The sequence below is a fragment of the Microcaecilia unicolor genome, chromosome 2 (assembly GCF_901765095.1).
Source record: "Microcaecilia unicolor chromosome 2, aMicUni1.1, whole genome shotgun sequence".
NCBI lineage: Eukaryota > Metazoa > Chordata > Amphibia > Gymnophiona > Siphonopidae > Microcaecilia > Microcaecilia unicolor.
In genome coordinates this window covers 2,848,490-2,920,578 of record NC_044032.1, presented here as the reverse complement: position 1 = coordinate 2,920,578, position 72,089 = coordinate 2,848,490, and the positions used below count along the sequence as shown (strand labels likewise).

At 45.2% G+C, this 72,089-nt stretch overlaps 1 protein-coding gene across 1 annotated transcript; it reads left to right on the top strand.

Annotated features, from left to right (window-relative positions):
- The first annotated feature begins 16,694 nt into the window (after nucleotides 1-16,694).
- On the top strand, nucleotides 16,695-45,532 carry LOC115461791 (CMRF35-like molecule 6). Its single transcript, XM_030191833.1, has 5 exons — nucleotides 16,695-16,847; nucleotides 26,364-26,696; nucleotides 30,298-30,415; nucleotides 40,173-40,282; nucleotides 45,255-45,532. Exons 1-5 carry the CDS (start codon nucleotides 16,793-16,795, stop codon nucleotides 45,263-45,265), a joined length of 627 nt encoding a protein of 208 aa, XP_030047693.1. The 5' UTR covers nucleotides 16,695-16,792; the 3' UTR covers nucleotides 45,266-45,532.
- The last annotated feature ends 26,557 nt before the right edge of the window (nucleotides 45,533-72,089 follow it).

The following is a 72,089-nucleotide window of genomic DNA, read 5'->3' as shown; positions in this document are numbered from 1 at the left end:
TCAATTTGCATACAATGGAAGCGGTACATGCAAATCAATCTCGTGTATTCATTGTGGAAATCATAAAAATCCAACGGAATTGTGGTCCTTGAGGACTGTGGCTGCCCACCCCTGAGAGAGATCATATGTCTTCTTTAGACCTTCTCAACTATTTTTGCAGAACAGAGAAGGGACTTCACTGTACCTGGATTGTGTTTCTGTGTTTTCTTCCCTTCAGAACGTTATAAGAGGCATTTTAAAATTTGTTATGTCAATGAAGGTTCTTTTCTGAACTTTCTGTTTTTGCTTTAATTACATCCACCTTTTCCATTAGAGTGGACTATGTACTGGGCTGAAAAGAGGTATTTTTTGTTTATTTATTTTTTTACTTTTTACTTTTTGTTTATTTATTTATTTACTTTTTATTTTTTGTTTATTTTTTCACTTTTTACTTTTTGTTTATTTATTTATTTATTTACTTTTTGTTTTTTGTTTATTTCTTTTTTTACTTTTATGTTTTCTGTAATTACTTCTGAACTTACAAGTCCAATTCACTGTGTGTGTTTCCAGTATTATATTTGAAATATTCTAATTAAAAAAAAAATCTGAAATAAGTAATTTTCACTCAAGTTGTGTCATTTGTTCCTGGAGAATGTAGTTCAGACCAGTAGGATGGCTGGGTTTCAAAATGATTTGGAGAAATTGCTGAAGGATGGGCCCATTAGCATTATTTGACAGGTAAACATGGGAAATGCAACGTCTTACTAGAAGGAGACGGGCTTGCAAAACAGGGAATGGATATTCCCAGTAGGATCTGTAGGGTATTTCTTCCAAGTAACCCATACTGGCAACTATCAGACACAATACTGGCACCAATGGATAATTGATCCAACTAAACAGAGACTCTTTTTTTGTTCTTATGTACCACATCCATGTAACATAGGGGCACTTTTACTAAGCTGCGAAGGCGCTTACACATGCCCAATGCATGCCAGTTCGATGTTACCGCCCAGCTACTGCGTGGCCCGTGTGGTAATTAAATTTTTTATGCATGTCTGCTACGCCGCTGGAAAATAATTTTTATTTTCTGGCGTGCAGCAAAAATTGGGCAGTAACTCTGACTTGACGCGCGTAGGCGATTACTGCATGGTTAACAAGAGAGACCTTACCGCTAAGTCAATGGCTGGCAGTAAGGTCTCAGACCCAAAATGTAGCAACGGCCTCGCGAGACTTCCACGGAAGTCTTGCGAGGCCGCTGCTGGAAGTCTCGGCGGCCATTTTAAAAAAGCAGAGAGGAGAGGATCAGCATGCGTGCAGAAAAGAGTAGGGATCTTTCCTGCTCCAAAGAAGCCACTAGACCGCCAGTGTGCCTTGAACTATATGCCAGGAGGGCACCCAGGGTCAGAGGGGAGGTGGATAGATGGATGGAGTCGGGAATCGAGATAATAAAAAGGGTGAGTCTCAGTTTCCCCTTCTTTGCACCACTGTCATCGCCATACACTCAAAACAAAGCGAGCAGACCTATGAGTTGCCGCATCCACATTGTCGTTCTTTATTGTTGGTGGCATTTTTATTTAATCTCACTTACATTTTCAAACATTCCAGCTTGTGCAGCATACAGATGTATGCAGAGGAAGTATAATGATGGATTAACTCTTCATAGGTAGAGTAGTCATTTCTTATAAATCATAATCAGTGTGTCATTTGGAGGGGCTGGTTATAGGGACACCCTGTATTCATGAAGAGATTATTTTCTCCTTTTAAAGGGCCACTAAAACAGACATCATGTTACGAGAATCAGGTGCTCAATATTCAGAGTTTCTATTTATTTATTTATGACATTTCTATCAGACATTAAACATGCATTAGGTTGAAACCTGGGAGCATTTAAAATCTTTCTTTTTTTTTTCCGTGCCTACATCAAAAGAAAAAGATGTTATGCGGGAACTTGCTCCTTTTTGTTTCGTGAATTGCGGTGGTATATTATAAAAATAAACTTGCCTTTTTTATTACTATTTTTTCACAGAAAGGTATTGAATAATTAGGGAAGGGCTTCCTTTAGGCAGAAGTTTTGTCCAGCATCAGTCTAAATGTGCCAACATTGTCCAGTTCAGCACACTATTAGCAGCCAAGTTCATAGAAAGTTAATTATGTTCAGCGGAAAATAAATCTGTTGGCTCAGGCTGCTTGCTATGTGAATATTCAATCACTGTTTCAGTATTGCTACCAAGTATTAGGTATTAAGGGTATTTGTTTTAATTCATTTATCCAGTCCTTTGATCTAAGGACGCCGAGAAGAGGCAGTTAGTGCGGATGAAGCGGAGAAGCTTTGGATGTAGTTTGCTGTGGTAGTGTTTAGCCCTTGAAACAGCCCGATAGTGGCGAAACAGGGTTCTCCTGTTGGGCATTGCGAGTACCGTATGCTGTGGAAGACAGAAACAGCTTTCTCCTGTTGGGCATTGCGAGTACCATATGCTGTGGAAGACAGAAATAGGGTTCTCCTGTTGGGCATTACGAGTACCGTATGCTGTGGAAGACAGAAACAGGGTTCTCCTGTTGGGCATTGCGAGTACCGTATGCTGTGGAAGACAGAAACAGGGTTCTCCTGTTGGGCATTGCGAGTACCGTATGCTGTGGAAGACAGTGTGGACCAGTGGCATCATGATTATCCAAGCTAAGTAACATTTAGTTCACCAGATGTATGGCGTTTATATAAGCCTCTACCATATAGTATTGTGGAAGGTGTATGTGCATGGTTTGCATGAATGAGAAGAGTGGAGTTTTTTTTTTGTGAAGACTAGTGATTGAAGAAGAGGAGTACTCTAAATCCACACTTCATGAATACTAGTGACTGTACACCTCCAATACTGGGTTATAATAAGTAGAATTTTGCTGTAAGAAAGTTGATTGTATCCTACTATTCCTCTACATTTATCAGTGTGATTTCAGTTACCCCAATATTGTCTGAATAAATGTTACATCAGGGAGCACTCGGGAGGTAAAATTCCTAGAAGTAATAAATGACTGTTTCTTGGAGCAACTGATCCAGGAACCCTGAAGAGGGGGGAGCGATTTTAGATCTAGTCCTTAGTGGAATGCAGGGCATTGTACGAGAGGTTACAGTGTTGGGTCCACTGAGAAACAAATTTGAGCTGATATCTGGAGTGAAGTCACAAAGGAAATCTACTATAGCAGCATTTAATTTTCGAAAGGGCGACTTACAATAAAATGAGGGAAATGGTTAAAAAGAAGCTTAAAGGATCGGCCACAAAGGTTAGGACTGTAAATCAGGCATGGACATTGTTTAAAAATACCATCTTGGAAGCCCAGACCAGATGTATTCCATGTATTACAAAGGTGGAAAGAAGAGCAAACGACAGCCAACATGGTTAAAAGGTGAAGAGAAGGAGGCTATTCGAGTCAAAAGAACTTTCTTTAAAGAATGGAAAAAGGATCCAAATGAAGAAAATAAGAAGCAACATAAACACTGGCAAGCATTGATATAGAAGGCTACAAGAGAATATGAAGAAAAACTTGCCACAGAGGCAAAAACTCATAGTAACAACTTTTTCAGGTACATCAGAAGCAGGAAGCCTGTGGGGGAATCCATGGGACCTTTAGATTATGAAGGAGCAAAAGGGGCACTCAGGAAGGACAAGGCCATAGCAGAGAGACTGAATGAATTCTTTGCTTTGGTCTTTATGGTTTTCAAGGGTGACGATGCGGAGGAAATGAAAAATAATCTTGGTGAACCTGCAAGGTGTACTGAGCCAAAATGATAAGTTACAGAGTGGTAAATCACCTGGGCAGGATGGTATATACCCTAGGGTACTGAAAGAACTCAAACATGAAATTACTGATCTGCTGTTGGTGAACTGTAAGCTGTCGTTAAAATCATCCATACTACCTGAAGATTGGAGGGTGGCCAATGTAATGGCGATTTTTAAAAAGGGTTCCAGGGGTGCTTGGGAAATCACAGACCGGTAAGCTTGACTTACAGTGGGGGAAATAAGTATTTGATCCCTTGCTGATTTTGTAAGTTTGCCCACTGACAAAGACATGAGCAGCCCATAATTGAAGGGTAGGTTATTGGTAACAGTGAGAGATAGCACATCACAAATTAAATCCGGAAAATCACATTGTGGAAAGTATATGAATTTATTTGCATTCTGCAGAGGGAAATAAGTATTTAATCCCTCTGGCAAACAAGACCTAATACTTGGTGGCAAAACCCTTGTTGGCAAGCACAGCGGTCAGACGTCTTCTGTAGTTGATGATGAGGTTTGCACACATGTCAGGAGGAATTTTGGTCCACTCCTCTTTGCAGATCATCTCTAAATCATTAAGAGTTCTGGGCTGTCGCTTGGCAACTCGCAGCTTCAGCTCCCTCCATAAGTTTTCAATGGGATTAAGGTCTGGTGACTGGCTAGGCCACTCCATGACCCTAATGTGCTTCTTCCTGAGCCACTCCTTTGTTGCCTTGGCTGTATGTTTTGGGTCATTGTCGTGCTGGAAGACCCAGCCATGACCCATTTTTAAGGCCCTGGCGGAGGGAAGGAGGTTGTCACTCAGAATTGTACGGTACATGGCCCCATCCATTCTCCCATTGATGCGGTGAAGTAGTCCTGTGCCCTTAGCAGAGAAACACCCCCAAAACATAACATTTCCACCTCCATGCTTGACAGTGGGGACGGTGTTCTTTGGGTCATAGGCAGCATTTCTCTTCCTCCAAACACGGCAAGTTGAGTTCATGCCAAAGAGCTCAATTTTTGTCTCATCTGACCACAGCACCTTCTCCCAATCACTCTCGGCATCATCCAGGTGTTCACTGGCAAACTTCAGACGGGCCGTCACATGTGCCTTCCAGAGCAGGGGGACCTTGCGGGCACTGCAGGATTGCAATCCGTTATGTCGTAATGTGTTACCAATGGTTTTCGTGGTGACAGTGGTCCCAGCTGCCTTGAGATCATTGACAAGTTCCCCCCTTGTAGTTGTAGGCTGATTTCTAACCTTCCTCATGATCAAGGATACCCCACGAGGTGAGATTTTGCGTGGAGCCCCAGATCTTTGTCGATTGACAGTCATTTTGTACTTCTTCCATTTTCTTACTATGGCACCAACAGTTGTCTCCTTCTCGCCCAGCGTCTTACTGATGGTTTTGTAGCCCATTCCAGCCTTGTGCAGGTGTATGATCTTGTCCCTGACATCCTTAGACAGCTCCTTGCTCTTGGCCATTTTGTAGAGGTTAGAGTCTGACTGATTCACTGAGTCTGTGGACAGGTGTCTTTCATACAGGTGACCATTGCCGACAGCTGTCTGTCATGCAGGTAACGAGTTGATTTGGAGCATCTACCTGGTCTGTAGGGGCCAGATCTCTTACTGGTTGGTGGGGGATCAAATACTTATTTCCCTCTGCAGAATGCAAATAAATTCATATACTTTCCACAATGTGATTTTCCGGATTTAATTTGTGATGTGCTATCTCTCACTGTTACCAATAACCTACCCTTCAATTATGGGCTGCTCATGTCTTTGTCAGTGGGCAAACTTACAAAATCAGCAAGGGATCAAATACTTATTTCCCCCACTGTAAGTGCCAGGCAAAATAGTGAAAACTATTATAAAGACTAAAATTATGAAAGACTTAGACAAACATAGTTTAATGGGACAGAGACAGTATGGGTTCAGCCAAGGGAAGTCTTACTAATTTGCTTCATTTTTTTTGAAGGATTTTCAGAAAGCTTTTGATAAAGTTTCTCATGAGGGACTCCTGAGAGAATGAAAAAGTGATGGAATAGGAGGCAATGTCCTTCTATGGATTAGGAACTGGTTATTGGACGGAAGACAGAGGGTAGGGTTAAAAGGCCATTTCTCAATGGAGAAGGGTGAATAGAGAATTGCCACAGGAATCTGTACTGGGACTGGTGCTATTTAGCACATTTATAAATGATCTGGAAATCAGAACAAAAAATGAGGTGATTAAATTTGCAGATAACACAAAACTAAACATGCAGACTGTGAAAAATTGCAGGAAGACCTTAGGACATTGGAAGACTGTTCATCTAAATGGCAGATGAAATTCAATGTAGACAAATGCAAAGTTCAACACATTGGGAAGAATCATAGTTACCTGATGCTAGGGTCCACCTTGGGAGACAGCACCCAAGAAAAAGATCTATGTGTCATTGTAGACAATACGCTGAAATCTTCTGCCCAGTGTGCGGTGGCAGCAAAAAAGCAAACAGGATGCTAGGAATTATTTATTTTTATTTATTTGTTACATTTGTATCCCACATTTCCCCACCTATTTGCAGGCTCAATGTGGCTTACATAGTGCAGTAGAGGCGAACACCAATACCGGTATGAACAAATACAAAGTGAGGTTTATGGCAGAGTAATGATCAAATGTGATAGGCACATTGGGGGTTGTAAGGAAGAAGGGTTAGGTTATGTCCAGTATGAACTTTTATCTTGTTGTGTTGCGGGGTTAAGGCATTTAGGTTGGATCGTTAGGGTATGCCTTTTCGAATAGGTTAGTCTTTAGGAGTTTCTGGAAGTTTAGGTGGTCGTATGTTGTTTTCACGGTGATTGGTAGTGCGTTCCATAGTTGCGTGCTTATATAAGAGAAGCTGGATGCATAGGTTGATTTGTATGTGAGTCCTTTGCAGCTTGGGTGGTGGAGATTTAGGTATGTTTGCGTTGATCTTGTTGTGTTTCTGTTTGGCAGGTCTATGAGGTCTGCCATGTATCCCGGGGCATTGCCGTAGATGATTTTATGAACCAGGGTGCAGATTTGAACGCGATACATTCTTTGATTGGGAGCCAGTGTAGTTTTTCTCATAGAGGTTTGGCGCTTTCGAATCTTGTTTTTCTGACTATAAGCCTGGCTGCTGTGTTTTGAGCAGTTTGGAGTTTCTTTTTGATTTGTTCTTTACATCCCCCATATATTCCATTACAGTAGTCTAGATGGCTTAGTACCATGGATTGTACCAAGTTGCAAAATATTTCCCTCGGGAAAAAAGGTTTCACTCGTTTGAGCTTCCACATTTAATGAAACATTTTCTTTGTTGTAGCTTTCACTTGGCTCTCTAGTGTGAGATTTTGGTTGATTGTAACTCTGAGAATTTTCAGGTTGTCTGAGATAGGGAGGGTGTAATCTGGGGTAGTTATGTTGGTGGGTTTGGTTGTGTTATATTGGGATGAGAGGATAAGACAGTGTGTTTTTTCTGTGTTAAGTTTTAGTTGAAATGCATTCGCTCATGAGTTCATGATGTTTAAGCTGAGTTTGATTTCTTTGGTGATTTCTGTTAGATCATTTTTGTAAGGGATGTACAATGTGACGTCATCAGCGTATATGAAAGCGTTAAGGCCTTGATTGTTTAGAGACTTGGCTAATGGGATCATCATTAGGTTGAAGAGGAGCGGTGAGAGTGGCGATCCTTGAGGTACACCACAGTCTGTAGGAAGACTGGGCTGGGGTTCACCACCCAAGAAAAACATCTAGGTGTCACCATGTACAATACGCTGAAATCTTCTGCTCAGTATGCAGCAATGGCTAGGAATTATTAGGAATGGAAGAGAACCTAAGACAAAGAATGTTAAAATGCCACTGTATCGCTTTATGGCGCGTCCTCACCTTGAGTATTGTGCGCAATTCTGGTTTCTGTATTTCAAAAAAGGTATTGCAGAATTAGAAAAGGTTCACAGAAGGGCAACCAAAATGATAAAAGGGGATGGAACATCTCTCATATGAGGAAAGGCTAAAGAGGTTAGCATTTCACCCAGTATGGCTGCTCTTATGTTCTTATGTAGGTTAGGGCTCTTTAGCTTGGTGGCTCAGGAGGATATGATAGAGGTCTACAAAATCCTGAAAGGGGTAGAACAGGTAAAGTACAAAAATTAGGGGACACTCAATGAAGTTACATGATACATTGCTGAGATTCTCCCTGACTGCAACGCCAAAGGTCATGAGATGAACATTTATCAGAATTAGTTCACTGTAGGAATGAGGAAAGCAAAATATGAGCAGAGATCATCTGAAATAACTGACATCAGAGATCCTTCCTTCTGTCTCCACTGTCCTGTTCGTTCAGGTTCTTGCCAGATGCTTGTGACTTGGGTTGGCCACTGCTGGAAACAGGATGCTGATCTGAGACCACCCATTCTTTTTACAAATATAACCAAATACCTTCCAAATGGATCAATTTCAATTTGAAGACAAGTGAGCTAGAACGTATGGGGAACAATTTCAAATTGTTCACATTTTGGCAAGAGTCTGAATTCTATCAGCTTGATAGTGGTTCTGCCTTGAGGCTCACTGATGGTACAAGTCACTTATGGACATTTGTAGTTTTTTCTGTGATTTCTTACATAGCATACATAGTAGATGACGGCAGAAAAAGACCTGCATGGTCCATCCAGTCTGCCCATGACAAACTCATATGCGTATACCTTACCTTGAATTTGTACCTGTCCTTTTCAGGGCACAGACCATATAAGTCTGCCCAGCAGTATTTCCCGCCTCCCAACCACCAGTCCCGCCTCCCCTCACCGGCTCTGTTACAGACCGTATAAGTCTGCCCTCCCCTATCCTCGCCTCCCTTCTTGTGTCATTGAATATAACACATGGATTTATTGATGATCATAGTTTTCCTATTTGGAAACACCTCTGCTCAATGCAACTAAATGTTTTTTGCAGATAGATGATCAACACTGGTAAATTGATATTTTACTGTCAATGGCATAAAAAATTGTGCTTTTGTATTCAGTATCCTGATGATGTGGCAGAAAGTATGTGCAAAACGTCTGCAGATGTGAGAAGAAGATGAACAGAAAGAAGTAGTACATGTGCCTTATGAAGTTCTTCAGTTAACGTCTATATCTCCAGGCAGGAGCTTAGACTACTGCAATCTGCTTCTTGCTGGCCTCCCACTTAGTCACCTCTCCCCTCTCCAGTCGGTTCAAAACTCTGCTGCACGTCTCGTCTTCCGCCAGGGTCGCTTTACTCATACTACCCCTCTCCTCAAGTCGCTTCACTGGCTCCCTATCCGTTTTCGCATCCTGTTCAAACTTCTTCTACTAACCTATAAATGTACTCACTCTGCTGCTCCCCAGTATCTCTCCACACTCATCCTTCCCTACACCCCTTCCCGTGCACTCCGCTCCATGGATAAATCCTTCTTATCTGTTCCCTTCTCCACTACTGCCAACTCCAGACTTTGCGCCTTCTGTCTCGCTGCACCCTAAGCCTGGAATAAACTTCCTGAGCACCTACGTCTTACCCCATCCTTGGCCACCTTTAAATCTAGACTGAAAGCCCACCTCTTTAACATTGCTTTTGACTCGTAACCACTTGTAACCACTCGCCTCCACCTACCCTCCTCTCTTCCTTCCCGTTCACATTAATTGATTTGATTTGCTTACTTTATTTTTTTGTCTATTAGATTGTAAGCTCTTTGAGCAGGGACTGTCTTTCTTCTATGTTTGTGCAGCGCTGCGTACGCCTTGTAGCGCTATAGAAATGCTAAATAGTAGTAGTAGTAGTCTCTTGTAACCAGAGCTAATATTGTGATGTCATAATGCCTCAGGCCACCAATAAGAGCCAACCTCATCAGTGATGTCACAATGGCTTGATTGTCCTATACTTGGCTCACTTTTATTACATACAGTGGGGGAAATAAGTATTTGATCCCTTGCTGATTTTGTAAGTTTGCCCACTGACAAAGACATGAGCAGCCCATAATTGAAGGGTAGGTTATTGGTAACAGTGAGAGATAGCACATCACAAATTAAATCCGGAAAATCACATTGTGGAAAGTATATGAATTTATTTGCATTCTGCAGAGGGAAATAAGTATTTGATCCCTCTGGCAAACAAGACCTAATACTTGGTGGCAAAACCCTTGTTGGCAAGCACAGCGGTCAGACGTCTTCTGTAGTTGATGATGAGGTTTGCACACATGTCAGGAGGAATTTTGGTCCACTCCTCTTTGCAGATCATCTCTAAATCATTAAGAGTTCTGGGCTGTCGCTTGGCAACTCGCAGCTTCAGCTCCCTCCATAAGTTTTCAATGGGATTAAGGTCTGGTGACTGGCTAGGCCACTCCATGACCCTAATGTGCTTCTTCCTGAGCCACTCCTTTGTTGCCTTAGCTGTATGTTTTGGGTCATTGTCGTGCTGGAAGACCCAACCACGACCCATTTTTAAGGCCCTGGCGGAGGGAAGGAGGTTGTCACTCAGAATTGTACGGTACATGGCCCCATCCATTCTCCCATTGATGCGGTGAAGTAGTCCTGTGCCCTTAGCAGAGAAACACCCCCAAAACATAACATTTCCACCTCCATGCTTGACAGTGGGGACGGTGTTCTTTGGGTCATAGGCAGCATTTCTCTTCCTCCAAACACGGCGAGTTGAGTTCATGCCAAAGAGCTCAATTTTTGTCTCATCTGACCACAGCACCTTCTCCCAATCACTCTCGGCATCATCCAGGTGTTCACTGGCAAACTTCAGACGGGCCGTCACATGTGCCTTCCGGAGCAGGGGGACCTTGCGGGCACTGCAGGATTGCAATCCGTTATGTCGTAATGTGTTACCAATGGTTTTCGTGGTGACAGTGGTCCCAGCTGCCTTGAGATCATTGACAAGTTCCCCCCTTGTAGTTGTAGGCTGATTTCTAACCTTCCACATGATCAAGGATACCCCACGAGGTGAGATTTTGCGTGGAGCCCCAGATCTTTGTCGATTGACAGTCATTTTGTACTTCTTCCATTTTCTTACTATGGCACCAACAGTTGTCTTCTTCTCGCCCAGCGTCTTACTGATGGTTTTGTAGCCCATTCCAGCCTTGTGCAGGTGTATGATCTTGTCCCTGACATCCTTAGACAGCTCCTTGCTCTTGGCCATTTTGTAGAGGTTAGAGTCTGACTGATTCACTGAGTCTGTGGACAGGTGTCTTTCATATAGGTGACCATTGCCGACAGCTGTCTGTCATGCAGGTAACGAGTTGATTTGGAGCATCTACCTGGTCTGTAGGGGCCAGATCTCTTACTGGTTGGTGGGGGATCAAATACTTATTTCCCTCTGCAGAATGCAAATAAATTCATATACTTTCCACAATGTGATTTTCCGGATTTAATTTGTAATGTGCTATCTCTCACTGTTACCAATAACCTACCCTTCAATTATGGGCTGCTCATGTCTTTGTCAGTGGGCACACTTACAAAATCAGCAAGGGATCAAATACTTATTTCCCCCACTGTAGCTCTTTGAGCAGGGACTGTCTTTCTTCTATGTTTGTGCAGCGCTGCATACGCCTTGTAGATCTATAGAAATGCTAAATAGTATTAGTAGTAGTAGTAGTAGTAGTAGACTGGAAGAGGATCTGTTGAGGTTCCACTGAAGTCTTAAATCTGCCTCTTTATCAGTTCTTGGCAACAAAACAGAAGAACACAAGTCCTCACAATCTCAAAAGCACACAAAACACAGTGAAGGTTACTTGAAGCAATAAAAAGACCATTGGCTCACCTATGCATTGAGACTCTGGAGCTCTGCTTGACTCTCGGGTCCTGTGGTTGCAATGGGGAGAACTTCTGAAAATGCTGCCCTGGAGGTTCTGGATTTGAGCTTTCTACCTAAGAGGCTAAATTTGGCTTCTAGAACCTCAGTCCCACATTTTCCTATGTCATTGGTACCCATATATACCAAGACCGCAAGCTTCTCCCCATACTATCTAAAATCTTATCTATAACAGTCTGTGCATTTCCCTGTTCTTCTTCCTCTCAGCACAGTTCAAACCTAAAGCAAATACAGCCCTGACTTTCAGAGCTTGGGCATGTGGACTGAGCAACTGGGCCTCACCTCCTTCCAGGGCCACAGGTCTTCCTCAGCTTCTTGGTCCAGCATCCTGTTTGGGGTCCTCCATGGGTTAGGAAACACGCTTTCTCCTGCTGGCTACCAGCACCCACATCTCCTTAGTTCAGCCATTACTTTAGGGTGCTCTTTGCCCTGGGTTGGGTAGCCTGTTCACTCCTGCTGGCCACTTGCTGTGAGGTAGCTCCTCTCCCTGGGCTGGGGTTCTCCTCCCTCTGCCACTTTAGCTCCCTCCTTTCTACTCAGGAGTTCTCAAACCGCTCCCTATGGGGCTGTTCCTTCCCTTGACTGGTATCCAGGAGTGTAGGGAGACTAGAAGCTTCTCTAGGTGGCTTCCCTGTTTCCTAGGGAACACTAAAACTCCTGTCAATCCTTGGGATTCCAGGTTTTCTTTCCTTCTCGAGCTCTAAATCCATCCTAAGGATCTTTTATACAACCAAGTGGGAGAGGTGGAATGGAATGCCTTATGACTGTTCCTCTCTGCACCACAATATGTAAGAAATTTATTGTGTGAGAATTAGTCCGCATATTTTGTGTTCAACAAACATTTTTTCACATACACACACCTCCTGATTGTATTCAAGTGGGAAATATTTATTTATTTATGTCCTCCGTGGTGTCCCGTCATCTGCGCTCCTGTCTCTGAACTGCCCCAATTTGTCTGCCCCTATCGGTCTGACTGTTCACATGTCCTTTAGATTGTAAGCTCTTTGAGCAGGGATTGTCCTTCTATGTTAAATTGTACAGCGCTGCGTAACCCTAGTAGCGCTTTAGAAATGTTAAGTAGTAGTAGTAACTCCATCCCTCCCCGTTGTCGGTACAGGTGTCCTTGGCACATGCAGCAATTCATTCTCGTTGCTTGCGCCGGCCCTGCAGGCTTCCATCTGCTGCGTTCCATCAGACAGGAAACAGGCAATGATGTCAGTGAGGGCGGGACATGGCAGATGGAAGCCTGTGAGGCCAGTGCAAGCAGTGAGAATGAATTGCTGCAGGTTCTGAGGACACCTGTACTGACATCGGGGAGGGATGGAGTTCAGAGACAGGAGCGTAGATGCCGAGATACCGCAGAGGAGAGGGAGAAGATGTGGGGTAGGTGAAACCCCCCCCTCCCCTCGTGTTCTTAAAAAATATCTCTGGGAAGATGTTTGTGGTGTGGTGGTGGTGGGGGAGGGGGCACATGCGCATGGAAGGGGATCATCCAATTTACCTCTGGGCCCATCCAAATACCGACTCTGGCTACACCTCTGATTCTTGTGGCTTACAATTTGGTGAGATTACAATAGTGTTTTACAGTTAGGACAGGGAGAGGACATCACAAGCTTATGTAGTTATTTGTGGAATTTTTTGAAGAGGTGGGTTTTCAGTTCTTTTCTGAACTGATGCTAGGTAGTGATGTTTCTTGTGGATTTTGGTATTGAGTTTCACCATTTGGATCCCAGGTAGCTGAATCTTGCTGTTCAGATGGTCTTGTAGGTTATATTTCTGCAGTGGGGTAGATGAAGAAGTAAGTAACCTCATATAAGGATGCCGGCAAAAATACAGGTATTTAAGAGACCCTAGGAAAGAGAGGTAATGTCATACACTACTACTACTACTACTACTTAACATTTCTAGAGCGCTACTAGGGTTACGCAGCGCTGTACAATTTAACAAAGAGAGACAGTCCCTGCTCAAAGAGCTTACAATCTAATAGACATCTTGAATGTAATGAATTTGTGATTCAGGGAGAAACCTGGAATAAAGTGGAGCTCTTCTCTCCTGTTCTTGCCACTTGGATGATTTCTTTGCAAGACCTGCTGTAACCACGGAAGGCAGCAGACCAAACCAATCTTCCTGGCTTCCATGGTGGCCCTGGCACATGAGATGGCAGAGCTCTTATTAATAGCAAGAAGACACCTCCAGAAGTGAGCTGTAATTTCTAGTGGTCACTGTACAGTCACCTCACACTGGCACTTCAGAACAAGAGCTTACAATCCAGTGGCGTAGCTACGTGGGGCCTGAGGGGGCCCGGGCCCCCGCAGATTCACCCCTGGCCCCCTGCCGACGACCCCCCTCCCGCCACCAACCCTCCCCCACCATCGCCACCAGCCCCGCTACCGCATGATTTACCTTGATTGCTGGCGGGGATGCCCAAACCCCGCCAGCCAAGAGTGTTCTTCAGCGCTGGAGTTAGTAAACTCCGGCGCCTTCATTCAAGAAAGTTCGTCTGAAGGATCAGCTGGTTTTGACGCCTTACGTCCTGCACCGTGCATGTAGCCCCATGCAGGACGTAAATGCGTCAAAACCAGCTGATCCTTCAGACGAACTTCCTTGAATGAAGGCGCCGGAGTTTACTAACTCCAGCGCTGAAGAACACTCTTGGCTGGCGGGGTTTGGGCAGCCCCGCCAGCAAACAAGGTACTTCATGGGGCGGGCGGCGACGGCGGCCGAGGGTTGGTAGCGGGAGGGGGGGGGGGGTTTAAGAGTGTCGGCGCGATCGAGCGGGGGAAGGGGGGTTGCCGGAGGGGGGAGGCGGCTTAACAGTGCCCCCCCATCTCGGGCTCTGGCCCCCCCTCCTGGCAAGGTCTGGCTACGCCCCTGTTAAATAGACAAGTGAACGGTCGGTCCGATAGGGGCAGTCAAATTGGGGCAGTCTGGATTCACTGAACGGTAAAGGTTAGGTGCCGAACGCAGCGTTGAAGAGGTGGGCTTTAAGCAAAGACTTGAAGATGGGCAGGGAGGGGGCTTGGCGTAAGGGCTCAGGAAGGTTGTTCCAAGCATAGGGTGAGGAGAGGCAGAATGAGCGGAGCCTGGAGTTGGCGGTGGTGGAGAAGGGTACTGAGAGGAGGGATTTGTCCTGGGAGCGGAGGTTACGGGCGGGAACGTAAGGGGAAATGAGGGTAGAGAGGTAATGAGGGGCAGCAGACTGAGTGCATTTGTAGGTAATCACCTTACTTTTATCACCTTACTTATCACTCCTATCTCCAGATAATTTATGAGTATGTTAAAGAGCACAGTATCAATACAGACCCTTGGGGCACTCCACTAAGTTTCTAAGTTTATTTATTTATTTTTCCAAGTATATTTAATATTTGCTGCCCCGCCCTTTGGAAGTTGTCAGAATGGTTTACAATCTAATGAAAGAAAGAAAAGAAAAAAAGGAAAAAGAAGAATAAAAATATAGAGAAGAGACATAACACAGTAAGGGTAGAACTACAATTGTGATAGTAAAGGGGGGTGGGATAAAACAGGTTTGCTCTGCAACAAGCAAGCTAGCTCTGTCCCATCACTCAAAAGTAAAACAAATAGAAAAGTCTTAAATTCAGTTTTGAAATTCGATAGGGTAGATTGAAGCCTCAAGGAATGAGGGAGAACATTCCAAAGAGAGGCTCCTTGTACTGAAACGATGGACTATCTAATGTGTTCATGGACTAGTATACGATAACTGGGAATGACAACTGGTTCTGTTGAGCAGATCTTAATATCCTATTTGGACAGTATGGAATAAGGAGCCGAGAAAGATATAGTGGTTCATTGACTCTTTCCTTGTGGGTAACAGTCCATTTAGTTTACTCTCTGTTTCTTGTCTTTTAGCCAGATTGTAGACCACAGAAGTGCATTGCCTCCTATTCCATGCAGGGCCCAAGGGTATCTGGCATCCTAGGTGAAACTTCAGCTGTGCACCCTCCTCCCCTGGGGCAGATCAAGGCCCTGCCCTCCTGTAGTCCACCATTTCCCGATCGGTTCCCTAATACCCCAGAGTCCAGCATCCCACTTCCCCTCCCTATCCTCCTCCACAAGGTGACCAGCATGCTCTTCAGGTTGCCATTATCACCTATTCCTTTCCACAGGTGGCTAACATCCTCCCTAGGTGGGCATCATCCCCCTTCTCCTTACCCTACCCCTCAGGTGACCAAAATCTCTCTTCCCCCTACTCTTTCCTCCAGATGGCCAGCATCCCATTTCCCCTCCATACCCTTCAGGTAGCCATCATCCTCCCTCCCCCTGTCTATCTCCCCCCCTCCACCCGGGTGGCCAATACTCCCTTTCCGCTCCTATCTTCTCATTCTGCATCTCCTCCCCCTTCCCTACAACCACATCCCATGTCCAGCATCTTCCTCCTCTTCCCTACCCCACTGCTGCCCTACCTTTTCCCAGACCAGGATGGAAGATGAAAGCAGACTCAGCACCAGTGTGGGTCAATTAAACACAGACCCACTCAAACCGCTGCTGGGTCCTGCTGATCTCCCACTTGACACAGTTAATGTTGGAGGATAAGGAAGAACATGGCAGTGTTTGAGCATAGGCCTGTGTTTAAAGTCTATTTCAACTTGCGTAGGGTTACCATATGGCTCCAGAAAAAGGAGGACGGATTGAGCCAGCCGGGTTTTACTTCCATTGCTTTCAATGGAAGTAATTGCTTTCAATGGAAGTAATTGCCCATTGCTTTCAATGGAAAGCAATGGAAGTAAAACCCGGCTGGCTCAATCCGTCCTCCTTTTTCTGGAGCCATATGGTAACCCTAAACTTGCGCTCGTGTCCAGAAGGTAGGGCAGCAGCGGCAGTGGGAGGGACAGGGAAGGGGGGGGGGGGGGTAGATGGTGAACATAGGAAGGGGAGGAGAGATGGATGCCTAGTCTGCCTAGTGACAGGGCTAGCTCCGATCCCATGGCTCTTTAATCTCCTAAAGAGACTGTCATGAGAGACTTTGCTTACTATCAGAAAATAATTCAAAACACTTCCCCATTTTGTGGTAAGAGAAAACAAGGCTTGTGTGAGGAAATGAGTCATTACAGATCTGGTCACTCTAAAATAACACGGACTTGATTACAGAATACAAAGCTTTCTGAGGAGGATTCACAAGCAAGTCACCCACCCGAGACTCTGCAGAGCACAGAACTTTCTGGGGAAGATTATCCAGCAGAAAACAGTTAAAGGATGTTCTAAAGAAAAGGGATTTAAACCATGAAGATTTTAATGAGGACTTTCCCTGTCTGGAGTCTGATGATTCTTTGTCCAGGTTAGATTTAATGTTCGTTTTTTATGGATTAAAGGCAGGTGAGGCGCCAATTCCACCCTTTCATGGACAGATTTTATGGAACTGAATTCTAAACTTTCCAAGTATGATAAAATGCATTTGGCACTTAGAAACCCAGGGGAGCAGTGAATGATTAGGGATAGGAATGTAAGATGTACCATGCATGGTCGAACCCAAGACCCACCAAGCTCACATCCTGTCTGTAACAGCAGCAAATGTAAGTCATTAGGGAGCACCCAGCAAATCTCCAAGAGCATATCCATTTCCTGTGGTTCGACTATAGGGTTAATCAGTGAATTTCACAAGTCTGCATGTATAATACCGTGTTTCCCCGAAAATAAGACAGTGTCTTATATTAATTTTTGCTCCCAAAGATGCGCTAGGTCTTATTTTCAGGGGATGTCTTCTTCGGGAGTAGTAGGGGGACTGTGGCGGTCGGGAACAGTATTGGTGGGGGGGTGGTATCCTGCAGGAGTAGGCCGTGGCTCGCCTATCTGCCCACAGTGACCACAGGACTCGAGCGGAGCAGAGCTGCCCTGGCCGGCCTGGGAATGGAGAAGGGGTATGAACTAGGGAAGGTAATGGAATGTGGGGCCGGGCTGCTCTGGCTGGGGGTCTCGGGAGGTTGTGAGAGGGCTTAGGGCGCAGGATCATCCCTACCGTATTACAAACGTTAAAAAAATTCTACGGTAGCTCCGTTCCCTGTTGGTGGCGCTTTATGCGCTCCTCCTGTACATTCGCAACACTTTCCATCCTTCTAGTCTGACTTAGTCCTTGGGCGATGGAGCAGCGCCGAAAGGGCTCGGTTACTCATTTTCTTTTCTTTCATTATTTCTGCAAGGGGGATGTTTCTTTTCTTTCCGGGCTCACTTACCGGTAGTTGATCTTCACAAAAGCGTGAAGGAGGATGGTAGGAGTCCGCTGGACGATAGATTTTCCACCTCAGTCTTGTTTCTTGCATTTCTTTTATGTTATTTCGTCTTTGGGTTGCAGCGAAACAATTTAAGGTTTCTGTGTCCATGTCCCATCGGGGCCAAACAAAAACTTTGCTAGGTCTTACTTTCGGGGGAGGCCTTATATTTAGCAATTCAGCAAAACCTCTACTAGGTCTTATTTTCAGGGGAAACAGGGTACTGGTTTTATGTACTTGTTGTCCAGGATCTTTTAAAAACCCTGCTATGTTAGATGCTGTGTCGACATCCTCAGGCAAAAATGTTTCTCCAGTTGTTGTAAACGTGCTACCTTTTAGTTTCATGAGCATCCCCTTTGTCTCAGAATTATTTGAAAGGGTAAATAACTGTTCCCCATTTACCTATTCCACCATACTCATGATTTTGTAAACGCCTTTCGTATCCCCTCTGTCATCTTTTTCCCCAAACTAAAGAGCCCTAATCTAACATAATAATAACATAGTAAATGTCGGCAGAGAAAGACCTGCACAGTCCATCCAGCTGTCCAACAAAGTAGCCAGAATTGTATCTGACACTTCTTGCCTGCTTCCTCATGATCAAACCCTGGCATACTTCATTTCCATCTCTCCCTGGCAATTTCAGGGCACAGACTGTAGAAGTCACCTCGGCACAGGTCTTACTTCCCAACCTCTGCTTATTCCTTCCTTTGAGGGGAACCGTTCTATCCCCCTGGTACAAATAAGTACCTGAATATACTATGTAAACTGCTTTGAATGTAGTTGTCAAAACCACAGAAAGGCAGTATATCAAGTCCCATTTCCCTTTCCCCATTATGATTTCGGTTACCTTTCTCTGTGCCTTTTTTTCAGTTCCTTCATATCATTGTAGGATCAGGTGATCAGAACTGCACGCAATACCCAAAGTATAGTAACCCCATGAAGCGATACAAAGACATTATGATATTCCGTTTTATTCTGAGTTTCTTTCTGAATAATTCCTAACATCGTATTTATCTTTTTCCACCATCACTGCACACTGAATCGACAATTTGAATGTATTGTCCACAATGACACCACGATCCTTTGTCTGAGTGGTGATTCCTAATATGGAACCAAGGGTGATAGAGGGGCAATGTACGGTGGAGGTGGGGAGGGCGGGGTAGGGGGGTGGAAAGAGAGAGGGAAGTGATGCTCGACGGAAAGGAAAGAAATGGGAGATTTAGGGGGTCCTTTTTTTTTTTTTTGCATTTGTATCCCACATTTTCCCTCCTCTTTGCAGGCTCAATCTGGCTTACAATACATCATGAATAGTGGAAACATATAAGAAAATATACATTTAACATTACAGAAGGAACATGGGTTATAATGGTAAAACATATTAGTAGTTTGACAAGCAAATATTATAAGGCATTTCTGGATATTTGTATAGGAGTTCACATTTGTTGATCTTTGAGGTACGGCCTGTCAAAGAGATGGGTCTTCAGTAGTTTGCGGAAATTGGTTAGTTCATAGAGCGTTTTTAAATTGCGCGGCAGCACGTTCCAGAATTGTGTGCTCAGGTAGGAAAAGGTTGACGCATGCGTTAGTTTGTATTTTAGACCTTTACAGTTGGGGAAGTGAAGATTGAGGAATGTGCGGGATGATCTTTTAGCATTCCTGGGTGGTAGGTCTATCAGGTCTGACATGTAGGCTGGGGCGTCTCCATGAATGATTTTGTGAACTAGGGTGCATATTTTGAACGTGATGCGTTCTTTGAGTGGGAGCCAGTGTAACTTTTCTTGTAGGGGTTTAGCACTTTCATATTTTGATTTGCCGAATATGAGTCTAGCTGCAGTATTCTGAGCTGTCTGAAGTTTCTTGATTATTTGCTCTTTGCAGCCAGCGTAAAGTGCGTTGCAGTAATCTAGATGGCTGAGTACCATTGATTGTACCAGGTTGCGGAAGACTGTCCTTGGGAAGAAAGGTCTTACTCTTTTTAATTTCCACATTAAGTGGAACATCTTCTTGGTAGTGTTTTTCGCGTGACTCTCAAGTGTTAGGTGTCGATCAATGGTAACTCCAAGAATTCCTTTACTAAGGAGTTAACGTTTTTAGCACATGTTAATGATTAGATATTGCCAAACGCTAGAGACGGCCAGTAAAAGACCCCCTTAGTGAAATACTGGGGAGTAAGAAGAAGAGGAATGGGATGTCCAGGATGAGGGAAAGAGACGGAAAGCTGTAGGTAGATGTAGTGACAAGACAAAGATTGAAGACCGGATAATAAGAAGGAACGAAACCTGAGAAACGGGAGAAAGATAATATAAGCTTGTTTTGTCAACCACAGTAAAATTCAGGCCCTGTTTACTAAGCCGCGCTAGCGTTTTTAGTCTGCGCTAAACAGCACGCACTAACCGTGTAGGCACCCATAATATTCCCTCGGTTTTGCGTATTTCTAAAAGCTCTAAATATTTTCTGTCCATGTTAAATTGCTGTAACATTTTTATCTTGCTTTCTTTTATGTTGTTCTTCCAGTGTCTGAATTACCTTAGTCAGCTGTCTTTCTCCCTTTCCGTTTCTTTTTTTAACATCCACTGCCTTTTCAATCAAAATCAACATTCCTACATCCCCCTCACGTACTCTTTCCAGCCTCCCACAAAGTAGCAAGGTGAATTCTCCATTATTATTCTGTATCTCATGTTCCCTCCATGCGTCATGCTTGGGACTATGCCAGCTGCACCTGCTTTCTGAAAAGTAAATTCACGTTTCTCATCCCTACCAGTGCTGGCGCAGTCTCCAGAATTACACACAATATTCTAAACAGGACCTCGCCAGAGACTTATACAAGAGCACTATCACCTCTTTTTTTCCTGTTGGTTATCCCTCTCCTCATTTATTTATTTATTTATTAGGATTTATTTACCGCCTTTTTGAAAGACTTCACTCAAGGCAATGTACAGTAAGAGTAAATCCAGTGCTTTTTTTGTGCCGGTATGCAATAGTACGGTGTACCGGCACCTTTTTTTTGCCCCCCCCCCCCCCCCGGCGGCCCCCGGTGAGTCCTGCACTTCCTCTCAGTCCCCTACTTACTTTTTTTTTTTTAAAGACTCAGCAGCGCAAATGGTGCAGGCAACGATTGAAAGAGGCTGTCACTGTCGGAGCTTCCCTTTGCGAGTCCCGCCTATGTTGTTTCAACTTCCGGTTTCCACATAGGCTGGACTCTTAGAGGGAAGCTCCGACGCTGACAGCCTCTTTCAATCGCTGCCTGCACCGTTCGTGCTACTGAGTCTGACGCTGGCAGGCAGTGGAGAAGGAGGACGGGCTGGGAGGAGGATGGGCTGGAAGAAGAATCGCTGGACATGGGAGAGGGGAGGGCAGGGGAGAGAGGAGAATCGCTGGGCATGGATGGGAGGGGATGGCAGGGGAGAGAGGAGAATCGCTGGACATGGAAAAGAGGAGAATTGCTGGACATGGATGGGAGGGGAGGGCAGGGGAGAGAGGAGAATCACTGGACATGGAAAAGAGGAGAATTGCTGGACATGGAGGGGGAGGGCAGGGAAGAGAGAATTGCTGGACATGGATGGGAGGGGATGGCAGGGGAGAGAGGAGAATCGCTGGACATGGATGGGAGGGGATGGCAGGGAAGAGAGAATTGCTGGACATGGATGGAAGGTGAGGGCAGGGGAGAGAGGAGAATCGCTGGACATGGATGGGAGGAGAGGGCAGGGAAGAGAGAATTGCTGGACATGGATGGGAGGGGATGGCAGGGGAGAGAGGAGAATTGCTGGACATGGATGGCAGGGGAGAGAGGAGAATCGCTGGACATGGATGGGAGGGGATGGCAGGGAAGAGAGAATTGCTGGACATGGATGGAAGGGGAGGGCAGGGGAGAGAGGAGAATCGCTGGACATGGATGGGAGAGGAGGGCAGGGGAGAGAGGAGAATGTGGTGACCCCGCCCATAATGAGTACCGGCACCTTTTTTTCTACAAAAAAAGCACTGAGTAAATCAAATATAAGCAATAGACAATTACAGCAGTAAAAATGTTCAAATAACAATACAAAGTATGGCATAGTATACTACTTACAATGCCAACACAATAAGTAATAGAATATTTTAATTGACAGCATAGGGCAAAAGCAAAGATGGAAAATATAGATAGGTAAGAGAGTAAGAGGAGTTAGAAAGTAAGGTGACTAATTTAAAGAAAGTTGCACATGAAGTCAGAGAGATGATTAAATGTTATCTCAGCTAGGGAAGGAGTGGATAAACATGTCCTGCTGCAGTACGCGCAGAAAAGATGTTAGTTACTTCTTCCATTAAAGGCTTGGTTGAAGAGCCAAGCTTTCACCTGCTTCCTGAAGTAGAGATAGTCTTGTGTTAAGCGGAGCCTTTCAGGCAGTGCATTCAAATGTGTGGGGGCTACTCCGGAGAAGGCTCGCTCGCGGGTATCACATTTGTGTAATGTCTTTTGGAGAGGGTGTAGTTAGGGATACTCCTTGGGAAGACCTTAGTGTCCTTGGAGGTGTGTAGAGGGTCATCTTGTTCTTCAAGTACTCAGGGCCATTTCCTTTAAAGTCCTTGAAGATCAGACATGGAGTTTTAAATTTAGACCTGTATTGTTCTCGTAGCCAATGAAGTTTTTGCAAAAATGGTGTGATGTGGTCACGTCACTTGCAACCTTCTATGAGTCTTGCTGCTGCATTCTGAATCAACTGGAGCTGGTGAAGACCCTTTGTAGTCAGACCATTGTATAGTGCATTGCAGTAATCCAGTCTTGATGTTATCATGGCATGCACAACTGGGATAAGATTTCCCCTCTCAATGTAAGGAAAGAGGAAGCGTAGTTGTCATAAATAATAGAAGCAGCTCTTGAAGGTTGCTTTGATTTGGGGAATCAGAGTAAGTGTTGAGTCTAACTGTATTCCAAGGTTCCTGACTTGTGATTTCAGGGGGAGTTCATACTTCCCAAAAGAGATTTTGATGTCAGGTATGTGTCCACTTGTGTTAGGGACCCAGAGAAACTCGGTTTTACTTGAGTTCAGGCAAAGTTTGTTGTGTTTAGCTCATTCCTGAATTGATGTTAGACAAGTAATCAGTTTATTCAAGGCTGTAGGTAAGTCAGGTTCAATGGGTATGAGTAGCTGCACATCATCCGCGTATATGTAGAACTGAGTGTCCATTGACCTAATCAGCTCGGCTAGTGGCGTGAGGTAGATATTGAACAGAATAGGTGACAGTATCGATCCTTGTGGTCCCCCCACAGGCCAGTGCCCATGGTGGCGATGAGGTGCTGCCAAGCATTATAGATTATTGCCTATCTGATAGATAGGATTTGAACCACGCAAGTACTGTTTCATTGATACCTGTTATGGCTTTGACTGTCACCTTTTCTACCTGTTTGGTCACCTTAAGATTATCAGACACAACCACCCCGCAGTCTACTACTACTACTACTATTTAGCATTTATATAGCGCTACAAAGCGTACGCAGCCCTTCTCTTCTTTCGTTCACAGAAGCACTTCACCCCCTATACTGTACCGTTCCTTTGGGTTTTTGCAGCCCATGTGCATGACCCTGCATTTTTTAGCATGAAATCTTAGTTGCCAATTATTGGACCAGTCTTCAAGCTTTGTTAGGTCCTTCCTCATGTTATCCACACCCTCCAGGGTGTCCACCCTATTACAGAGTTTGGTATCACTCACGAAGAGACAACCCTTACCAGTCCTTCTGCAATATCACTCACAAAAAACATTAAAAAGAGCCAGCCCAAGGACTGATCCCTGTGGTACACCACTCATGACATCCTTTTCCTCGGAGCAAACACCATTTACCACTACCCTCTGTCTCCTTCCATTTAACCAGTTTTTAACCCAGTCAGTCACTTTAAGTCCCATACCAAGGGCACTCAGTTTATTCATCAGTCATCTGTGTGGAATCATGTCAAAGACTTTGCTAAAATCCAAGTACACCACATCTAGTACCCCCTCCCACACCCAACTATTTGGTCACCAGCCAAAGAAATCAATCAGATTTGTCTGTCAAGACCGACCTCTAGTGAAACCATGCTGCCTCGGGTCCTGAAGTCCATTCAATTCGAGAAACTTCATAATCCTCCACTTTAGAAGCATTTCCATTAGTTTACTCACCACCAAGGTCAGACTGACAGATCTGTAATTCCCAACCTCCTCCTTACGTCTGCTCCTGTGCAGAGGGACCACATCTTCCCTTCTCCAGTCCTCCGGGATCACTCCAGATTCTAAAGAAGCATTGAAGAGGTCAAACAGTGGAGCTCCCAGAACGTCTCCAAGTTTCTTGAGTACCATCGGATGCATCCTATCAGGCCCCATCACTTTGTCTACTTTTAGTTTAGCTAGATCCTCATGAACACAGTCTTCTGAGAATCAATCCTGGTCTACCACACATCCTTCCCCATTAACATTTGTTTTCTGCGGTCGTACTCCCTGCTTTTCATTCATGAACAGCTTTATCCTTATCAGCTTCTACATATTCCTCTCCCTCAGCCTTGAGCCTCACAATGCTATTATGGCACTTCCTTCTATCACTTACATAGCTAAAAAATGTCATCTCCCCCAATTTTACCATATCAGCTATCTTTTCTTCTATTTGCATCTTTGCTTTCCTGACAGCTTTTCCAGCTTCTCTTAGCTTTTTCAGGTATTTTTACCTGTTGTCCTCTTTCTGAGTCGTCTTGCAATTTATTAAGGCTAACCTTTTTTCTCTTACCTTTTCAGCTACTATGTTTGAGAACCAGAGCGGCCTTCTTTTCCTCTTACTTTTATTTACTTTCCTAACATAAAGGTTGGTGGCCTTTAAAATAGCTTCTTTCAGTTTTGTCCACTGATGTTATTCTTCCTTCAGCCGTTGCCATCCAACTAACTCTTCCTTGAGAAATTCCCCCATCATGGCAAAGTTAGTTCTTTTGAAGTCTAGGACCTTCAATCTTGAATAAGCCCCTTTCCTCCTGTGTCGTAATATTGAACCACACCATGGTGTTGACCAGATGCCAAGTAATCTCCTACCGTGACATCAGAAACACTCTCCCCGTTTATAAGCACCAGGTCCAGAATAGCTTTGTGCTGCATAGGTTCCATTAGCAACTGCTGGAACAATTCTTCCTGTTGAGAATCCAAGACCCCCTTGCTTCTACATAACCTCGCAGTAGGGATGCCCCAATTGATGCCCGGCATATTAAAGTCACCTAGCCGTACTTCCCCTTTCCTAGCTATCTTGTGAATGTCTTCAGTTAAATCTCTGTCCATTTCTACTGACTGTGAAGATGATGTGTATATTGCACCAATGTAAATACATTTTCTATTCCCACCCCTGCCTTCTCCATGATTCTGTCATTGGAATGCTTTCATGTTTCACAGATATATTCTGAAAATGTCACCATTTGCTCATTTTTGAATTTCTGATCTGAAGAAGGTTACTTTATTTATTTATTTGTTGCATTTGTATCCCACATTTTCCCACCTATTTGCAGACTCAATGTGGCTTACAATATTACATCATGGCAGGCGCCATTCAAGAGTAGATAAACAATTGGCTACATACAAAAACAAGTGTAACATAATGGATATAATTAATTCAATAAATCAGAAAACAGTCAGATTAACAAGTAAGCAGTGATGCATTGGAATTCCTATTGTTAATTGTTATGGTACGCCTTGTTAAAAAGAAAAGTCTTTAGTGATTTTCGAAAGTTGGTTAGGTCGTGAATAGTTTTCAGATGACGTGGCAATGCATTCCACAGCTGCGTGCCAACGTAGGAAAAGCAGGACACGTGTACTAGTTTGTATTTTAGACCTTTACAGCTAGGGAAATGAAGACCCAGGAATGTGCGTGCTGATCTTTTAGCGTTCCTGGGTGGCAAATCAATAAGGTCTGACATGTATGTCGGGGCATTACCATGAATGACTTTATGAACCAGAGTGCAAACTTTGAACACAGTACGTTCTTTAACTGGAAGCCAATGGAGCTTCTCTTTAAGGGATTTTGCGCTTTCATATTTTGTCTTTGCAAATATGAGTCTAGCTGCGGTGTTCTGGGCTGTCTGAAGTTTCTTGATGATATGCTCTTTACAACCAGCATACAGCGCATTGCAATAGTCTAGATGACTCAGCACCATTGATTGTACCATGTTGCGAAAAATACCTCTTGGGAAGAAAGGTTTCAGTCTTCTGAGTTTCCACATAGACTGAAACATCTTCCTGGTTGTATTCTTCACATGGTTTTCAAGTGTGAGATTTCCATCAATGGTAACTCCGAGAATCTTCAGGGTGTCTGAGACAGGGAGAGGAAAGTTTGGTGTGGTTATGGAGGTGAATTTGCTTGTGTTATATTGTGAAGTAGGTATAAGGCATTGCATTTTTTCAGCGTTAAGTTTTAATTGAAAAGCATTTAATTGAGAAGCATCAACTTCTTTTCTTTCCTTTGTGTTTTTCCTATTTATTACCTTTTCATATTGTAAACTGCCTTCTATGACTTTTCGCCAATAAGATGCTTTATAAGTTTTAACAAATGAAATAAAACATTCTGAATGAGTATGTCCAATTTATCACTGCTCTTCTTGTTCTCTTTGTAGGAAAATCTTGGGATCTGCAGTGTCCAGGGGAAGTGAGGGGTCTCCTTGGAGAATCATTGTCTCTGCAGTGTCAGTATGACAATTATTATAGCACTTACAATAAATACTGGTGTAAAGGAGAGACATGGAAGTCCTGTATCAAGGTTATTGAGACAACGTTTAACAACACCAAGGTGATGGACAGAGTCTCTCTCAGGGACGACAGCATAGCAATGACACTCACAGTGACCATGGAGCAGCTCACCAAGGAAGACAGTGGGATGTACTGGTGTGGGATAGATAAACCACGCCTGATCGATTCTGGGCACCTTGTGATTATGACTGTTCTTCCAGGTGAGTCCAGATGTAGGTGAAATGTTTCCTTGAAGTCCCTTCACTTCACCAAGGGGCTCTTTTGCGAAGCTGTGTAAGCATCTCTGCGCGGCCAATGCGCAGCAAAATGGAGTTACCGCCCCGACTACCGTGTGGCTCTTGCGGTAATTTCATTTTTGGCGCCTGTCCGATACGTGCGTCTGAAAAATATATATTTTTTATTTTTGCAACCGCGTAACGGACGCACGCCCAAGTGGCATTTGACGCGCATAGGTCATAATCACCCAGATTCTTCACCACTAGGTCAATAGTTGGCGGTAAGGTTGCAGACACAGAATGGATGCATGGCAATTTTGATTTTGCCACACGTCCATTTTTGGCAAAAACAAAAAAGGGCCTTTTTTTCAAAGGCGCGCTGAAAAATGGATTGGCCCGCGCCCAAAACCCACACCCAGTGGCATTGCGAGGGCAGCTGACACCCGGGGCGGGTCGCCGCTGCGCACCCCCCCCCCCCCCGGGTTCAGCGCGACGCACCCTCCCCCCTCCGTGGCGCAACCCCCCCCCCACGAGAACATACCTGGAAGGCGGTGAGGGGCTGGCGGGAGAGCCAATCCGCCGAGTGCACGCCGCTGGGGGGTGTCAGCGCCTCGCTGGTTCCTTTCTCTCTCTGCCCCGGAACAGGAAGTAACCTGTTCCGGGGCAGAGAGAGCAAGGAACCAGCGAGGCGCCGACACCCCTCAGCGGCGTGCACCCGGGGCGGACCGCCCCACCGCCCCCCCCTTCCTATGCCACTGCCCACACCTACACTACTGTAAGCCATTTTTCAGCGCACCTTAGTAAAAGGACCCCCAAGTCTGTGTTCAAGAAAATCACGCTCATATGTTTTCTTTCCTTTAGAGCTGAGGCAGAGGGGACTTCCTTACTGTCTTTAAGAAAAATATCTTAAGGCTTTCCTATTTCAGCGAACTTTTTGTTTGATTATGGTTTGCAATTTCCTTTGTGTTTCCTTTCTTGTCGCCCCCCTTCTCCCCCACCGCTAACTCCAGACATCGTTCCTTTTGTCTCGCAGCACCTTATACCTGGAACTGTCATCCCGAACCCATACGTCTAGCTCCATCTCTACCTGTTTTTAAATCTATGCTGAAAGCCCACCTTTTCACTACTGCCTTTGGCTCCTAACCAGTACTCATTTGCCCTCCTCCTCTTTACCCATTAATTCCCTTGCCCGTTCTATGTCTTGTCTATCTGTTCTACCTGGATTGTAAGCTCTTTGAGCAGGGACTGTCTCTCTATGTCAAGTGTTCAGCGCTGCGTGCGTCTGGTAGCGCTATACAAATGCTATTAGTAGTAACAGTGTTTTAGTTTTCTGTTTTATTTATTTATTTATTTATTACATTTGTACCCCGTGCTTTCCCACACATGGCAGGCTCAATGCGGCTTACGTGGAGGGGCATAATCGAACGTTGCCGGCCAAATAGATGGCCGGCGATCTATGTTGGCGGCGGCGCTACAGCTGGCCGGAACCGTATTATCGAAAAAGATGGCTGGCCATCTTTTTTTTTTCGATAATACGGTTTAGCTTGGCCAAATGCCGTGGAGATGGCCGGGTTTGTTTTTCAGCGATAATGGAAAGTTATGTCGGCCATTTCAAACCCCGGCCAAATCCAAGGCATTTGGCTGTGGGAGGAGCCAGCATTTTTAGTGCACTGGCCCCCTGACATGCCAGGACACCAACCGGGCTCCCTAGGGGTCACTGCGGTGGACTTCAGGAAACAAAACAGGGCACACTTTGACCCAGTTAGCAAGGGTTAAAAGCACCATGGGAGTAGAGCCCAGTACCCTACACCCACCACAATGCATTGCTAATGTGACTCTGCAGGGCACCTAACAGAAAAGGTGTCACACTCACCCGAGAGCCACATCGCAACCAGGGAAAGGCTGTCGGAGGATACAACACATTCTGCTGTCATGGAGGTGGGTACGGCATTTGAGGCTGGCATACAGGCTGGCAAAAAAGGTTTTTAGTTTTACTTTTTTAGTTTGGAAGGGGATTGGTGACCACTGGGGGAGTATGGTCATCCCCCATTCCCTCCAGTGGTCATCTGGTCAGTTGGGGCACCTTTTTGAGGCTTGGTCGTGAAAATAAAATGACCAAGTAAAGCCGGCGAAATACTGCTTAACGCCGCTTTTTTTTTCCATTATCGGCGAAAGCCGGCCATCTGGTAGCCACGCCCATGCCCGCCCATGTCCCGCCTTCGCTAATCTACCGACATGCCCCCTTGAACTTTCGCCAGCGAAGCGACGGGAAAGTGGCGAGGCTGTCAAAAATGCCGCTTTCGATTATACCGATTTCGCCGCTTTTAAGAAATCGCCGGCCATCTCCCGATTTGTGTCGGAAGATGGCCGGCAATCACTTTCGATTATAAGCTGGATAGTAACAATATACTATGTATATAATATTTTAACCCACTTAGATTTTTTTTTTTTTTGATAAGTGGGGTATAAATTCTTTTTTAAATAAATAAATAACTTAGGACTCGGAGAGAATTCAGTAGCTGTCTGCATGAAATAGTCACTCCTCATGCAGTCCCATCCCAACATTATGCAACTTTAGGTGCATAAGATTATCCCTCTGTCTGTTTCCATCCATATGATTCATCAGAAGCTGAGAATGGTCACTGTCAGTCTAATGTACAATACTGGTAGGGATCAGATGAAATCAGTTTTACTCACACAAAATTTGCTAAGGTATCTTAACAACCCAAACGCGCAATAACAATTGAACATCTCTGATGAAAGCAGGTGTAACCGTATGCAGTCATGCCGTGTTTGGCAGTTCAACATAAAATTCTGAACGCAGTTATAATCTTCCTAACACTAGTATCAAAAAGAACAAAGGGAAAACTTCAAAACGGTTTCCGTGTTTCTTTTCATCTACATACGTTGAAAAGTGCAGGCTCTAAGCATTGCACAAAAGCATGTTTCACTAACAGACTGCTTTTCTGAGGACTGTATGTGTGTGAGTGAGTAACTGAATTAAGTGTGCACACAGAAAAAATACAGAAACAGAGACAATCACAGATGGAGAGAAACACAAGAGAGTGTGTGTGTGTGTGGGAACCTAAATACTTATCTGGTTAAGAGTTCTGTATTCTAAAATTAGGAATAAACCGTCACTTACTATGTTATGTATGTAATATATCGCCAAATGGCCACTAGGCTTCAGATATGCTGCTTTTGTGTTTAGAAGCCTGGTGACTATTTGGAGATCTACCTGAAAATTGATAGGCAAATCATTTTATGGTTGCCAAGTAACCACAGGATTCCCATTACTGTGCTTTACTTGCCGCACGGCCATTTCTTGCAGGAAAGAAAGACCTCCCTTTTACCCGCTGTGATAAAAGGGCTTCAGCGGGCATGAAAAACACGCACTGATGTCAGCGCAGGCCCCCTTTTGCCACAGCTTGGTAAAAGGCGGCCCTTAGCTCAGTTCTGTTAACGCAAACAAAAACAGTTGTCCAGGCTACGCCCGACAATACCATCGGTTTCTCCTGCCCATTTAGATTGAACTTGCTCTTCAGACTTTTCAATTTGATCCGATCCCCCCTTTGCGTCCTTGCAGGTTCTTCTACCTTGACACCAGCTGTGACATCAGTGACAGTGGTAGGAGAGTCCAGAGACAAATGGACTAAGTCAGAAGAAACAGGACACAATATCCCTTACAGTACCCCTTCCGGCTGGTAAGACACACATTTTCAAGGCTGAGCTGTACCTTCTTAATACAAAAAAATGTTCAGAATTCTATCTTCAGGATTTTATAAAGGGCCATCAAAAAGGGTGGATGATATGGGTGTCTAATCAGAGTAATAGAACAAGGCAGACCTGGTGGTGGAGATGAAAACGGAAACGGAATTCAAACATGCGTGGGATATACATAAAGGAATCCTGTGCAGAAGGAATGGATCCTCAGGAGCTTAGCTGAAATTGGGTGGCGGAGCCGGTGGGGGGAAGAGGGGTTGGTGGTTGGGAGGCGAAGATAGTGGTGGGCACACTTATATGGTCTGTGCCAGATCCGGTGGTGGGAGGCGGGGCTGGTGGTTGGGAGGCGGGGAATAGTGCTGGGCAGACTTATATGGTCTGTGCCAGAGCCGGTGGTGGGAAGCGTGGCTGGTGGTTGGGAGGCGGGGAATAGTGCTGGGCAGACTTATACGGTCTGTGCCAGAGCCGGTGGTGGGAGGCGGGGATAGTGCTGGGCAGACTTATACGGTCTGTGCCAGAGCCGGTGGTTGGGAGGCGGGACTGGTGGTTTGGAGGCGGGGATAGTGCTGGGCAGACTTATACGGTCTGTGCCAGAGCCAGTGGTGGGAGACGGGGATAGTGCTGGGCAGACTTATACGGTCTGTGCCAGAGCCGGGGGGGGGGGGGGGGGGGGGGGGGATAGTGCTGGGCAGACTTATACGATCTGTGCCCTGAAAAGGACAGGTACAAATCAAGGTAAGGTATACACAAAAAGTAGCACATATGAATTTATCTTGTTGGGCAGACTGGATGGACCATGCAGGTCTTTTTCTGCCGTCATCTACTATGTTACTATTACTTTGGCCATGTTTCACCAGTATAAAATAGTTGCTTCAGGGGCAGTGGGTCACTGTAAATGAAAATAAAATCATTCAGTATCTAATAACAAAAAATCCTATAAAAGCTTAATTATAAATAAATAAACTATAAAAACACAATAGGAACTCTTAGAAGAACTCTTAATAACAGCATCATTCTAGGTGTCAAAACAATTTGCAAAGGTAAATCAATAAAACAACCAGAGAGGCTTGCCCTGCTGATACAGTGGAGTTAGAAAAGGTACAGAGAAGGGCGATGGAAATGAAAAAGGGGATGGGACGACTTCCCTATGAGGAAAGGTTGAAGCGTCCAGGGCTCTTCAGCTTGGAGAAGAGACGGCTGATGGGAGATATGATAGAGGTCTATAAAAATAATGAGTGGAGTGGAACGGGTAGACATGAATCACTTGTTTACAAAAATACTAGGACTAGGGGGCATGTGATGAAGCTACAAAGTAGTAAATTTAATACGAACCTGAGAAACGTTTTCTTCACTCAACATGTAATTAAACTCTGGAATTCGTTGCCAGAGAATGTGGTAAAGACGGTTAGCTTACAAGGGTTTAAAAAGGGTCTGGACGGCTTCCTAAAGGAAAAGTTCGTAGACCATTATTAAATTGACTTGGGGGAAATCCACTGCTTATTTCTGGGATAAGCAGCATAAAATGTATCAAGCTTTTCTGGGATGTTGCGAGGTATTTGTGACCCGGGTTGGCCACTGTTGGAAACAGGATGCTGGACTTGATGGACCTTTGGTCTGTCCCAGTGTGGCAATACTTATGTAGTTATGTACTTGGGATTCTGAATGGAACGTTGCTACTCTTTGGGGTTCTACATGGAATCTTGTTACTCTTTAGGATTCCGGAATCTTGCTATTCTTTGCAGTTCTACCTAGAATCTTGCTACTCTTTGGGGTTCTACATGGAATGTTGCTACTATTTGGGTTTCTTCCAGTCACTTGTGACCTGGATTGGCCACTGTTGGAAACAGGATGCTAGACTTGATGGACCTTTGGTCTGTCCCAGTGTGGCAATACTTATGTACTTATAATATAAAATTCCAAAAAGAGGTTGGCAGGTGAAACTGTTAAAACATGTGTAAGCTCTAGGTAAGCACATAACACTCGCCCATCCTCCAAAAAGCTTCTGGGACCGTTTCTGAAACTGGCCTCAGGTTGACTTGGAGGCTTTAGAGGAACAAGACCTGCAGTCTACGGTCCCCAGAACTGATGGAAAGTTAGCTGCCTCATGGAAATCCCTCATTCTTTGTTCCTGCTCTGACTGGGTCCTTGGCAACTGCATGGGATCTAGGAGCCTTAGAAGCAGAGCAGTAAGAAATCGGTGGATGCATATCTAGGTGGCTATAACTGTAGTGTCACCCACTGTAGTTTGAAAGCTCCCCATGGCCAAAGGACAGGGCTGTAGTAGCTTTGCTATGAATCGGCAGGGATTAGCTTTGCATAGGTAGACAAAAGCCAGCTTGTCAAATCAGGTGCATGTGAGAACCTGTTGTTCAGTGAGGTCCAGAAAATTAACTCAGCTTGGACAGTACCTCCTTTCCTACCTCTGGTCCTGTGGCTTCTGTCCTTGCCGCCTTTGGACTTGCCTCTGTCTCAGTGGCGTATCTACCCAATCTTGACTCAGCCCCACCTAGCTGCAGCGCCACACTATTCTCTTCACCTCTCTCCTCCACGGAGTCCTGACATCTGCACTCTGGTCTCTGAACCCCTTCCCTTCCTGGTGTCAGTACAGACATTCTCGGTGCCTGCAGCGATTCATTCTTGCTGCTTGTGCCGACCCCGCAGGCTTCCATCTACCACATTCCGCCAGACAGGAAACAGGCAATGACATCAGCGAGGGTGGGACATGGCAGATGGAAGCCTGCGGGGCCAGCTCAAGCAGCAAGAATGAATCACTGCAGGCACCAAGGACGCCTGTACCGACACCAGGGAGGGAAGGGGTTCACAGACAGAAGTGCAGATGCCGGGGACACCGCAGAGGAGAAGGAGAAGGTGTGGGGTAGGTGAAAAAAATACCTCTCATGTTCTTAAAAAATATCTCTGGGAAGATATTTGTGGTGGTGGGGGGGGGGAGGGGGGGGGACACGTGCGCATGAAAGAGCCCATCCAAAATACTGAGTCTGGCTACGCCTGTGCTCTTGGAGGTTAAACCACCATAAAGATATCATCCTCCCTGTCAAAAATGCAGCAGTAATGATGACCCTAAACTTTGCAGAATTTCCGAGAATTCCACACTATTTGGTGATTTCAAACAACACAGACCTAAAATGTAGAAAAAGCAGGTCTGTATCTGTACATATTGATGTAGGCCACAATACATTGAAACCAGAATGTCTATGCATTGTTCTGGTCACGCTCGTGAAAATACCCTAAAAAACACATCTTGAGGTCAATACTCTATGCGAATAATGATTCAGGTGCTGCCTTTCTGAAAGTGAGTCTTCTACATACTGGCCCAAAAGATATGTACACATGTCAGTTTGTGTGCCTTAGGGGTCCTTTTACTAAGGTGTGCTGAAAAATGACCTGCGCTGGTGCAGACATGTGTATTGAACGTGAGCAGGTCCATTTTTTCATCGCATCAGAAAAAAGTCCATTTTGTTTTTCTTTTGCTAAAAATGGACGTGCGTCAAAATAAAAATCAGCGTGCATCCATTTTTGGGCCTGAGACCTTAGCGCCACCCATTGACTTAGCGGTAAGGTCTCAGGCGTTAACTGGGGGGCGGTAATCATCAGCACGCGTACACTGCTGATTACCACCCAGTTAGCGCCACGCTGTAGAAAATAGAAATGATTTTCTGCTGCGCGTATCGGACATGCGCAGAAATTAGAATTACCTCCGGGGGCACATGGTAGCCGAGCGGTAGTTCTAATTTGATGAGCATTGTACATGCATAGCCACCTACGTGTATTAGTAAAAGGGCCCCTTACAGGGGCATTTTCGAAAGAGAAGGGCACCTATCTTCCAACACAAATTGGAAGATGGGCGTCCTTCTCTCAGGGTTGCCCAAATCGGCATAATCAAAGTGATTTTGGGTGTCCTCAACTGCTTTCCGTCGCGGGGACGACCAAAGTTCCCGGGGGGGGGGGGGGGGGTGTCGGCAGTGTACCGAAGGCGGGACGGGGCATGCTTAACAGATGGGCGTCCTCGGCCGATAATGGAGAAAAGAAGGGTGTCCCTGACGAGTATTTGGACGACTTTACTTGGTCCCTTTTTTTTCACTACAAGCCTCGAAAAGGTGCCCGAACTGACCAGATGACCACCGGAAGGAATCGGGGATCACCTCCCCTTACTCCCCCAGTTGTCACCAACCCCCTCCCACCCCCCCAAAAATCATTAAAAAACATTTTTTGCCAGCCTCTATGCCAGCCTCAAATGTCATACCCAGCTCCATCACAGCAGTATGCAGGTCTCTGGAGCAGTTTTTAGTGGGTGCAGTGCACTTCAGGCAGGCGGACCCAGGCCCATGCCCCCCTACCTGTTACACTTGTTGTGGTAAATGTGAGCCCTCCAAAACCCACCCGAAACTCACTTTACCCACATGTAGGTGCCCCCCTTCACCCATAAGAGCTATGGTAGTGTTGTACAGTTGTGGGGAGTGGGGAGTGGGTTTTGGGGGGCTCAGCACACAAGGTAAGGGAGCTATGGACTTGGGAGCAATTTAGGAAGTCCACTGCAGTGCCCCCTAGTGTGCCCGGTTGGTGTCCTGGCATGTCAGGGGGACCAGTGCAGTATGAATGCTGGCTCCTCCCATGACCAAATGCCTTGGATTTGGTCATTTTTGAGATGGGCGTCCTCGGTTTCCATTATCGGCGAAAACCGAGGTCGCCCATCTCTAAGGTCGGCGATCTCAACATTTAGGTAGACCATCTCTAAGGTCGACCTAAATGCTGAGATTTGGGCGTCCCCGACCGTATTATCGAAACAAAAGATGGACGCCCATCTTGTTTTGATAATACGTCCTTAGAGATGGGCGCCCTTAGAGATGGTTGTCCCCATTCAATTATGCCCCTAGTGACTTATATCCCTTTCAATATTGTTGGGTAACGATATGTATGGAGGTCAGTCTTCAGCAGTTCACCACTGTTTAACTGTAAATGTTCCTGCTATTTCCTCCATCAACAGTCAAACACTAAGGGGCCCTTTTACAAAGCGACAGTAAGTCCAACGCAGGCTTAACGCACACTGAATTGGAATTCAGCGTGAATTTGTAAGCCTACAAATTCACAATATTACATGAATCACAACCAGGATTTTGCCTCCTCCATAGCACTGAAACAGCTAAATTCAAGCAGGAAATAGCAACAGTTAAAAGCATACTTCTCCTCCAATTCCACATGTCTAGTGCGTTCGACATGGTAAACCATAAAATACTACTACTAGATTACTTCTGGATTGGCAGAAATATACTTAGTTGGATCAAGGGTTTCCTAACCACTAGAGCATATCAAGTGAAATCAAGCTCAAACATATCTTCACCGTGGAAAGCAGACTGCGGAGTATTTTCAACCTAATGATGACCCCACTAGCCAAGTCCTTATCCAACCAAGGCCTTAACCCTTTCATCTATGCAGACGATGTCACAATATACATTCCTTACAAACATGATCTGACAGAAATCACCAATGAAATCAAGCTCAGCTTGAACATCATGGACTCATGGGCAAATGCATTTCAACTAAAACTCAACACAGAAAAAAACACATTGTCTCATCCTCTCGTCCCAATACAATACGAACAAACCCACAAATATAAACACCCCAGATTACACCCTCCCTATCTCAGACAGCCTGAAAATTCTCAGCGTTACAATTGACCGTAACCTCACGCTAGAGAGCCAAGTGACATCTACGACAAAGAAAATGTTCCACTCAATGTGGAAACTCAAACGCTTGAAACCATTCTTCCCGAGGGAAAACATTTCACAACTTAATACAATCAATGGTACTAAGTCATGTAGACTACTGCAATGGAATCTATGCGGGATGTTAAGGACAAATCATAAAGAAACTTCAAACTGCTCAAAACACGGCAGCCAGGCTTATCTTTGGAAAAACGCGATTCAAAAGCGCCAAACCCCTCCGTGAAAATCTGTACTGGCTCCCAATCAAAGAACGTATTGCGCTCAAAATCTGCACCCTGATTCATAAAATCATCTAAGGCGAAACCCCAGGATACATGACAGACCTCATAGACCTACCAACCAGAAACGCAACAGGATCAACACGAACATACCTAAATCTCCATTACCCAAGCTGCAAAGGACTCAAATACAAATCTACTTATGCATCCAGCTTTTCCTATATAAGCACACAACTATGGAACGCATTACCACACGCCGTGAAAACAACATATGACCACCTAAACTTCCGGAAATCACTAAAAACTAACCTGTTCAAAAAGGCATACCATACCGATCCAACTTAAATGCCTGAACCCTTCAACACAACGAAGCCAAAGCTTGGACTGGACATAACTTAACTCTTCCTCCCTACGATTCCCCAAGGTGTTTGTCACACATGAACCTTATTCTACCTCAACATCACTTTGTATTTGTTCTTACTGGAATTGACGAACGCCTTTATGGTACTATGTAAGTCACATTGAGCCTGCAAATAGGTGGGAAAATAAATAAATAAAATTACCATCGGCCCAATGCTGCCATTGACGGTAGTTACTACTACTACTATTTAGCATTTCTATAGCGCTACAAGGCGTACGCAGCGCTGCACAAACATAGAAGAAAGACAGTCCCTGCTCAAAGAGCTTACAATTTAGTAGATAAAAAATAAAGCAAACAAATCAATTAATGTGTAGAGGAAAGAGGAGAGGAGGGTAGGTGGAGGCGAGTGGATACAAGTTCCAGCTTTAGCATGCCCCATTTCCGGAATGCTGGAGTAAATTTTTTTATTTTGCACAGCGCTAACCCAGCAGTAATGGGGCATCGCGGTGCGCTGCCCAGTTATCACTGGGTTACCAGCAGTGGGTAGCGGTAAGTTCTCCCCGCCGCATGGGCACGTAGTTAGAGTTATCTTGCTGCATGGCCATTTTTTGGGGAGGCTTTTTACCCACTGTGGTTAAAAATGGCCCTGGCGCACTGAAAAACGGCCCCCGCTGCTACCGCAGGGCCGTTTTTCCTACAGCTTAGTAAAAGGACCCATAAATTGCCTAAGCTGTTAATTGGCACCTAAAAATAGACAACAGCACCCTTATTTTCCAAAATGTGCCTGAAGATGCACATCCAAATTTGGGCAGGCACCCAAACTGTGTGTGTATCTTAATTGAATAATGAACCAAAAAGTGCCAATAATTGCATTTTAACAAGGAACTATTGGCGTTAATTGAAAGCAATTAACATGTACATGTGTAAAGTTAAGCGCATGATTCATGCCTGGATTTTAAGTGCATCCCGGAAAAGGTGGCATGGAAATGGGAGGGGTCATGGGTACTTCGGGGCAGAGCATGGGCGTGGATTCCAGTTACGCACCCAATTTGCACAATTTAATTAAATAATTAGCCAATTAGCGCCAATAATTGGGACCTTAACAAGCAGTTATTGCTGCTAATTACGTAAGTAAATTTAGGCGTGGTTCTAAAAAGGGGGTGTGGCCATGGGAGGGTGAATATATGTATGCTGTTTTAATGGTTATTAAGCATATTTGAGCATATTGACCTCTGATCAGAAAATCAGTGTCTATTGAATTTTCATATCTCTATATGGATGTGCATATATGTTTTTATTGGCATTATTTATATGTTATATGTTTTGATTTGTAGTGTATTTATTGACCCCTGATGCAGACGCTTTTTAGCGTCGAAACACGGCCTGTGTCGGGTCGTTATCTCTGATATAATAAAGACTGTTGGACTCACGTCTCCAGTGGTGAATCGTCTATTAGTCTCTACTTTTGCCTTCTGTGGAGCATGGGCGTTCCTGGTTATAGAATAAAGGGGATGTGTAGCTAATTTAGGGTCTCTTTTACTAAGGTGTACTAGACTTTTTAGTATGCGCTAATATTTAGGAAAGGAATGGAAAACAACAAACGTTATAATGCCTTTCTTTTGCTCCACGGTGCAATCGCACCTCGAATACTGTGTGCAATTCTGGTCACTGCATCTCAAAAAAGATATAGTGGAATTAGAAAAGGTGCAGAGAAGGGCAACAAAAATGATAGTGGATGGGACGACTTCCCTATGAGGAAAGGCTAAAGCGGCTAGGACTCTTCAGCTTGGAGAAAAGACGGCTGAGGGGAGATATGATAGAGGTCTATAAAATAATGAGTGGAGTGGAACGGGTCGATGTCAATCACTCTTTTCAAAAATACTAGGACTAGGGGGCGTGCGATGAAGCTACAAAATAATAAATTTAAAACAAATCGGAGAAAATATTTCTTCACTCAATTAAACTTTGGAATTCGTTGCCAGGGAGCGTGGCAAAAGCAGTTAGCTTAGTGGGATTTTAAAAGGTTTGGATAGCTACCTAAGAGAGAAGTCCATAAGCCATTATTAAAATGGACTTGAGAAAATCCACTGCTTATTTCTAGGATAAGAAGCATAAAATGTTTTGTACTGTTTTGGGATCTTGCCAGGTACTTGTGACCTGAATTGGCCACTGTTGGAAACAGGATGCTGGGCTTGATGGACCTTTGGTCTGTCTCAGTATGGCAATACTTATGTTCTTATGTAGAGATGCCCATAGGAATATATAGCTAAAAATGCTAGCATGTCTTAATAAAAGAAGTCCTTAGCCACTGGGATTTACACCAGGTGTCAGTTGGTGCAAATGGCTAAATGTGAATTTAGGTACGGTTCCTGGCGCTAAGCAGTATTCTAGAAACAGCACCTCTTTGAGGAGATCTTTTACCACAGGAATAAAATGGGCCCTGCTGCAGATAACTCGAGCTAAGCTTTAGTAAAAGACCCCCTGAGTTCCATTTATAGAATAGATGACAGTAGGGTTACCATATGCCCGGATTTACCCGGACATGTCCTCTTTTTGAGGACATGTCTGGGCAATCGGGCGGGTTTTGCCAATCTGCCCGTTTGTCCGGATTTCTGGACAAACGGGCAGGCTGGTGGGCCGCCCACCAGCCTGCCCGTTTCTCCAGAAATCCGGACAAACGGGCAGATTGCTAGCCTCCCCTCCCCTTACTTACTACTGCCCTGGTGGTCTAGTAACCTCTTCCGCCTTCGGGGCAGGAAAGAGCCCCCCTTCTTTCCTGCCTGGAGCGTTGCCCTGCATGCATCCTTCCTGTTGCTGGTCTCGGTGCCGATTCAAAATGGCCACCGAGAGTTGACGTGACTTCGCGAGACTTCAACTCTCGGCGGCCATTTTGAGTCGGCGCCGAGATCAGCAACAGGAAGGATGCATGCAGGGCAGCGCTCCGTGCAGGAAAGAGGGGGCTCTTTCCTGCCCCGAAGAGGTCACTAGACCACCAGGGCAGTAGTAAGGTAAGGGGAGGGGGTGATGGGGAGGGGGGGTGACGGGGTGTGTGACAGGAGGGAGGGGAAAATGTGACAGGGGCGGAGTGAGGGCGTGAAAGGGGCAGGGCGGGGTGTGGAAGGAGGTGGGGTGGGTGTGATGAGGCGGGGCATGTGTCCTCCTTTTGGGGGGACAAAATATGGTAACCCTAGATGGCAGGAGCAGAGTGAGCAGGAAGAAGGGTGAAACTCTGAAAATACAGGCAAATTTGATGTGGACTGAAGCGGAGATATCGGGGTGGGGGGGGGTAGCGTTCACGAAAAAGTGCAGTACATGAAACAGGGGTGATGGGTGACCTGATGTAACTAATACCCTGAACCTCCCTGCCCTCCCAATACAGAGGAGATAAAACAGACTGATCTGCGTCTTTCTCTTGCAGGATTTCTTCGGTAAATGTTTCCTATATTCTGACTTCAGAAGTCTTCCTGCTTCTGTTGATTTCTGCTGTTGCCGGTGTGATATTAATTAGGACAAGGAGAAGAAAGAAGGGTAAGAACAATTTTGTTAAACTGGCTGCGTGGATACAGTTCTGATTGAAATAATATATTAATGTATTTAAATAATTGTATACCCTGGAGGAAAGGGAGAAACAGGGGTGATATGATACAGACGTTCAAATATTTGAAAGGTATTAATCCGCAAACGAACCTTTTCCGGAGATGCGAAGGCGGTAGAACGAGAGGACATGAAATGAGACTGAAGGGGGGCAGACTCAAGAAGAATGTCAGGAAGTATTTTTTCATGGAGAGGGTGGTGGATGCTTGGAATGCCCTCCCGTGGGAGGTGGTGGAGATGAAAACGGTAACGGAATTCAAACATGCGTGGGATAAACATAAAGGAATCCTGTGCAGAAGGAAGGGATCCTCAGGAGCTTAGCCTAGAATGGGTGGCAGAGCTGGTGGTTGGAAGGCGGGGCTAGTGCTGGGCAGACTTATACGGTCTGTGCCAGAGCCGGTGGTGGGAGGCGGGACTGGTAGTTGGGAGGCAGGGATAGTGCTGGGCAGACTTATAGGGTCTGTGCCAGAGCCGGTGGTTGGGAGGCGGGGCTGGTGGTTTGGAGGCGGGACTAGTGCTGGGCAGACTTATACGGTCTGTGCCGGGGCTGGTGGTTGGGAGGCGGGGATAGTGCTGGGCAGACTTATACGGTCTGTGCCAGAGCTGGTGGTGGGAGGCGGGGTTGGTGGTTGGGAGGCGGGGATAGGGCTGGCCAGACTTATACGGTCTGTGCCCTGAAGAGGACAGGTACAAATAAAAAAGTAGCACATATGAATTCATCTTCTTGGGCAGACTGGATGGACCGTGCAGGTCTTTTTCTGCTGTCATCTACTATGTTTAAATAATTGTTAAGTAACATAGAAACAGAGAAAAATAAAGGCCATATAGCTTGTCCAGTGTGCCCGATCCTTTAGAAATCCTACGTACTTGTCCCAAGCTTTCTTGAATTCCAGTAGTCTTTGTCTCCACCACACGATCCACCAGGAGACATATTTCATGAATTTGCCACTCTTTCCGTGAAGAAGTATAGACTCAGGAATAATTTATGGAAAAAACTGTGGAATAGCCTCACTGTGGAGGTAGTAGAGACGAAATCTATCTGACTTCAAGAAAGCGTGGGGGCAAACACATAGGATTAGGGTTGCCGACTGACAGGGTTGGTGCAGTCCTGGGCTTGCCCCATTGCATGCAGGGACTCGTAGTCCTGCTTTTCCTATGGAATGTGATACAGAAATCTGAAATTCAAGTTCCTGCATGCCAGTCCAATGATGTCAGTCACAAATGTGACTCCACTCCCCTCCATTACGGGTAAGCAATTCCCCTGTCTCAGGCTCAGTTATATTCACAGGTTCTCAGGCTCTGGGATATCCCAATATACCTGCAGTTCCTCAGTTGTTCTTCTCCGGCTGTATCTGCTGTTCTTCTGTCCTCCTTATGTCCCTACGACATCAACCTACTCTCTCTTCCCGTGTTCCAAGTGGAGGGGCATTGTCACGCTTCTAACAGTACTTCTAGGTTACTGAGCCCTTGGGCCACTGCCGAGGAGCAGCAGCAAGAGAATCACCCAAACACAGGACAGGCAGAACAGACTTCCCGGTACCCTCGGCCGTAACTCTCAGTCAAAGGCTGCCGCCGAGGCAGCTCAGGCAGACACCAACTGGACCGGAAATGGCCCAAACTTCACCTGCACCGTTCCTCAAGGGTTGAGCCCCAGAGTGCGGGTGGTCGGCAGGACTTACCGGACAGGGCAGGAAAGTAGAGCTGCAGGGACCAGCAGGCAAAAGGAACCAGGAACCCGGCTGGAGCAGGGCAGGAAGCCGGCAGCAGAGTAAGCCAGGAGACAAGCAGGGTCTGGGCAGGCAGCAGTCAGAAGAGTAGGTCAGAAGAAAAGCCGGGTCTGGGCAGGCAGCAGTCAGTAGAATAAGTCAGCAAACAAGCAGGGTCAAAATCTAAAACAGGAAAAACTCAGCAGCACTGCAAACGACTTCCACCAAAGGAAACTCTTCTAAGGATCTCTGTTGCAAGGCAACTAGGAGCCTTTCCAGGTGGTTAATAAAGGCAGCCCACAAGGGAGTTCACCAGGTACGGATACTGCTTAGTTCCAAAAAACTCCCAAAACAATCTGGAGGCCTGGAAGATCCGGACCGGACCGGACCAGCATATCTTCTGGAACATGGGAAACGGTAAACCATCAATTTGCAGCAATCCCCGGGTCTAACTCCCAGGGCCCGAGGTGACTGCAAGCCAGGAACCTGGACACAACCGTGACAGGCATTTTTGATATGACGTCTAAGGAAAGAAGTTCATTTTCAACAGGGCCGTGCCAAGGGTCTCTGGTGCCCCCCTGCAGACTATCAGTTGGTGCCCCCCCCCCCCCGTCTCGCTTCTTCATTAGATGTTTCTCCATTGCTACCTGTCTTTCCTTTAGACTGAAAACTACAGGCCCAGCCAGACCTGACAAAAGGGTCTACCACACCCTTCAATGTCAAGCATATACTAGAAAACTGTAAATTAGCTTACACAGAAAAGCAGTTTAAAAAAAATAAACACAATTCCTGCTGTTTCTTAACACTGCTCTCCAGAGAAAGCACTGCCTTTATAAAGAGGCTTTTCAGTGGGACTTAGCCTATTAAAAACTATTAGCATAATTAGGAATGGCCAGCCCTTGCAACTGCAGAGACCTAAGCTTTGATTATGCATGTTCCTGTCTTTGTTACAGTGTGTGTGTGTGGGGGGGGGGGGGGGGGGGTCTCTTCATCTCATTTACACAGTCTGACCTCCCTGGCTCACTGGGAGCCCAGTCTCTTGGAGACTGCTATACATTGCAAAATAAGATCCACTGTATGTATCCCTCATTGATAAGTCTCTGACTCTAAAGTTTAGCAATTTCATTAAAGCAAAATGTATTTTCAAATATCACAAACTCTCCTTATCCAAGCAGAATGTTTTATATAAAAACAAACACACAAAAAAAGCAATCCGATTTTTACTTACCAGCTATTCTACACTATACGTCAGCTAAACTTCCTCTTTGAACCTCAGCCAATTAAATGGATTTTAGCTGTAGCTATGATAATTATGTACACATCATTGCAGTCATGCCCTCCTCTCAGTGTACATGCTCAAAAAACAAAAACTTTGAACCACTTACAGATAACAATTACACTATTTATTTTTTATTTCTCCCCAGTCTCACTTGCACACCTGCCTCCAAACCTGTTCTCTTTAATTTGAATGTTGTTCCAGCTCACCCTGAATGAAAGTTGTTCACACACCAAGGCCATAAATAGCTGCTGGTTGTACTCTTTGAAGCAGCTTTAGCAGAGCAGAGTGTCTGTCTCAGCACTGCTGGGCTACCTTCACTTCCTGATGTGGGAAGGGCAGGGGAGAGAGGAGAATCACAACTTCAGGTAAAAGATTTTGCAAGTGAGTGGCGCCCTCTAGAGGTCGGCAGTTGCTTACCTCGCTTACCGTGTTGGCATGGCCCTGATTTTCAAAAAAGAAAAACGTCTATCTTTTGTTTTCGAAAATACTGTTTCCAACAAGGTTTTGCACTTTGGATGTTTCGTTTTTTGGTCCATTTTCAAAAAAAAAAAAACGTCCAAGTGAAAAACATGGAAAATCAAGCCATTGGGACGTAGGAGGAGCCAAGGCATTTTTAGTAGACTGGTCTCCCAGATATTCCAGGAGATAAATGGGATACCCTAGGGGGCACTGCAGGGGACTTAAAAAACATGCTCCCAGGTACACATCTCACTGTTGCTTCCTTCTCTTGTGTGCTGAGCCCCCCAAAACCCACTGCCCAAAACTGTACACCACTACAATAGACCTTAAGGGTGAAGGGGGCACCTGTACGTGGGTACAGTGGGTTTCTGGTGAGTATTGGAGGGGTCACAGTTTCCCCCACAGATGTGACAGTAGAGGGAGATAGGGACCAGGGTCCCCCAGTCCATGGTGCACTGCACTGACCACTGCACTTCTCCAGGGACCTGCCTGCAGCTCTAATAGACCTGGATATAACATCTGAGGCTGTCATAGAGGCTGCTAAATCATATTTGTGTTCACATTTGTGGGGGGTGGGAGGGGGTCAGTGACCATTGGGGTGGTATTGGGGGGGGGGGTCACCTCTGATTCCCTCCAGTGGTCATCTGGTCATTTAGGGCACCCTTTTGTGCCTTATTTGTTATAAAAACAAGTCTAGTCTAGCTCAAAACATCTTAGTTTTAGTCCTGGACACTTTAGTTTTGTTCCATTTTGGATGAAAAATTTCCAGTGTTAGGAACACCCAGATCACGCCCTTAACATGCCCCTGTCACACCCCCTTCTGATTTGAACGTACTTCTGATGGACTTCATAGAAAAAATGTGTAAATCTTTTTTTGTATATTAGATTGTAAGCTCTTTGAGCAGGGACTGTCTTTCTTCTATGTTTGTGCAGCGCTGCGTACGCCTTGTAGCGCTATAGAAATGCTAAATAGTAGTAGTAGTAGTAGTCTCTTGTAATCAGAGGTGATATTGTGATGTCATAATGCCTCAGGCCACCAATAAGAGCCAACCTCATCAGTGATGTCACAATGGCTTGATTGTCCTATACTTGGCTCACTTTTATTACATAGCTCTTTGAGCAGGGACTGTCTTTCTTCTATGTTTGTGCAGCGCTGCGTACGCCTTGTAGCGCTATAGAAATGCTAAATAGTAGTAGTAGTAGTAAATCTTTGTTTTGAAAATACCAATTTGGATGTTTTTTTGTGAGAAAAACTTCCAAATGCAGATTTATACCACTTTTTGGATGTTTTTCTCTTTTGTAAATGAGCTCCATAGTTTCCTAGAGCAGTTCAAATGTCATGTTCTTTTCTTTTTTTTAATTTAACTTTATTGATAACTCAAAGTCAAACAACACAACTTACTCAATATTGCCAATGTTGTTTAATGTTCGTTTTTTCTAATCTATCATGTTATTCTTTCAGGTAACTCATAAAAGGAGCAGAATTTGTCCATTTTTCGAATGTGAGGTTTTCATTAAATCCAAACCTGGAAAATACAGGACCAATAGAGGACTTCCACCTGCAAAAACCTCAACGGATGTCACTCGTGTGATTAAACCCCATTAAAATAAAGCATGGTCACAGGATTACCCTCTCATATTAGGGAGAAGTGAATAGTGGAGACCTCCAGGGATCAGTACTGAGACTTTCATTATTGAACTGTAGAAGGGAAAGGGAAATGGGACTTGATATACCACCTTTCTGTGGTATTTTGCAACTACATTCAAAGCAGTTTACATATATAAAAGTACTTATTTTGTACCAGGGGAAATGGAGGGTTAAGTGACTTGCCCAGAGTCACAAGGAGCTGCAGTGGGAATCAAACCCAGTTCCCCAGGATCAAAGTCCACTGCACTAACCACTAGGCTACTCCTCCACTAGCAGCATTCCATCTAGAAGCCTGCCCTTGCAGATCAGGAATGCGGCCGCGCAGGCTTCTGTTTCTGTGCAGGACATCAGACTCACAGAAACAGAAGCCTGCACAGCCTTCTACATGGAATGTTGCTAGTGGAATAGCAACATTCCATGTAGAATCTCCAACAGTAGCAACATTCCATGTAGAATCTTCAAATAGTTTCAACATTCCATGGAGAATCTCAAATAGTAGCAACAGAATCTCAATTGTAGCAACATTCCATGTAGAACCTACAAATTGGGAACGGGAACTAGGACTTTGACATACCACCTTTCTGAGGTTTTTGCAACTACATTCAAAGCGGTTTACGTATATTCAGGTACTTATTTTGTACCAGAGGCAATGGGTTAAGTGACTTGCCCACAGTCACAAGGAGCTGTAGTGGGAATTGAACCCAGTATCAAAGTCCGCTGCACTAACCACTAGGCTACTCAAGGAAGCAATGAATGAGGAGATCGCATTTGTGGTTGACATAAAATTATTCAACGTTGTTAATGCATTAATGACTGAGAAGGACTTTACCAAATGGTGGAACTCAGAGGGAAATTCTATAACAGTGCCAAAAAGGCGCCACTATTGCAGCTAAGCAGGGTTGTTTAAGAGAATGCTAAAACACAGTGATCTAGGCAGCTGATGGACACTTTATGGCGACCTGTTTGTTATGTTTTAATGAATTTGTATTGTATTTGATGTGTTTTGTTTTGCAATGTTTTATTATGCATGTTTGATTTGTACACCGCTCTGGATAAGGGCGGTATATCAATGGGAAGAAATGAAATGAAATGAAGTCACTTAAGCTCATTAATTAATAGAAGTGCAGCATTTGCTTGAGATGTCTACATAAATGGCAGACCACACCTCGAATATTGTGTTCAATTCTGGTCACTACATCTTTAAAAAGATATAGTGGAATTAGAAACGGTACAGAGAAAGCTGATGAAAATGATAAAGGGGATGGGACGACTTCCCTATGAGGAAAGGCTAAAGCGGCTAGGGCTCTTTAGCTTGGAGAAAAGATGGCTGAAGGGCGATATGATAGAGGTCTATAAAATAATGAGTGGAGTGGAATGGGTAAAAGTGAATCGTTTGTTTACTCTTTCAAAAAATACTAAGACTAGGGGGCATGCGATGAAGCTACAATGTAGTAAAATTATAACGAATCGGAGAAAAGTTTTCTTCACTCAACATGTAATTAAACTCTGGAATTCATTGCCAGAGAAGGTAGTAAAAGGAGTTAGCTTAGCGGGGTTTAAAAAAGGTTTGGATGGCTTCCTAAAGGAAAAGTCCATGGACCATTATTAAAATGGACTTGGGAAAAATCCACTGCTTATTTCTAGAATAAGCAGCATAAAATGTATTGCACTGTTTTTGGGATCTTGCCAGGTACTTGTAACCTGGATTTGGTCACTGTTGGAAACAGGATGCTGGGCTTGATGGACCTTCGGTCTGTCCTAAAATGGCAATACTTATGTACTTAAGTACAAAGTGCTGCATATAGGGAACAATTATCCTAGCTGTTGTTTCTTTCTTTACAACATCCGTAAAATCCGCCCCTTTCTTTCTGAGCACTCTACCAAAACCCTAATCCACACCCTTGTCACCTCTCGTTTAAGACTACTGCAATCTGCTTCTTGCTGGCCTCCCACTTAGTCATCTCTCCCCTCTCCAGTCGGTTCAAAACTCTGCTGCCCGTCTCGTCTTCCGCCAGGGTCGCTTTACTCATACTACCCCTCTCCTCAAGACCCTTCACTGGCTCCCTATCCGTTTTCGCATCCTGTTCAAACTTCTTCTACTAACCTATAAATGTACTCACTCTGCTGCTCCCTAGTATCTCTCCACACTCGTCCTTCCCTACACCCCTTCCCGTGCACTCCGCTCCATGGATAAATCCTTCTTATCTGTTCCCTTCTCCACTACTGCCAACTCCAGACTTCGCGCCTTCTGTCTCGCTGCACCCTACGCCTGGAATAAACTTCCTGAGCCCCTACGTCTTGCCCCATCCTTGGCCACCTTTAAATCTAGACTGAAAGCCCACCTCTTTAACATTGCTTTTGACTCGTAACCACTTGAAACCACTCGCCTCCACCTACCCTCCTCTCTTCCTTCCCGTTCACATTAATTGATTTGATTTGCTTACTTTATTTTTTGTCTATTAGATTGTAAGCTCTTTGAGCAGCGACTGTCTTTCTTCTATGTTTGTGCAGCGCTGCGTACGCCTTGTAGCGCTATAGAAATGCTAAATAGTAGTAGTAGTAGTCTCTTGTAATCAGAGGTGATATTGTGATGTCATAATGCCTCAGGCCACCAATAAGAGCCAACCTCATCAGTGATGTCACAATGGCTTGATTGTCCTATACTTGGCTCACTTTTATTACATAGCTCTTTGAGCAGGGACTGTCTTTCTTCTATGTTTGTGCAGCGCTGCGTACGCCTTGTAGCGCTATAGAAATGCTAAATAGTAGTAGTAGCTATGTATTCACAATGTTGAGGGCTTTAGCATTCACGAAAAGGATCTTGGATTAATTGTGGATAGTATTTTGATATTTTCCACTCAGTAGCGGTCAAAAAAACAATTAGAGGAAACCATCTGGCTCAAGTGGCCAGTGCTGAAAACTATTATCAGAATGTCCTCAATTCAGTCCCCAAATCAGGTCTTCTACTGGCCAAGTCTACTGCACAAGAGCTGTAAAAACAATCCATGACCACCTAAACTGCAGGAAATCACTAAAAACCACCCTCTTCAAAAAGGCCTACCCCAATGATCCAACGTAAACCTTTCACCCAGCAACACAGTATGACCAATGATCGTACTGGACAATATACAATCTTCATTACCTTCGACCCTCTATAATTATCTCATTCAAGCACTACGCATCCATGTATTTGTTATCAACCGACCTGGCGATTGCCTTGACGGTACTATGTAAGCCACATTGAGCCTGCAAATAGGTGGGGAAATGTGGGGTACACATGTAACAAATAAATAATAAATACTGAGATTGGATGCATTGAGGAGCTGAAGTTCGTAGCCTAAGGGGAAGAAGGAGTCGTGATCGTGGCTTAGGGTGACATCTAGTGGCTGGATTCAGGATCCATGATTTCAGGTTCCCAGAAGGAGTGCTGCAGTGACCTTTCTATGTATGTTGGGGGAGAGGGGGTAGATCCCTGGCTAGTTGAAATGAAGGTTCAGAGTGCTAGATCCCAGCCCTGGTTCCTATTGATCCAACAGTACAAAGCAGCACGATGAAACTACTGAATCAAAAATGAATTATTCAGAAAGGAATGGGAATAGGACAGAGAATCTCATGCCTCTGTATAACTCCAACAGCACCTTAAGTTAGGGCTCTTCAGCTCAGAAAAGAGAGGACCGAGACACGATAGAGGTTTGTAAAATCGGGAGTGGTATGGATCAAGCCAAGAGAGAATGGTTATTTGCCCTTCCAGAAAATATCAGGACTAGGGGAAACTCCATGAAACTAACCAGTAGCAGATTTAACGTAATCTGAAAAGGAAGAGGTGGAAGCCAAAAATGGCTTACCTCACTCTGTTTGTAGGAAGGAATGATAGTTGCATTGTGGCTGTGTATTTTGAGTTGCGGCTGCCCACAACATCGAGAGGCTCCTTCCACACTGATAACAAAAAAGGGCCAGTGGCAGCCCACTGAAAACCTGCTGAGACCCACGAGCTTAATTAGGTCTAGATACTCAATGTATTTCTATATATATCTACCTTGTTCTACGTAATCAGAATTCCTTGTCAGTTCTACATTTGTTATATTGTGAGCCACATTGATTCAAAGATTAGTTTTCAGTTGTGCACCCCCACCAGTGTAGGATGGAAGGAGCTGCTCTGTGGCTCAGGTAAGAGGAAAGAGGGGAACAGAAGCTGGATGGGATGTGGGATGGGGGAAGTAAAAGCGGCCTTGTAGCGCTATAGAAATGATAAGTAGTAGTAGTAGAAGCTGGTGAGGGAAGGGGAGAAGAAGCTAGATGGGACGGGTGAGGGGAAACAGAAGTTAGAGAGGACCTGAGAGAGGAAAGGGAACATAATAGATTTCTAAATATCCATAGTTATCCCAGTATGTTTATGATACTGTATTGTAAAATTGGATTCTTACAACAAATGACTTTCTTATGCATTATTCTTTGTTATGTATCCTATACTGTTTATTGTAAGCCATGTTAAACTCAAACTTGTTTGGGATAATGTGGGATATAAATGTCACAAATCCTATATAATAATTCTCACCTCCAACGTTCTGACTTGCCTGGGACCGTGGCTCATTCCAAGTTGGTCTGCTGGGCTCCGTAGATCAGGTTGACATCACCGTAGCCATTATGATGTCAACTTCAGAACCCAGGGGAAAAAAAACCCATGCCTCACAGCTGAACCATGTCCAGAGGAAGGTCGCTGGACATGGGTGGCTGGAGGGGGGGCAGGGGAGAGAGGGAGGGTCGCTGGACATGGGTGGCTGGAGGGGGGCAGGGGAGAGAGGAGGGTCGCTGGACATGGGTGGCTGGAGGGGGCGCAGGGGGAGAGGGGGGTCGTTGGACATGGGTGGCTGCAGTGGGCGCAGGGGGAGAGGAGGGTCACTGGACATGGGTGGATACAGGGGAGCCGAGGAAAACCTTGCTAGCGCCCGTTTCATTTGTGTCAGAAACGGGCCTTGTTTACTAGTAAATAAATAATAAGCTGGATGGGACTTGGGGAGGGGGATGGGAAAGGGAACAGAAACTGAGTGAGAGAAGGGAGGGGAAGAGGAGGGGAATAGAAGTTGTATGGGATTTGGGAGGGGAGGGGAAGGGAAGGGCAGGGGAGCACAAGCAGGTTGGTATTTGAAGGGAAGGGAAACAGAAGCTGGATTAGACTCAGAGGGAAGGGGGAGGAGAACAGAAGCTTGATGAAATGGGGGAGAGAAAGGGGAACAGAGACTGGATGGGACTTGGGTGGAGAAGGGAGGGGGAGCAGAAGCTGGATGGGACTTGGGAAGGAGTAAGGGGAACATTAGTTGGATGGGGCTTGAGGGAAAGAGGAGCAGAACAATAATTGGACTTAGAAGATCTGGGACGGTGATAGAGGACAGAGCAGGAAATTATGTATGGGAGAGGTTGAGTGAGAGTTTGGAGGAGGTAGTGAGGGGTGTGTGTTAGGGAATGGTGAGACTAATAGGAATTTGGAGGGAGTACATATGAATGGGAGTGAATTGATGGGATAGGAGTATAAGTGAGGGGGTGAAATGGGGGTAAGAGAAAGGGAATGAAGCATGGGGAGAGGTTAAGACATTGTGAGAATAACCCAGAGAGTTGTTGGAGAGCAGATGAAAGGCACTGAAAAAGGATAGGGGGGGGGGGGGGTGCTGCGGAGGAGGCTGAGAGTGTGGAAATGGGGTTAAAAGATGGTGAAAGAGGCAATACAAGATGGGGTAGAGAATAAGAGAATAGCATAGAGCTGAAGGAAAGAAGCAGAAACGGATGGAGCTGGGGCTAGTGAGGGGACAAGAGGCAGTAAAGAGGATGGAAATGGGGGACTAGGGAGTAGGTCAAAGATAGAGAAGGGCAGGAGACTGGGAAGGAGGGACTAATGGGCAAGAGATGAGAGGGAAAAGCTGGAAAGTAGATGAGAGGTGAAAAGAAGGAAGGACTAGAGAGTGACAAGTAGGGAGAATGAGGAGCAAAATCACGTATGGGTGGATACAAAGACAGAGAAAAGTGAAAAAAGGAACAAAAAAAATTGTACAGATATACAGAAAGAAGGAAAGAAGACAAGAGGGAAGAGAAGAAATAAAATGAAAAACCTGGAGAGAATTTAGAAGACTGACACATGGAAACTAGAAAAGAGACTGGGACCAGCCCAATCAGAAAAACATAAAGGTAGAAAAAAATATTTTTATTCGGTAATTTCTCTTTTCCTAGTATTACATTGCTTATGGGGGGGGGGGGGGGGGGGAGGAGTCTCCATTACAGTTTTTGTCTACATGTTTTTTTGTTTTGTTTTGTTTTTTGTGTAGTTACATAGAGGGGCATAATTGAACGAAAACGTCTATCTCCATGGGCGTTTATCTCCGAGAACGGGTCCGTGAAGGGGCGGACCGAACCGTATTTTCGAAAAAAAATAGATGTCCATATTTTATTCGACAATTTGTGAGCTGGGCGTTTTTGTTTTTCAGTGATAATGGAAAATGAAAGCGCCCAGCTCAAAAACGAATAAATCCAAGGCATTTGTTCATGGGAGGGGCCAGGATTCGTAGTGCACTGGTCCCCCTCACATGCCAGGACACCAACCGGGCACCCTAGGGGGCACTTTTACAAAAACAAAAAAGGTAAAAGAGCTCCCTTGTGTGCTGAGCCCCCCAAATCCCCCTCAAAACCCACCACCCACAAGTCTACACCATTACTATAGCCCTAAGGGGTGAAGGAGGGCACCTACATGTGGGTACAGTGGGTTTGGGGGGCGGTGTGGAGGGCTCCCATTTACCAGCACAAGTGTAACAGGTGGGGGGGGGGATGGGCCTGGGTCTACCTGCCTGACGTCCACTGCACCCCCTAACAACTGCTCCAGGGACCTGCATACTGCTGCCAGGGAGGTGGGTATGACATTTGAGGGTGAACATAAAAAGTTGTGAAACGGCATATTTTTCTGGTGGGAGGGGGTTAGTGACCACTGGGGGAGTCAGGGGAGGTCATCCCCGATTCCCTCTGGGGGTAATCTGGTCATTTAGGGCACTTTTTGGGGCCATATTCGTGGAAAAACAGGATCCAGGAAAAGTGCCCTAAATTCTAGCTACAAATGCATACTTTTTTTCCATTATCGGCGAAAGGCGCCCATCTCTGTTCAGGTGATAACCATGCCCCAGTCCCGCCTTCACCACGCCTCCGACACGCCCCCGTCAACTCTGTTCGCTTCCGTGATGGAGTGCAGTTGAAAACGTCCAAGTTCGGCTTTTGATTATACCGCGTTATTCGTTTTTGGGAGATAAACGCCTATCTCCCGATTTAGGTCGCAATATAGGCGTTTTTGTCTTTCGATTATAAGCTGGATAGTAACATAGTAGATGACGGCAGAAAAAGACCTGCACGGTCCATCCAGTCTGCCCAACAAGATAAACTCACATGTGCTACTTCTTGTGTATACCTTACCTTGATTTGTACCTGTCCTTTTCAGTGCACAGACCGTATAAGTCTGCCCAGCACCATCCCCACCTCCCAACCACCAGTCCCGCCTCCCACCACCGGCTCTGGCATAGACCGTATAAGTCTGCCCAGCACCATCCCCGCCTCTCAACCACCAGCCCCGCCTCCCAACCACCAGCTCTGGCACAGACCGTATAAGTCTGCCCAGCACTATCCCTTTCTCTCTTTTGTATCTGGTGAGGGTCTGTCCATTCTGTCATATGTGGGTCAGGTGAAACATTCTGCTAGAATCTAGTGTCTGTGCAGGAATCTTTAACGGCCTAGTTTGTTCCAGTTTCCCAGTAGTAGATATATTGGTGCTCTAGGGCCCAGTGTAATATTTATAGCACTATCTTTTCATAGCTGGGTTAGGGTCAGGGCCGTGCCAACACAGTAAGCGCGGTAAGCGCCGCAGGGGGGGCGCCTGCCTTCAAGGGCGCCGCGCCATCGAGCTGTATTATAAAAAAAAACCTTACTCCTCCGCTCCATCCCCGATTCCCCGGCGCTTTAAATTTACCTCGCTCCGCCTCCAACGTCTGCACAGCGTCAGTGAAAGGCGCTGCCTGTCTGACGTCCCTCCACCAGCCTTCCCTTCGCTCGTTCGTTCCCTCTGTGTCCCGCCCTCAAGGAAATGACGTCAGAAGAAGGCGGGACACAGAGGGAACGAACGAGCGAAGGGAAGGCTGGTGGAGAGACGTCAGACAGGCAGCACCTTTCACCGACGCTGCGCAGACGTCAGAGCCGGAGCGAGGTAAATTTAAAGCGCCGTGGAATCGGGGATGGAGTGGAGGAGGCTCAGGCCAAACCCAGCCATTTCCTCCATCGCGCCCCAGACGGCAACTTGGGGGAGCAGCGCTCGGCTCTTTGGCACCGCCCAGCTCTTCACGCGCCTTGGAGCCAGGCAAGTCTGGGGGGGGGGGGGTCGCGCGCGCAGGGGGGCGCCAACTGATGGTCTGCAGGGGGGCGCCAGAGACCCTAGGCACGGCCTTGGTTAGGGTGGTTATGATGTGATGTTTCCTATAGGTTTCAAGTATCTTTTTGCAGGCTTTTGGTTTATTTTGCAATGTCTGTCCCTGTTTGAAAGCTGGATCTAGGACAGGGCAACCAAAAGCAGCCCTTGTCACTTCAAATTAAAAATGCTCAGAATTAGTGGTCTCCACATCCCTTAGAGTCACCACACAAAGAAAAACCCATATGATTTAAACAAAGTGGCAGTGGAAGGAATGTGTGCTGGTGAATATTTTCGTATGCTGAGTTGTAAATCCTGGGGATGCACAATATCTTTTAGATTGTATACTGCACTGAACTCTTTTTTTTAGGGAATCTGCAGAATAGAAGTATAAATTGTAATTGCAAGGGGGATAGATCCATTATTAGGAAATATGGAGTGTAAGATACAGAACTACAGGACGGGTTTGGACTGGAACGGGTAGACGTGAATCGCTTGTTTACTCTTTCCAAAAATACTAGGATTAGGGGGGAACGCAATGAAGCTAGAAAGTAGTAAATTTAAAAAGGAATCAGAGAAAATGTTTCATCACTCAACATGTAATTAAACTCTGGAATTATTTGCCATAGAATGTGGTAAAAGTGGTTAGCTTAGCGGGGTTTAAAAAAAAGGTTTGGATGGCTTCCTAAAGAAAAAGTCCATAGACCATTATTAAAATGGACTTGGGGAAAATCCACTGCTTATTTCTAGAATAAGCAGCGTAAAATGTATTGTACTGTTTTGGGATCTTGCCAGGTACTTGTGACTGGATTGGTCACTGTTGTATTTACTTTATATTGTGATTATGAACTGTATTTCTGTCTTGTTTAGGTCAAGTTTATGTTAATGGCTTAGTTGGTTAAGTATTAGATCTTCTTATTATGCCTTTGTTTGTTGTACTCTGCCTAGAAGACTATGGATAGAGCGGCCCGGTGGGGGTGGAGGTACCAGAGAAGACACAGGCTGCTGCAGGAAGGCGAAGGACAGAGTGAGAGGAGACACAGCAGCCCAGCAGGAAGTTTTAGGAGAGCCCCGGAAGGCAGGACCCAACGGAGCAGCAGGAGCAGTACACCCCCCCCCCTTGATCTGTACCCACCCCTACCGCCCCGTCCTTGGTACATCACTGGTTCAAGGTGACCCGAGCGGGTGTCTCTTCACTCTCTGTAAACTAGCTGTTTTCTTAGAAACAATCTCTTAGCAGTATCTGGGCGATTCATATGCACAATTTGAGGTCTCGTACCATTCTCTTTGGTGTTCAACACAGCACCCGTTACTGGATGAGTCTGTTGGGCCTGCCGAATGTCCTGTAAAATCAAACTGGGTAAAATAGTGGGGGTTAAAGACACAACATTGCAACGGGCGGGGGGGGGGGGGGGGTAAGGCCTTGGGCGGAACTCCCAGGCTATCAGCTTCCCAGTTCGCATTCCCAGTGTCCAGGCCTGCTTGATCCCCCGCTTTCCTACATATACCCCTGGATGGGGCAGCCGAGAGGGGGGGGGGCAGGGGGGCCTCCAAGGGGGGTCCGGCGCCGGGGTCAGGCCACCGGCGCTGCAGTTCCTGGTCTCACCTGCCTGCCTCCTCGGCTCCTGGCCCCCTGCATTCGAAGCGGCAGTCACAGATCGCCTCCCTTCCGGCCTTCCCTCCCTGTGTCCCGCCCTCGTGGAAACCGGAAGTTACATTAGACGAGGGCGGGACACAGGGAGGGAAGGCCAGAAAAGAGGCGATCTGCGACTGCCGCCTTGAATGCAGGGGGCCTGGAGCCATGGAGGCAGGCAAGTGAGACCGCGGACTGCAGCGGCGGAGGGAGCGATGGGGGGAGGCAGCAGCGGAGGGGGGCGGAGGTGGGGCAGCCTTGCCCCGGTCCCGGCTGAGTCTCTCAGCAGCCCTGCCCCCGGTTTCTATATAGTGCGCCTAGAGATTGGCAACGAAATCGGTGCAGATTTTATAACAATGCGTGAAATTTTAACAAGCTAATGAGCGCTGATAACAGCACTTAACAAGCAATAACGAGCACTAATTGACATCAGTTAGAATTTAGGTGCAGAACTCGTATTCTGCAACAATGTTCGCCGAACCTCTAATGCGTTGCAGGCAAAAAGGGGTGTGGTTATGGGCGGGGAAATGGGTGTTTCGTGGGCATTCTGAAATGTAGGCACCTAAGTTATAGAATATGGTCCAGTGTGCCTAAACCTACACACTGGGATTTATGCCATGTTTTCATTGGTATAAATAGATGCGCGTAGATTTCAGCGCAGAAATATCAACTAAGCGTATTCTATAAATCGGTGCTTAAAATCTAATGTAGTGTGGAGTAAATAGGCATGAGTTCCTTCCATTTCATCGCGATCCCTACCAAGAGGTCATTAAACTGAAGAGTAAAACCATTCTTCCCAAGAACTGTTTTCCGGAATCTGGTACAATCATTAGTACTCAGTCACCTAGAATATTGGAACTCACTCTACGCTGGCTGCAAAGAGCAAATACTCAAAAAACTCCAGACAGCCCAGAACACAGCAGCCAGACTCATATTTGGAAAACCAAAATACGAAAGTGCAAAACCCCTACGAGAGAAACTACACTGGTTACCACTCAAAGAACGCATCACGTTTAAAGTATGTACCCTAGTACATAAAATCATCCACGGCGAAGCCCCAGCTTGGAACAACCTTCCTGAGCCCTTACGCCAAGCCCCCTCCCTGCCCGTCTTCAAGTCTTTGCTTAAAGCCCACCTCTTCAATGCTGCATTCGGCACCTAACCCTTACCGTTCAGTGAATCCAGACTGCCCCAATTTGAATGCCCCTATCGGACCGACCGTTCGCTTGTCTATTAGATTGTAAGCTCTTTGAGCAGGGACTGTCACTCTTTGTTAAATTGTACAGCGCTGCGTAACCCTAGTAGCGCTCTAGAAATGTTAAGTAGTAGTAGTAGTATTACATATAGCAGTGATTTAACCAGAGCTGAGATTGTGATGTCATAATGCCTCATTCCACCAATGCCTAAGAGCCAACCTCATCAGTGATGTCACAATGGCTCGACTGTCCTATACTTGGCCCACTTCCCCCCTTAGTGTGAAGAGTTTCAGTCTCTGGTATCCAGAGCTGAGATTGTGATGTCATAATGCCTCATTCCACCAATGCCTAAGAGCCAACCTCATCAGTGATGTCACAATGGCTTGATTGTCCTATATTTGTCTCACTCTTATCTATTAGATTGTAAGCTCTTTGAGCAGGGACTGTCTCTCTTTGTTAAATTGTACAGCGCTGCGTAACCCTAGTAGTGCTCTAGAAATGTTAAGTAGTAGTAGTAGTGCATGTCTGACCTGATTGACCTACCACCCAGGAATGCCAAAAGATCATCTCGCACATTCCTTAATCTTCATTTCCCCAACTGCAAAGGCCTAAAATATAAACTAATGCACACATCAACCTTTTCCTATATGAGCACGCAATTCTGGAACGCATTGCCACGCAACCTAAAAGCGACCTATGAACTGACCAACTTCCGTAAACTACTATAGACCCATCTCTTCGACAAGATATACCACAAAGAGCAAAACATGTGAAATCCCCACATATATCTGGCAAGTAATGTTAAGAACGCCATACGTTATATCATTATCATGTTTTCTATTACCATGCAACCCAAAACACTTCTGTAACACTAAATGTCAAATCTCCTTTCATTTCCACTATCCACTATATATTGTAAGCCACATTTAGCCTGCAAAGAGGTGGGATAATGTGGGATACAAATGCAATAAATAATAATAAGAAAGATTTTGGTCTTTGTAATTCAGGTGGTCCACCTTCCGATATGCTCTTAAAACCCACATCCTTCTCAGCCCATTTAAGAAAGCGGGTGATGGCTGCGCTGTCTTCATCTCTGCGCACTCCAATCCTATGAGCCCTCTCACAGTTAAAGGAAGAAGCAGCGCAGTCCAGGCCCAGATTCATAGGAAGCCAATGAATACAAGTCAGCATCTGAGATTGTCTCCAGGAGCCCCACAACCCGCAGGTTATTTCTGCGGGCTCTATTTTCCTATTCTTTCAGATGATCTTGTAGCTCCGCCATTTTCTTTTTCAGGGCTTCCAGCTGGCCTTTCACTTGCACCGCCTCATCCTCCCACTCCAATACCACCTCGGTGAGTCTACAAGAGTGGGAATCAAATCTGTCATTGATCTCATCGACCGCTGACTGCAATTTATTTAAGTGCTCCTCTAGTGCTGCTGTGACAGTCCGCCATATTTCCTGTGCCTGTTTCTCCACCTGTGCTGTGACCATCGCGGTGCCCTCCGCCATTTTGAATGCTTTAGGTAACGCTGTAGTTCGGGGAGGGACATGGAAGGAGGGAGTGGCCTGCCCTGCTGCTGCTTGCCACGAAGGTGGTGAAAGGAAAGGAAGGAGGCGTTTAAGGTTAGTTAGTTCGGGAGCGACGGTGGGCGGGCCTGACTGCAGTGGCGCCGGGCCCCCTCCGGAGGCCCGAGCCCGGGGACTTTTGTACCCCCTGTCCCCCCCTCTCGGTGGTCCTGCCTATCTGTTCTGCAAGGCCTATCCTATTGATTCTACTTAAAAGCCTCAACTCTACAATGCATCTCTACATACATTGCAATGGACATTTTTATTTCTTATTTCCTTGTCCCTTATTGTACCCATTTACCCCTACCTTACCTGACCCTTTTTCTAATTGTATTTGTTTAAAACCTACCGTACTTGGCGTCCACCATTACAGTATTTTGTAAGCCACATTGAGCCTGCTGATACGTGGGAAAATGCGGGATACAAATGTTACAAATAAATAAATAAATTCCATGTTTTTATGATGAGGAAACATTAACAAGTAACATAGTAACATAGTAAATGACGGCAGAAAAAGACCTGCATGGTCCATCCAGTCTGCCCAACAAGATAAACTCATATGTGCTACTTTTTGTGTATACCCTACTTTGATTTGTACCTGTCCTCTTCAAGGCACAGACCGTATAAGTCTGCCCAGCACTATCCTCGCCTCCCACCACCGGCTGGCTCTGCCACCCAATCTCGGCTAAGCTCCTTAGGATCCATTCCTTCTGAATAGGATTCCTTAATGTTTATCCCACGCGTGTTTGAATTCTGTTACTGTAGCCATCATGAAAGAGGCTTAGGCGTGAACATGTCTTATGATGTCAAAAAATGGTACAAATTGTTTATCATTTATTGTTTATCGTTTATTGTTTATCGTTTATCTCAGCTGAAATCCAGACCAAAGTATCGGCCTGCCTGTCTGACATCGCTGCCTGGATGTCTCGCCGCCACCTGAAACTAAACATGACCACAACCGAGCTTCTCCTCTTTCCCCCTAAACCTGCCTCTCTTCTCCCCCCGTTCTCTATTTCGGTAGATAACACTCTCATCCTCCCTGTCCCGTCTGCGCGCAACCTTGGAGTCATCTTTGACTCCGCTCTCTCCTTCTCTGCTCATATTCAGCAGATTGCCAAAACCTGTCGTTTCTTTCTCTATAATATTAACAAAATTCGCCCTTTTCTCTCCGAGGACGCTACCAAAACCCTTACCCACACCCTTATCAGCTCTCGCCTAGACTACTGCAATTTGCTTCTCGCTGGTCTCCCGCTCAGCCATCTATCTCCTCTTCAATCTGTCTAAAACTCTGCTGCGCGTCTTATATTCCGCCAGAGTCGCTATACTCACGTTAGCCCTCTCCTCAAGTCGCTTCACTGGCTCCCTATCCGCTTCCGCATACGGTTCAAACTTCTCCTTTTGAACTACAAGTGAATCCACTCCGCAGCTCCTCAGTACCTTTCCGCTCTCATCTCTTCCTACACTCCTCCCCGTGAACTCCGTTCGCTGGGTAAATGTCTCCTGTCGTCCCCCTTCTCCCCCACTGCTAACTCCCGGCTCCGTTCCTTCTATCTCGCTGCTCCCTATGCCTGGAACAGACTCCCTGAGCCAGTACGTCAGGCTCAGTCTCTGGCTGTCTTCAAGTCTAGGCTTAAAGCCCACCTCTTTGCTACTGCTTTCGACTCCTAACCATGAGTCTCTTACTCAACACCCTCACTTATCACCCCTACCACTGCAATTTCCCCACCCCTAGCTGTCTGTTCGTCTGTCCAATTTAGATTTTAAGCTCTGTTGAGCAGGGACTGTCTTTTTCATGTTGATTTGTACAGCGCTGCGTAAGTCTAGTAGCGCTATAGAAATGTTTAATAGTAGTAGTAGTAGTATGAGCCAAGTATAAGACAGTCAAGCCATTGTGACATCACTGATGAGGTTGGCTCTTAGGCATTGGTGGACTGAGGCATTATGACATCACAATGTCAGCTCTGGTTAAATCACCGCAGTTCCTCAGTACCTTTCCGCTCTCATCTCTCCCTACACTCCTCCCCGTGAACTCCGTTCGCTGGGTAAATGTCTCCTGTCGTCCCCCTTCTCCCCCACTGCTAACTCCCGGCTCCGTTCCTTCTATCTCGCTGCTCCCTATGCCTGGAATAGACTCCCTGAGCCAGTACGTCAGGCTCAGTCTCTGGCTGTCTTCAAGTCTAGGCTTAAAGCCCACCTCTTTGCTACTGCTTTCGACTCCTAACCATGACTCTCTTACTCAACACCCTCACTTATCACCCCTACCACTGCAATTTCCCCACCCCTAGCTGTCTGTTCGTCTGTCCAATTTAGATTGTAAGCTCTGTTGAGCAGGGACTGTCTTTTCATGTTCATTTGTACAGCGCTGCGTAAGTCTAGTAGCACTATACAAATGTTTAATAGTAGTAGTAGTAGTATGAGCCAAGTATAGGACAGTCAAGCCATTGTGACATCACTGATGAGGTTGGCTCTTAGGCATTGGTGGACTGAGGCATTATGACATCACAATGTCAGCTCTGGTTAAATCACTGCTATGAGCCAAGTATAGGACAGTCAAGCCATTGTGACATCACTGATGAGGTTGGCTCTTAGGCATTGGTGGACTGAGGCATTATGACATCACAATGTCAGCTCTGGTTAAATCACCGCAGTTCCTCAGTACCTTTCCGCTCTCATCTCTCCCTACAATCCTCCCCGTGAACTCCGTTCGCTGGGTAAATGTCTCCTGTCGTCCCCCTTCTCCCCCACTGCTAACTCCCGGCTCCGTTCCTTCTATCTCGTTGCTCCCTATGCCTGGAATAGACTCCCTGAGCCGGTACGTCAGGCTCAGTCTCTGGCTGTCTTCAAGTCTAGGCTTAAAGCCCACCTCTTTGCTACTGCTTTCGACTCCTAACCATGACTCTCTTACTCAACACCCTCACTTATCACCCCTACCACTGCAATTTCCCCACCCCTAGCTGTCTGTTCGTCTGTCCAATTTAGATTGTAAGCTCTGTTGAGCAGGGACTGTCTTTTCATGTTCATTTGTACAGCGCTGCGTAAGTCTAGTAGCGCTATAGAAATGTTTAATAGTAGTAGTAGTATTTAGACTTAATTTACTGCCATATGGGGAGCATGCCAAAGCAGTTTACAACACATAAAATAATTTAACAAAAAGAGATAAAGTCCATAATATTGATAGGAAAGAAAACACTCACACAGAAGACCCATTCGATTCATTAGTTCCAGAGCTAGAAGCCTGGGATAGTGACTCCAGGCCTGCCCTTCACGTAGCATGCCTCAACCAGCCAAAAAAGAATAATTCATTTTAAAAGAGACTCCTTTACATCCAAGTTTCAAAGGCGGTCTGAAACAAGTGTGTTTTTGAAGCAGCTCTGAATCGCACCTAGGATGATTCTGCTTGTAAGGGTAGAGGGTAAGGCATTCTAGAGACTGAAGTTTAATCCAATACCTTTTATTGCTTATTATGAAAATGAACTTTTTCTTCATCTGATTACCTAATCCATTCTGGTAACTCCATTTTAACTATGTATTTCTCTTTTCCGGAATTGGTGATCACCATTACGGAACAATGTAAGCCACATTGAGCCTGCAAATAGGTGCGAAAATGTGGGATACAAATGCAACAAACAAACAAACAAACAAACAAATAAATAAATAAATAAATAAATAAATAAATAAAAAAAGAAAGCACTATGGCTTGCAGATTCCCACCTGGCCTTAAAGGGGCCAGGGAACACCAATCTGTGTGACTAGCAGAGCCAGAGTCATAGGGATGCTGGGGAACACTGGGGAACATGAACTGTTTAAATTGTTTCATTACAACGCCGTCGCCATCTTTGCAGGGGTAATCCCGAGAATAATGTAGCAAGGGTGGCGCTGAAAACGGCAAAGGGTAATTATGAGATTTATGATTAACTTAAAAGGGTAAAGAGGTGGTCATTTTGTATGAGAAGTAAAGATACGACTCGTACGTAATGAATTGAGACGGTTTTTGTTTAATCTTGTAGGGGAAGTCCTAGACACAGCCTAGCTGGCGAAACATGCGTGTCAGACAACTTTGAACCCCGAGTCTGACTAACTATCTATAAAGATAAGTACTTAAACTATGAAAATACAATGAAATTGACTGCATGAAAAGCCGATGAAGAAGCTGGTGCTAAATATATTTTTACAAAAAATAAGATTTGGTTATGAGCACCGCTGAGGCAAAAAGTTGGTAAAAGAAAAATATAGGAAATAGGAGGGAGCATAACCATATATACCTAGGATCCATTAAGTTTGAAGTGGGGAACGTTGTGAAGCATAACCAGCAGTAAAAAGAGATTGGTAACGCAGGTCATTGATTTGACTTTCTTTGGGGAATTGTACCCTCCTATCTCCAGAATGATATGCACTGAGACGAACTGAAATGAGCTATCAATGTGATGAAGTTTGAGGGGAATTAATATTTTTACAAACAATAAAAACATCCGTAGAGCTGTCACCAACTGAACAGAACTTACCAGTTTCAATACAGAGGCCGAAGAGAGATTGGGCAGGTAAATAAGCTCCTACATCACTCTTAGACACGATTCCTCCAGATAAGTGTGAAGCATTGGGTTGGGCATTGTGAAAAATGTCAGAAACAAAAGTTATATTTAGCCCTGTGGTAGGAAACAAAGAAAGGCCCAGAGAGGAAACAGTGGTCACTGCAAATCACCAGGTCATACAGAAATTCTCACCAAGGGCTCAGTGTCTGCTCTTGTGATCTCCCAGAGTCAATCTCTATTCATTTTCCATTGTGAAGATGTTTTCTAAATGGTAGGAAAGTAGATTTGGTGGCAGAATTTAGTAAACGTGAAAGCAAATGGACTCGGAATTTCAATGGAGAGATGACTTTAATGCACCTATGTTTTGAAATGTAAATGGGAACGATGAGTGAGGTCATTAAAATTGCAGATGAAACCGAACTATTCAAAGTTGTTAAAATGTATGCAGAGAGTGAAGAATTGCATGAAGACCTTAAGAAATTGGAAGACTGGGCATCCGAATAGCACATGAAACTTAAGGAATGCAAAAAGATCAGCAAGCACATTCCTCAATCTACACTACCCTAACTGTAAAGGGCTAAAATATAAATCCACATACGCGACCAGTTTCTCATACATTTGCACGCAGCTATGGAACGCACTACCGAAGGCCATAAAAACAACGCAAGACCTATCTTCCGAAGGCTACTGAAAACTGATCTGTTCAAGAAGGCGTACCATAAACATCCATCTTAAACACAAAATAATAAGACTGTACATGATCTAGACAAAACCGAAATCTTATCATTTGACTGATTACCACTAATACTTGAATCCTTATGTCGAGTATATCTCTTTAGTCGATGACCTAATGCATGTTACAATCCAAGTTATTATTTAGGAACCTTTATGCAATACCATAATGTATCCTTCTCTACCATGCATGTATGCACATGATCTATTCCATATATGTTAGGTCCCATGTATGTTACCATGTATGTATGCACCTTAATGCAATACCATTTGTAATTCTGTTAACCGGAAATGGCAACCGCCATTATGGCAAATGTAAGCCACATTGAGCCTGCAAATTGGTGGGAAAATGTGGGATACAAATGCTACAAATAAATAAATAAATAAATATTGACAAGGACAAAGCGATGCACACTGAGAAGAATAATCAAAATCATAGTTACTTGATGCTAGGTTTCACGTTAAGAGCTACCACCCAAGAAAAAGGTCTAGGTGTCATTGTGGAAAAATACGCTGAATTTTTTTAGCCAGTGTGTGGTGACAACAAAAATGGAAACAGAAGCCTAAAAAGAAAAAGATAGCGGAGTACATAGTACTAAATGAAGAGGTAGATATAATAGGCATCTCAGAGACCTGGTGGAAGGAGTACATAAGTATTGCCATACTGGGACAGACCGAAGGTCCATCAAGCCCAGCACCCTGTTTCCAACAGTGGCCAATCCAGGTCACAAATACCTGGCAAGATCCCCAAAGAGTAGCAACATTCCATGTAGAACCCCAAAGAGTAGCAAGATTCTAGGTAGAACTGCAAAGAATAGGAAGAGTAACAAGATTCCATGTAGAACCCCAAAGAGTAGCAACATTCCATTCAGAATCCCAAGTACATAACTACATAAGTATTGCCTCACTGGGACAGACCAAAGGTCCATCAAGCCCAGCATCCTGTTTCCAACAGTGGCCAATCCAGGTCACAAATACCTGGCAAGATCCCCAAAAAGTACAAAACATTTTATGCTGCTTACCCCAGAAATAAGCAGTGGATTTTCCCCAAGTCATTTTAATAATGGTCTATGCCTTGGATGTCGCCGAGTTGGAGATGGCCGGCATTTTTTTCCATTATCGCTGAAAAATAAAACCAGCCATCTCAACCCCGGCGAACTCTGGCATTTGGCCGGGCTAAACCGTATTATCGAAAAAAAAGATGGCCGGCCATCTTTTTCGATAATACGGTTCCGGCCAGCTGTAGCGCCGCCGCCAAAATAGATCGCCAGCAATCTATTTTGCCGGTGACATTCGATTATGCCCCTCTATGTTACTATGTTACTATTGCTGTCATACTTTTTTTTTTTTTAAATGTTTGATTCCTCATTGTAGAAAACTCCACCTTTCTTCCCTCCCCCCCTTCTTTATACTGTGGTGTGATGCATCCTTAGATGGACAATAGATTATCTTTTGGTTATATTTTCTTATTTAGATCAATACTTTTTATGACCTTGGATGGCATTTCTTGTACAAGTTGATATGTGTGACTTTTTTTGAATTTGTAATTTAAAATATTTTAAAATGATCCCTCAGTTTTTCTATAATCTAATAAAAAGCATTGTACCTACTCAAACTATAAAACTTCTTATGTCATCTATTAAAACCATCTCATTTCTTCTATTGCTCAATCCAAAACATTATTCCTTCTTTAACTATAAAGTATCTCATGTCCTCTACTAAAACCCTCCGACTTCCTGTATCATCTATTACAAAGCATTCTGCTTTACTAACGCTAAATCCTCTCTTGTACTCTATTAAAAGCCTCTGCATTCTTCTATGGTCTAATACAAAGCATCATGCATCTAACTTATAAAAACTCCCATGCCCTGTATTAAGGACCCCTACAGTTCCTCTACTGTCTAACAAAAATCCTTGAACCTACTCTAAAACCTCCCATGCCCTCTGTTCTAACCATCTCATAGTAGCATAGTAAATGACAGCAGATAAAGACCTGAACGGTCCATCCAGTCTGCCCAACAAGATAAACTCATTTTACATGGTATGTGATACTTTATACCTGAGTTTGATTTGTCCTTGCCATTCTCAAGGCACAGACCATAGAAGTCTTCCCAGCACTGTTCTTGTACTAAGTTCTGAAGCCAACGTCGAAGCCCCCCAAAATTTACACTCCAGCCCATCCATATCTATTCAGCCATGATCAGGGCGCAGACCGTAGAAGTCCGCCCAGCATTGGGTTTACTCTCCAATTACCGGTATCGCCACCCAATCTCCACTAAGATTCCGCGGAACCATTCCTTCTAAACAGGATTCCTTTGTGTTTATCCCACACATGTTTGAATTCCATTACCCGTTTTCATCTCCATCACCTCCCGCAGGAGGGCATTCCACATATCTACCACCCTCTCTGTGAAAAAATACTTCCTGACATTACTCCTGAGTCTGCCCCTTTCAACCTCAATTCATGTCCTCTAGTTCTAACACCTCTATTGCTTAATATAAAGCATCATGCAAGCTCTAATTGTAAAACCTCTCATGTACTCTATTAAATACCTCTTAAGTCTTCTATTGTCTAATATAAAGCATTGTGTCAACTCTAACTATAAAACTTCTTGTGTCCTCTATTAAAACCCCCTCACTTCCTCAGTTACCTAATATATAGCATCATGACTCTAAGTATAAAACCTCTCATATACTTTATTATCATCTAATAGAAAGCATCATGTCTACTCTTAACAACATTAAACCTCTCACGTCTTCTATTAAAATCTCCTCAATTCCTCTATTACAGAGGTTCTTAACCCAGTCCTCAGACACAACCAACCAGTCAAGTTTTCAGGATATCCACAATAAATATGGAGGCAATAAATTTGTGTACAATGGAAAAACTGAATGCAAATTTATATCATGCATTTTCATTGGCGTGTCCTGAGGACTGGATTGAGAACCCCTGCTCTACTGTCTAAATCAATGCTTCTCAACCCAGTCCTCAGGCCACACCCATCCAGGCAGGTTTTCCGAATATCTACAATGCATCTACACAAGATAGATTAGAATACGAAGAAGGCAAAGCATTATGAATATCCTGAAAACTTGACTGTCTAGGTGTGCTTTTAGGACTAGGTTGAGAATTAATACAAATACCGTACCTACTCTAAGTATAAATCCTCTTGTGTCCTCTATTACAACCCTCTCAGTTCTTCTATTATCTAATTCAAATCATTTTATTTACTTTTAACTATAAAATCCTCTCATATCCTACTCTAAATTTCTGGTCCACCACAAAAGTTGCACATAATCATTAAAAGATCTAGCTCTCCCTTTCCACTAAACAATCAAAATAATTCATTGAACAGTTATCAAGATGGCCGACAGGTAAGCAGCTCAAGAGAAGAGCTCCTGAAGTCCAGAAAAAACGGACTTACTGAGCCATCCACTGTCGTCCCAACCGGACCGGAATGGACCGGAACTGAACCGCGGAGTCGCGGTGCACAAGGGTAAGCGGGCGAGAGAACCTGAAGCTGAGACCGATCGGGATTACCTGCCTTTGGGGCTCATTTTCAAAGCACTTAGACTTACAAAGTTCCATAGGTTACTATCTAACTTTGTAAGTCTAAGTGCTTTGAAAATACACCTCTTTGTGTCCCAAACCACGTGGCCACATCCCTAGCCAGACGAGCTCACCCGAGACAATCAGCGCCGAAAGAGGAAATAGCCTGCAGTGCGGCGGACAAGGAGAAACGGGCAGGGAAGCTGGGCGGTAGGACCTGATCGGGCGGGGGGGGGGGGGGGGGGCGGAGAGGCGAGAGGCTGGCTGTGCAGGCCTGTGGGGCGAGAGGTGGTGAGCAGTGAAGCGGGACGATCGACGGCGGGACCGCGCGTCCACGTGGCGGCTGGTTGTCCCTTGCTTCCGCTGCCTGGGAACCGGAGTAGCGTGGGCCGGGTGATTGAGGTGGGGCGAGGCAGCCAGTGATCAGCTCCTAGGAGTGCTGCTCCTCAGTTGTAGCTGTGGGAGCCAGGAGACCTGGGGCAGCTGACCCCCTTGGCCCTGGTGTGGATCCTTCTGTGAGGAGCATGGGGAGCCAGGTGACCTGGGGCAGCTAATCCCTAGGCCTTGGTGTTGATCCTCTCCCTCAGACCCATTCCCAGATCTTTGTGATCCCTGCTGGCTCTATCCCTGCCCTGCTGCCAGCTTGCTCTGGTCCTTCGGCTTCGGCTCCGGCCTGTCCAGTTTTGCTGCTCTGCTCTCCTCTGCTTCTGCTTCTGCTTCAGCTTCGCTTAAATCGTCTCTTCCGGCCTGCTCCGGTCCTGCTGCTCTGCTGTCCTCTGCTCCAACCCATTCCCAGCTTATCTGTTCCAGCCTGCTCCTAACTAGTGACCCAGCCCTGCTGCTCCGCTGTCTTCTGCTCCAACTAGTTCCGTCTGTACCAGCTTGTTCCAGTCCGTCCGTTGCAGCCTGTTCCAGTCCCAGTCTGTTCCAGCGTGTTCCAGTCCATGTGTTCCAGAGTGTCCTAGCCCTGCTGCTCCACTGTCTTCTGCTCCAACTAGTTTCAGGCCTTCTGTACCAGCTTGTTCCAGTCCATCTGTTCCAGCTTGTTCCGGCCTGTGCCGCCCGCTCCACTATTCTGTTCCAGACTGTTCCAGACCATCTACTCCAGCTTGCTGTTCATCCGTCCATCTGTTCCAGTCTGTTCCAGCTTGTTCCCGTCTGCCTGTTCCACCTTGTTCCAGTCCGCCTGATCCAGTCTGCTCCAGCCTGTTCCAGTCCGCCTGTTCCAGCTCTTCCCTACTTCTTCCAGCTATCTGCTCCAGCTTGTTCCAATCCGCCTGATCCAGCTTTTCCCTACTTGTTCCAGCAATCTGCTCCAGCTCCCACCGCATCCACCCCAGCCTACCTGCATGCCTGCCTGCCTGCATGCCTACCAACAACCAACCTGCATGCTATGTTGGAGGCTTGAGCCAGGGTTTGCATCACAGGTGTCGTCTGCCAAATATCCGAGGTACAAAGATGGCCTGCTGGGCCCAGGTAGAGGGCCACATGTACTAATGTGGTCCTTAGCCTACTTGAAGCATTTCCCTGTCTGTTCCTTATAGCTTGCATCAAGAGACCAGCCCAATAAACTCCCCTGGCCCTGCAGGCCCACACCCTGTTGACCCACAGCATAGAGCTGCTCAAAGTTGTCGCGCACTAGCAACCCACCTGGTACCAATCAGCAGATACACCTAGACAGTGCCTAGACTATAGTTTACTCTCTGTTCCACATGCTTCCTTACCCACAAGAAATATGGCTGAAGTCCTGGAAAGTTCCAGTCAATAAAACTGTTTATTAAAAGATGATCAAGATTTGACTCGACACAGCTGTGGTTCGGCTGACTAGACCTGCATCAGGAGTTTAGTAAAATAGAAATATAAACAAATCAAATATACAACACAATATCAAGTACAATGAAAATTAAACATTTAACCCTAGAACACATATTGGGGGCCTTTTAGGCCCCCATGCTTACATTTTTGCTATTATCTGCAAAATTACTTTAGTTAGAATTTTGAAACTCAAGGTATTACTCAAGTATGTCATTGTTGATAATATCCAGTTGTTCATATAATTTTTTTTCATAGGCATTATGATGTAACAATGCTTGTTTGGTGAAAACTACATCTGTACGAATTGGGGGCCTTTTAGGCCCCCGCTGTTTTTATCATGTTCTCAGAAGTGTTTGTGTCTCAAGTTACTTTATTTGTACTCAGTAATGCTGGTGGAGGGGCCAGGGTGTGGATAATAACATGTGAGGATGTCATGTGATTTTTGGAGGGAGTGATAAGGCCATGACATCACCTCAGGTCCTCTGAACACTGAGGACAGTATACACTGTGAGCTAATTGCTGAAGGACCTGTGATAAGATAAGCTGTTGAGAGGAAATCTGTTTCATTTTCTAACATCTAGTCAGCAATGGCACAGTCTTCCTCCAAGTGTCTGACTGACCAAGAGATTGAAGCGATTATGTTTCAAAGCGATGATGAAAGTGAACTATCTTTGTCTGATGAAGAATATCTGCCACCAGCTAATCAAACATCCTCATCCAGTGATTCTTCTGATGATGAAGAAGTGAATCTAGTGGATCCTCAAGAAGTGATAAGTAGAACATCCAAAACGAATGTTTTTTGGGACAGTAATCCTACATTAGTTGGACGTACTCCAATACACAATATTGTGAGACAGGCTCAAGGAGCTGTGGGAAGTCCCAGTTACTTTACCCCTAAAGATGTATTCTGTACTTATTTTTCTGACAATATTGCAGAAGAGGTCCTATTATGTTCAATTCTAGAAGGAAGACGTATCGCTTCAGCAAAAAATAAGTCCTGGAAAAATATCTCAAAAGAGGAACTTTATGCATATATTGGACTTTTCCTGCTGGCAGGGAGTCAAAAATCGTATGATGTCCCAATACGAGAATTATTTCTGGACCCACTTTCTGATCCACACTATAAGGCGACAATGTCAGTGGGCAGATATGAGGAAATTAGAAGGATCATTCGCTTTGATGATAAGCGAACTCGTGCAGCGAGGTTTGAAACAGACAAATTAGCCCCTATCAGTTATATCTGGAACATATTTATCAAAAATTGCACAAAACTTTACAATCCTAGTACTAATGTTACTGTAGATGAGCAACTTGTACCGTTCAGAGGACGCTGCAAATTCATACAATACATGCCCAGCAAGCCAGCCAAGTACGGTATAAAAATCTTCTGGATGTGTGATTCTGCAAATTATTATGGCATAAATGGCGTAATCTACTGTGGCAAAGAGGTTGGTGCACCAGTACAGAAGGATCTGGGGTCTGAAATAGTCAAAACTCTTGCTGTTCCAATATTCAATTCAGGTAGAAACATCACCATGGACAATTATTTCACCAATGTTGAACTAGGCAATTTTCTGCTTGCAAAAGCTATTACACTTGTTGGTACTATAAAGCAAAACAGACGAGAAATTCCAGCAGCACTCAAACACAATCGTCAGCGAGCACTTTATGAGAGTGTCTTTGGATTCAATAACAAAGCGACTTTGGTATCTTACAAGGCAAAGAAGGAGAAATCTGTAATTTTACTCAGTACCATGCATCACGATTGCAGTGTTGACAGCAATAACCAAAAATTGAAACCAGAAATCATCCTGCATTACAATGCAACAAAAGGAGGTGTAGATAAAATGGATGAGATGGTGGGAGAATATTCGTGTAAGAGGCAAACAAAACGATGGCCTGTAGTACTATTTTCAAATATGCTTGATGTAGCAGCCCTAAATTCATTCATTATTTATACAGAAACTCATCCTGAATTTCATGCACAGAGGAAGGACAGGAGACGCTTATTCTTGAAGGACCTTTGTCATGAACTTGTAATACCTCACATGATAGAGCGAAGCGACTTGAAATGCTTGCCAAAGAAAACTAAAGAAGCAATGAAACGGTGTGGCGTACAGTTTCAGATTACTCCAGAGCCAGGAGAAAGAAAACGAAAGCGTTGTTTCATGTGTCCAAGAAACATAGAGAGGAAAACTGAGCGATATTGTTCCACTTGTAAGGAAACTGTTTGCAAAGAACACTCTTCTGAAAAAATAACATGTCAGAATTGTTTGGAAGACTAATATAATCATAGGCGTAGTTTGACTGTTTCATTTGGGGGGGCAAAGAATGGGTGGAGCATATTAGCATATCATTTGCATATATACATATGCAAATGAATATGCTAATATGGAGGAAGGAAATGAAATTTACAGGCAAAATATCACAGATGCACATTTCAAAAAGCTGACACATTTCAATTAATAAATTATGAATAAAATACTTTTATTTACCTTTGTTGTCTGATCATTTAGTTTTTCTATTCGCTTTGATCCCAGTGTCTTCTGTTTTATGCAGTGTCTTCTTTCCAGTAGGCTTCCCTCTGCTCCCCACCCTCCCAGTCCCATCCATCTCTTGCTCCTTCCCTCTGCTCCCCACCCCTCCCAGTCCCATCCATCTTCTGTTCCTTCCCTCTGCTCACCATCCCTCCGTCCCATCCATCTTCTGCTCCTTCCCTCTGCTGTGCCTGACCTCTCCCAATCCCATCCATCTCCTGGTCCATCCCTCTGCTCCCCACCCCTCGCAGTCCCATCCATCTCTTGCTCCTTCCCTCTGCTCCCCACCCCTCCCAGTCCCATCCATCTTCTGTTCCTTCCCTCTGCTCACCATCCCTCCGTCCCATCCATCTTCTGCTCCTTCCCTCTGCTGTGCCTGACCTCTCCCAATCCCATCCATCTCCTAGTCCATCCCTCTGCTCCCCACCCCTCGCAGTCCCATCCATCTCTTGCTCCTTCCCTCTGCTCACCTCCTCTCCCAGTCCCATCCATCTCCTGCTCCTTCCCTCTGCTTCCCACCCCACCCAGACCCATCCATCTCCTGCTCCTTCCCTCTGCTTCCCACCCCTCCCAGTCCCATCCATCTTCCCTCTGCTCCCCCCCCCGCGAGGTCCAAGATGGTGACTCCGTTTACCCCCTCTCTTCCTCCCTCCCTCCCTCCGGTG

Excerpts from the sequence above, each read along its gene's own strand:
- LOC115461791 (XM_030191833.1), top strand. The coding sequence starts at position 16,793 with ATGAAGATTTTAATGAGGACTTTCCCTGTCTGGAGTCTGATGATTCTT. Across the intron at positions 26,697-30,297 it reads GATTATGACTGTTCTTCCAG|GTTCTTCTACCTTGACACCA; the intron begins GTGAGTCCAGAT and ends GCGTCCTTGCAG. Across the intron at positions 30,416-40,172 it reads TACAGTACCCCTTCCGGCTG|GATTTCTTCGGTAAATGTTT; the intron begins GTAAGACACACA and ends TTTCTCTTGCAG.